This window comes from Oncorhynchus nerka, linkage group LG4 (assembly GCF_034236695.1).
Source record: "Oncorhynchus nerka isolate Pitt River linkage group LG4, Oner_Uvic_2.0, whole genome shotgun sequence".
NCBI lineage: Eukaryota > Metazoa > Chordata > Actinopteri > Salmoniformes > Salmonidae > Oncorhynchus > Oncorhynchus nerka.
This window is the reverse complement of record NC_088399.1, coordinates 66,003,129-66,075,217: the sequence shown is the minus strand read 5'-3', so window position 1 is coordinate 66,075,217 and position 72,089 is coordinate 66,003,129. Positions and strand designations below refer to the sequence as shown.

At 43.5% G+C, this 72,089-nt stretch overlaps 1 protein-coding gene across 1 annotated transcript; it reads right to left on the bottom strand.

Moving 5' to 3' along the window:
- Window positions 1-35,007: 35,007 nt before the first annotated feature.
- LOC115128469 (brevican core protein-like) lies at window positions 35,008-71,183 on the bottom strand. The gene is made up of 14 exons (XM_029658328.2): window positions 70,880-71,183; window positions 53,721-53,800; window positions 52,625-53,011; window positions 52,307-52,481; window positions 51,671-51,798; window positions 49,853-50,146; window positions 47,875-49,665; window positions 46,719-47,720; window positions 40,918-41,025; window positions 39,834-39,992; window positions 39,052-39,134; window positions 38,801-38,945; window positions 38,342-38,524; window positions 35,008-37,648 (listed from the first exon to the last, which is right to left on the bottom strand). The coding sequence occupies exons 1-14, from the start codon at window positions 70,897-70,899 to the stop codon at window positions 37,521-37,523; spliced, it is 4,683 nt and encodes a 1,560-aa protein (XP_029514188.2). The 5' UTR covers window positions 70,900-71,183; the 3' UTR covers window positions 35,008-37,520.
- Between the last annotated feature and the right edge of the window lie 906 nt (window positions 71,184-72,089).

Below are 72,089 nucleotides of genomic sequence, written 5' to 3'. Positions count from 1 at the left end.
GAGGCCAAGTATTGCGGAGAAGGGGGGGGCTTGAGGGTAGACTGAGGAAAACGTGGGATCTCTAGGGGACCGAGATACGGTTCAAGTTCAAGGGTATATCCCAGTCTACATATTATTGACCTGTCCCAAGTTCCCAAGTTCCCAAATTCCTGCTGTGGGACAGGTATACATAGTTGGCCCAAACTTGTCTGAGACTAAACCCTGTCAATGGGTGCACAGTACCAAGGTTATTATAGTAAACATAAACTAAAATTAAAATTGAAACTAAAATTGGAAAAACAATTAAGTTTACAAAATAATGAAGAAAAACACCTGAAAAACTAAAACTATACTGAAACTATTGTATTTGACAGCAGAACAAACTCAAATCAAATAAAAACCATCATAAATAATGTTGTTTAAAAAAATGTTTTTAATTACTTTTGGCAAAAATCAAATGAGGTTTTCAAGCTTTGAATCTGGTGGGTAAAAGCTGCCAGTAGATGGCAGTGTTTCAAATAGGCCTAGCTTGTGCATCACTATCACTTAGCTATCAGTAGCTAACAGGAGAGAAAAAATCAGAGCATGAGTGTTAACCATAGGTGTGAACAGGAGCGTAAACAACGGCAGCAGCAAACCTAACAACAGCAGTGGTGGGTCGCAAAAGGCAAAGCCCTGTATGGGATTACATTGCTGGAAATGATCAAAGCAAAATGTATGTAGTGGCAGACGATAGCATCGTGTGTGGAACAGATTTTATTTTTTTTTTAAAGGAGAACTCCAACCAACACCAGAGTTCATCTGAACAGCAGTTCTATCCTGAACCCTAACACTGAAACTCAATAATATAAAAAAGATAAATGTTTTTCTCAAACTGAAGCTGAATAAAAACGAGTAAATCAAGTCTTAAAACGAACTGAAACTAAACTTCAAATAAAAAACGAATGGAAAATTCACAAAACTATAACGACCTTGATCCATAGACATTGGATATAAATAGACACGTTTCTTTGTAAATCTGAAGGACTATCACAGTACCAATTTGCAGTTACTTGTGAAACAGTATTGTTATTGTTTGTTCGATCTGGCTCTGGGCTTAACTCAATCATTGATCTAAATCGCATGTGGTATGCTGATCTAACCATCCTTTACTTATTTGGTTCTAGTAAAAAATATCCTGGAGCTAAAGCACAACACGCAAGTCACCGCAGACATTGAGAAATTAGACCGGGTGCAGACTCAGAGACCTTGCAGGGACAATGGTGGACTTGGATGTGTGTGTTTGTGTGTGCGTGTGTGTGAGTGAGTGTGTGTGCGTGGATGCATTCAATCCACATATATCCTTAGACAGTCTGCGAAATCCACAAGTTGTGTGACCCTTAATCAACTTGTGATGACTAAAAGGTGATGTTCTGTGATGTTCTGATAGGCCTCTGGGGGTGTCCCCACAAACCCACCTGTGGTGCTCTCCCTCCCTATTCAGTTCTTAGGGCAGCAGATACATCCTTCTCGTCTAAAAGGTAAATGCCATGGGCAAATGGGCGGGGAAAGAGGCTGGCAAGGGGTGTATTGATTCAAGGAGCACAAAAAAAGTAATGGCTTTAAAATTGTGCATTCACTAGTTGCAGCACTCTAAACTCACCTGGGATAATGTGCATATCCATGTTTTTGCAATGCTCACTGTGTCACGCCCTGGCCAGAGAGGTTTTTATTCTCTATTTTGGTTAGGCCAGGGTGTGACTAGGGTGGGCATTCTATGTTCATTTTCTATGTTTTGGATTTCTGGGTTGTTTGGCCGGGTGTGGTTCTCAATCAGAGGCAGCTGTCTATCGTTGTCTCTGATTGAGAACCATACTTAGGTAGCCTTTTCCCACCCGTGTGTTGTGGGTAGTTCATTTCTGTTTAGTGTGTTTTGCACCTGACGGAGCTGTTTCGGTTGTTCTTTTGTTGCTTGTTGTTTAGTGTTCAGCTTCACCATTAAAATGACGAACACGTACCACGCTGCGCTTTGGTCCTCACCTTCTTCTACCAGCGGCCGTCAACACTGATATTCCACTTTAGGAAAATGTCCTGTGTACGGTCATAATAGGATAGATTTCCAGGTAAACTATACAGGCGGACAGAAGAAGACCTGAGTCCTGTCTACTTATCCTGTCGATTTAAGTGTTATAGTTATGTAACTCACTGCTTGTGCTTTTATGAAGAAAATGTCACCCTTACTGGTGGGGCTGGGAACTGCAATTGATTTCACCATACAATATTATCACGATTCTTAGGTACCGATACAATATGTATTGCGATTCTCACGATTCTACTGTACATGTATTGGGAAAGGGGGAAGGGGAAGGGGGGATACCTAGCTAGTTGCACAACTTAATGCATTCAACCGATAAATGTCTTCCGCATTTAACCGGACCTGTCTGAATCACGGAGGGGAATTGCGATTCAACACTGTGATTTGATGTTCCATGCTCACCATATGTCTGCTGCAGAGAGGCACGCGAGAGCCCGGAGAAAACCAGTTTTGATCAGTCACGGAAATAAAAGTGCTGAAAACAAATTGGCTCCCTATTTAAAAAGAGGGGGGAACAAAGCTATGAAGAGAAAATACTGGAGTGTTGGCGCGGGTACAGCGAACTAGCGCAAAAATATATTGCGATATTGTCGAAACGATACGATTTGATACATCGTCAAAAAGGATATCCAGATATGTAACCGTACCGATGTTTTCCCCCCATCACCACTGACTGGACCAGAAGAAGAGCTGTGCCTTTGCACTAATGTATAGGAAATGTCTCTTCTCCAGTTTATTGCAATGTGACAGAGAGGGTCGAAGCCAAATTAATTGGTTCTTGACCTCTGGTCTAAGTGATCCTGAAGGCTGGTGATGAGGTTGAGCTCTTGACCTCCCTTGTTGCCGGAGCACACTCAGAGGTCAGGCAGGGGTTAGGGGTCACAGTGGAGTACCCTCAGGGACAGTCAGAGAAAAGGAAGTGGGGGGACATCCTAGCTAGCATTAGTACTCAACACACACACACACACACGCACACATTTACTGATACTTCACACATACTACACACAGAGATAGCAAGTCATTCATGGTGGTGTATTTACGAAATTGCCTAGGCAATGTTTGCGTGTGTCTATGTGTGTGTGTGTGTGTGTGTGTGTGTTCACTCACTGTTGTAGTCAGACCTTGACGAAGCCTAAGGACCCTAAAAATGACTCCCCTTAAAAAAACTGCATGCATTATAAAGATCATGCGCTGGAATGCACATTTAAGCATCCATCCACATCCAGCAACTGGCTGAGAAAAGATCATTGTCGGGAAATCTTCTTCTGTCTACAAATCAGACACATTCACTTTCTTCCTTGTTTCCCACACAGTCAGTCTAGGGCTGTTGAAATTGTCTTAACTGAAGTATCACTTGACTAGACAAATAATAGGGGGTCTAAGAAGATGAGAAAACAACTTCACATAGATTGGGGGGCTTCAGACACAGACACACATGCATAAGACATGGTAAGAAATCAGCCATGAGTATGTCATGGCCCTTTGGAGGGTTTTTAAGCACTTAATTACACATATGAAAAGAATGGGTCAGACGGAGCAGACAGCTGAAAGAAAGGCAGACGAGACGAGGCCCTTCAGTCTGTCTGTGTCAGACTGTGGGAGTGTGTCTGTGTGTGTGTGTGTGTGTGTGTGTGTGTGTGTGTGTGTGTGTGTGTGTGTGTGTGTGTGTGTGTGTGTGTGTGTGTGTGTGTGTGTGTGTGTGAGAGAGAGAGAGAGTTTGTGTGTGGGAGTGCATGCATGAAGTGGGAGTGTCTGTGTGTTGGTGTAGACATGCCTGTATTAGAGGTGTGTGTGCATGCAAGTCTCTAGTCTGACAGTGTGGGAATGTGTTTGTACCAGTGTCTGACACATTGTGTTTGAGTGTGTGTGTGTGTTTTAAGTGCTATTGAGAAACGACTTGCAGTCTCGCCAGTCAATGCATCCATATGACCTATAAAATATTTGGGTCCTTTGTACCCACAATGGTTCCAATTATCTAATTAAAATGTGTTGGAGTCTCTGAGTGGGCAGGGAACATAGATGCATTTCACAAACTAATAGAGGGGCTTGGGAACAGACCTGGGCAGACATGTCTGGAACAACCTGTCTTGGAGTCTTTTTTCCAGGGTCCTGGGTGTGTCGTCTGCAGCCGGACAGAGGGGCGGGGTGAGAACCACAGGGCAGGGTGAGAATAGAAGGGGGGGGACCTTCCATCATCAGCACAGCTATTTGTTGTCTGCCAGGCATAAAGGGGAGGGATCAGAGGACACATAAGTTCACAGGAACTGAGGTCTTTCACATGGTAATGAGCTCAGGGAATCCCAACCCGCCTGGAGAGTTGAGTGGAAGTAGGGGGGTGACGGGGGGAACGGGGGCGTAGCAAGCAATCTGCTTCAGTTTTCAAGACAATCTATGTCGAGGTAGAAGCTGGTTTTTACATATTGTGTATATTTAGATATTCTGAGCACATTTCCGTATATATACTTACTTACTAGCTGGACAGGCAAACACCGCCGAGTATACTAAACTGTAAACCAATCAAAACATCTGTACTATCAAGGAACCATCTCCGCTGATCACATCTGCCAATCAAGTCCTCCGTATCTAAGGTACTAATCACAACCGATGACAGCTCGAGATATCTCTGTCCAACAAACTGCTATCAGGTAAAGTATTTTGTATTTATTTGTAATCAAACTTTGTAGTTATAGAAACGTGATACCATCAATCCAAGCTGTAAAATTACTCCCAACTTAGAACGCAGCCACCTTAGTAATGCAGCTAGCTTGCTCGTTAGCTAGTTACAACAAGTAGATCTGTTGCTAGCGAGCAGGAGCAGATAGCTTGAATCAACATCCCGCATGCTATTCCGGGATAAAGATCATTTTAGCGATCAGTTTATTCCAAGTAATTACTTAAGACTCCAAAAATCTATAGGACAAGTAGTGTAAAGCTAATACAGTCATCAAGGCAAGACCCACTCATTTCCTTCACACTGAATAAGAAATGGCACATTATCCATGTCAATAGTTGGAGTAGGATGATTGCAGAGCACCCTGCCAGGGACTGTCAGGATGTTCATTTTCTAGCTCACAAGCTACATTCCTTTGCTGTGAGGATTTATTTGATTAATTCTTGTCTCTCACTTTTGTCTCTTGATTTATTCAGCTCTCCTAATATAACAGCCTCCACTCTTCTGGGAAGGGTTTCCACTAGACTGGAACATTGATGCGGGGACTTGCTTCCATTCAGCCACAAGAGCATTATTAAGGTCGGACACTGATGTTGGGCGATTACACCTGGCTCGCAGTCGGTGTTCCAATTCATCCCAAAGGTATTCGATGGGGTTGAGGTCAAGGCTCTGTGCAGGCCAGTCAAGTTCTTAAACATCAATCTCAACAAACCATTTCTGGATGGACCTCGCTTTGTGCACAGGGGCATTGTCATGCTGAAACAGGAAAGGGCCTTCCCCAAACTGTTGCCACAAAGTTGGAAGAACAGAATCGTCTAGAATGTAAATGTATGCTGTAGCGTTAAGATTTTGCTTCAATGGAACTAAGGGGCCTTGACCAAACCATGAAAAACAGCTCCAGACCATTATTCCTCCTCCACCAAACTTTATAGTTGGCACTAGGCATTCGGGCAGGTAGCGTTCTCCTGGCATCCACCAAACCCAGATTTGTCCGTTGGACTGCCAGATTGTTTCGCGTGATTCATTACTCCAGAGAACGCTTTTCCACTGCTTCAGTGTCCAATGGCGCTTTACACCACTTCAGCCAATGCTTGGCATTGCGCATTGGGGATGTTAGGCTTGTGCGAGGCTGCTCAGCCATGGAAACCTATTTCATGAAGCTCCCGATGAACAGTTGTTGTGCTGGCGTTGCTTCCAGAGGCGGTTTGGAACACGGTAGTGAGTGTTACAACTGAGGAGACTATTTTTACACACTATGCTCTTCACCACTCAGCGGTCCAATTCTGTGAGCTTGTGTGGTCTACTACTTAGCGGCTGAGCCGTAGTTGCTCCTATATGTTTCCAGTTCACAATAACAGCACTTACAGTTGACCGGGGCATTTCTAGCAGGGCATAAATTTGACAATCTGACTTGTTGGAAAAGTGGCATCCTTTGACGGTGCCACGTTGAAAGTCACTGAGCCTTGTTAGGGATTTGGTTCCGCTGTCGGGATCAAATCAGTGGAAATTTCAAGAGCGCCACCTATAGTTTTTGATAAAACTCAAACTTTCATTAAAACACACATGCAAGGTACTGAATTAAAGCTACACTCGTTGTGAATCTAGCCACCAAGTCAGATTTGTAAAATGCTTTTCGGCGAAAGCATGAGAAGCTATTATCTGATAGCATGCACCCCCGAAGTACTGGAACGTCACCTAAAACAACAGATTTTGCGGTAGCCGGCGCTACCCAAAACGCAGAAATAAAATATAAAACATTCATTACCTTTGACAAGCTTCTTTGTTGGCACTCCTATATATCCCATAAACATCACAATTGGGTCTTTTTCCCGATTAAATCCGTCATTGTATAGCCAAAATGTCGTTTTCCTTAGACCGGTCTGATCTAGGAATATTCCATTTTACAAGACGCAACGTCACTTTTTAAAATTACAAAAGTTGCCTATAAACTTTTACAAATCACTTCAAACTACTTTTCTAAACCAACTTTAGGTATTAATAAACGTTAATAATCTATACAATTCATCACGAGGCGATCTGTATTCGATAGCAGCTAGTCTTGAAATCAGCGTCCATCTTTTCCATTTTCACAACATCCTGTGGAGAGACTAAAACAGGAAAGGCCAAAACGTCATACAACCAAGGATTAAGTAGGCTGGAAATGCCAGCACTGGCGACATCGTGTGGAAGCTGTAGGCGTTTACAGGGCATCTTCATTTATTTGCAGTCGCGTTAAACAATACATTGACTGGCGGATTAACATATTTTTTGTGTTTTTGGAGAACAGTTTTTCGAGGGATTTTTACTCCTAAACACGTTATGTTATAGCCACAGACACGATTTAACCAGTTTTAGAGACTTCAGAGTGTTTTCTATACACACATACTTATCATTTGCATATACTATATTCCTGGCATGAGTAGCAGGACTTTGAAATGTTGCGCGATTTTTAACAAAAAGCGGCAAAATTTGCATGATCCATAACAGGTTGAGGCCATTCTAATCGCACATAGTGTTAGCAAATCCAAGTTTATAAATTTAAAATGCTAATTGATCATTAGAAAACTTTTTTGCAATTATGTTAGCACAGCTGAAAACTGTAGTCCTGATTAAAGAAGCAATAAAACGGGCCTTCTTTAGACTAGTTGAATATCTGGAGCATCAGCATTTGTGGGTTTGATTACAGGCTCAAAATGGCCAGAAACAAAGACCTTTCTTCTGAAACTCATCAGTCTATTCTTGTTCTGAGAAATGAAGGCTATTCCATGTAAGAAATTGCCAAGAAACTGAGGATCTCATACAACGCTGTGTACTACTGCCTTCACAGAACAGTGCAAACTAGCCCTAACCAGAATATAAAGAGGAGTAGAAGACCCCGGGGCACAACTGAGCAAGAGGACATGTACATTAGAGTGTCTAGTTTGAGAAACAGACCTCAACTGGCAGCTTCATTAAATAGTACCCGCAAAACACCAGTCTCAACGTCAGCAGTGAAGAGGCGACTCTGGGTGTCACGTTCTGACCTTAGTTCCTTTTTTATGTAGTTGTGTTAGGTTGGTCAGGGCGTGAGTTGGGGTGGGTAGTCTATGTTCTTTTTTCTCGGTTGTTATATTTCTATGTGTTTGGCCTAGTATGGTTCTCAATCAGAGGCAGGTGTCGTTCGTTGTCTCTGATTGAGAATCATACTTAGGTAGCCTGTTTTCCCCATTTTGGTTGTGGGTGTTTAATTTTTGTTTACTGTCTGTTCACCTGGCAGAACTGTTTCGTTTTCTCTTCGTTATTATTTTGGGTAGTGTTCAGTTTGTTCAATTAAAACATGACGAACACTTACCACGCTGCATTTTGGTCCTCCTCTCCTTCCACCAACGAGAAGCGTCACACTGGGATGCTGGCCTTCTAGGCAGAGTTCCTCTGTCCAGTGTCTGTGTTATTTTGTCCATCTTAATCTTGTCTTTTTATTGGCCAGTATGAGATATGGCTTTTTCTTTGCAACTCTGCCTAGAAGGTCAGTATCCTGGAGTCACCTCTTCACTGTTGACGTTGAGACCTGACTCAAATAATCAACTACTGTAATCATGATCTTCAGTTCAGAATGCATTTTGATTAATCAGCTGTGTTTGCTAGGGAAGGAGAAAAAGTGTGACAGCAATCAGGCACCCGAGGACTGGAGTTGCCCGCCCCTGTAAGAGCCCCTTGTTCACCATTAGAACTGCAGCCTCATTCATTCCAACAGTCATCAAACTCATGAACATTCAACAAAGATAACGCAGCAGCTTTGTGTGCAACCTGACAAAATTCACATTGAAATGCGAGTTACAGATCTGTAATCGCTCATTGAAAGCAAGTCTGATAAGCAGTCAATTCGTTCTAAATGTGCTATTTCTTTGCTTTTCTGTCCTTAAGTTTTATTTTTGAACGCACCGCTTGAATAATTTGTCTCCATCAGGGTATAATGACAAACACTGCAGGTCACTGGTTCATATAGTTTGAAATGACACACACAGGTGTCTGTAATCATGGCCGGCTGTATCTTGATTTCGTTGTTCGATTTACAGATATATATAGAACACATAAAAAAGTATGAATGGATGACATACGATCATAGATACAATTTGGCTACATAGGCCTACAAACAGTATTTACAATAGATAGCAAAAACACAATTATCACAATTGAATCGGAGCTGTGCGGCTCTACTTTTTTTTTTCAAGTGTTCTACCAGCTCCTCGTCTAAACAGGTGTGCGTTTCTTCCTCCTTCCAGATTGTACACACAGTTTGACAGACGAAAATATGGTATTTTAGGTTATTGAAAATATATTTCACAGCATGATTCTCTACAGCGGTTTAGATGGAACAATGATTCTCTACAGCGGTTTAGATGGAACAATGATTCTCTGCAGTGGTTTAGATGGAACAATGATTCTCTACAGTGGTTTAGATGGAACAATGATTCTCTACAGTGGTTTAGATGGAACAATGATTCTCTACAGTGGTTTAGATGGAACAATGATTCTCTGCACAGATGGAACAATGATTCTGGAACAATGATTCTCTATGATTCTCTACAATGATTCTCTGCAGTGGTTTAGATGGAACAATGATTCTCTACAGTGGTTTAGATGGAACAATGATTCTCTACAGTGGTTTAGATGGAACAATGATTCTCTACAGTGGTTTAGATGGAACAATGATTCTCTGCAGCGGTTTAGATGGAACAATGATTCTCTACAGTGGTTTAGATGGAACAATGATTCTCTACAGTGGTTTAGATGGAACAATGATTCTCTACAGTGGTTTAGATGGAACAATGATTCTCTACAGCGGTTTAGATGGAACAATGATTCTCTACAGCGGTTTAGATGGAACAATGATTCTCTACAGCGGTTTAGATGGAACAATGATTAGACAATGATTCTCTATAGATGAGTTATGGTTTAGATCTGTTATTGATCATTGAGATGGAACAATGATTAGACGTATATGAGTTATAGATCTGTTATTGTCATTGAAAGCAAGTTTAAGAAGCGGTAAATCGGTTCTATGTGCGCTATTTCTATACTTCCCATTCTCAAGTTTAATTTTTGCATCTTTTACTTTTGGTTTTGTACACCAACTTCAAACAGCTGAAAATACTATATTTTTTTGGTTATGGAAAATATATTTCACAGCAGTTTTGATGGCACAATGATTCGTTACACTTTACTTGCTTATTTTGCCACATAAACTGAATTAGGCAAACTATTAGACATTTTGCAACCAGGCAATAGCGTGGCGATTTCTACATATTGTGCCTTTAAGCAGTGTGTTTTGTGTGTTACCCGGAGGGTGTCTGTTGTTGTGCGTGATGCTTTGAGAGTGTGTAGTGGGTATGATCATCTCTGACTAGACCTAGTCTTTGTGAGGTTATGGCACTGATAGCGGGAGAGTGTGTATGAGACCAGCTCCAGACAGCGAGGGGGGGGGGGGGGGTGACATCATGTTAATATGACTCAGTCTAGTCAGTCTTTCTCAACTAGTCAGTGGTCTTTTGTGGCCACGAGTCGTGAGAGCCAGACAACCACACGACCACTTGTTGGGGGACACACACACACGCACAGACACGCATTATGTAACAACATGCTTGCTGAATTTCTTCAGCTTGGGGTGAACCTTCCTCTAATTCAAGAATTCATATCTTTAGCTGGCACAAAAGGGACATCCAATGAACATTCACTTAATGTTTGCACAGACAAAAATACACAAACACACACACATTAGCTATGTAAATGATCCCATTCAGCGTTCTCATTCAAAGGGAGAGACAATCTTACTTATCCATTTTCATGATGTTTGATTTGTAATATTCGGCTTGCAGGATAATGGCGTTTAATTGAATGCAGCTTGCCTGGTAAAATTTCAAGCATCACCCGCATGCGACCTCATCCTGACGTCAGGGGAATGACTGATGCCTTACACATGTGCCATGCACAATATTCTTTAATCTACGCTTGTACTTTTGACTCCAATGCTAAATTGGAATCATTCCATGCCCCTTTTGATTGTGATTTGGTCAAGTGTGAAACTCTCTATCTAGAAACAATTGATCCTTGATTGCAATATGGTTTTGGAAGCTTTGAACACTTAATTATCATCTAAAAATAACTAAAGTACAAAAGATACACTTACTGTTAGCTTTTTTACAACACATTACCACAGAGGTTTTTTGTGTAAAACGGCTTCGAGCCAACGTTTTTTTGGTGTTCGAGGGTCCCCAGTCTGGAGCCCGCAGCAACGGTCCTCAGTCCGGGGCCCGCAACGAGGGTGCCCAGTCCGGGGCCCGCAACGAGGGTGCCCAGTCCGGGGCCCGCAGCGAGAGTGCCCAGTCCGGGGCCCGCAGCGAGGGTGCCCAGTCCGGGGCCCGCAGCGAGGGTGCCCAGTCTGGGGCCCGCAGCGAGGGTGCCCAGTCCGGGGCCCGCAACGAGGGTCCCCAGTCCGGAGCCCGCAGCTACGTTCACCAGTCCGGGGCCCGCAACGAGGGTGCCCAGTCCGGGGCCCGCAACGAGGGTCCCCGCACCAGAAGTGCCACCAAAGTGGGGTGAGCAAGTGGTGGAGCAGGGTCTGCGTCCCGCACCTGAGCCGCCACCGCGGATAGATGCCCACCCAGACCCTCCCTTATAGGTTCAGGTTTCGCGGCCAGATGTCCGCACCTTTGGGGGGACTGTCACGCCCTGACCTTAGAGAGCCTTTTTATGTCTCTATATGGTTTGGTCAGGGTGTGATTTGGGGTGGGCATTCTATGTTTTTGTTTTTTATGATTTTGTATTTCTATGTTTTGGCCGGGTATGGTGCTCAATCAGGGACAGCTGTCTATCGTTGTCTGTGATTGGGAACCATACTTAGGTAGCCCTTTTCCCTCCTTTCAATGCGGGTATTTAACTTTGTTTGTGGCACTAAAGCCCTGTAAGCTTCACGGTTGTTCATTTTGTTTCTTGTTTTGTTGGCGTCATTCCAAAATAAAAAAGGAAAATGTACGCTCACAGCTGAGCTTTGGTCTACTTCATTCGACGGCCGTGACAGTATTTGCATAAAGTTCAGCTTTCCCCAACTTTGGTCCCACCCTGTTCACCTCGACCATGCTCCCGCCCACTTCGCTATCAAGTTCAATGGGGATCAGTGGATCCCCTCTGTGAGGTGGGAACGTAGGCTTAAACAACTCAAATTAGTGCGAAAACTAAGACAGAAAACCATGCATTTCCATGAAAGCTAACTTTCTATAAATGGTAGCCTTCTGATTTCAATAGCCTAAGTTTTATAATGGTGGGTTAAACATAGTAATAATAATAAAATATATATATATATCCCAACAGGTCAATTTTACATTTGGGATAAAAAGCTAAACAAAATGCTCCTAAATTGTGTCAATGGAGTGGCCCAGCCAAACTCAACTGGTGGACCTACCTGGTTAAATAAAGGTGAAATAAAAAATAAATAAAATTAAACCTCTCTTTCTTATCCACGAGGCCATCAAAGGGATGCTGACAAAAAGGGTGATGGAGACCACTGACTTCAAATCTATCACCACAGATGGAGCTCCAGCCACGACAGGAAGAGGGAGGGGACTGGTAGCACGTTTGAAAGAGGACCACCCTGACCTGACATCATATCACTGCATCATCCATCAGTCTGTCCTGTGTGCCAGTCTGGGAAAAGAGTGTTCTGAGGTCATGACAACGATGATGAAACTGATCAGCTGAGGCAACATTATCCCTTCAACACCAGCTGCTATAAGGCATTCTGACAGAGGCCAATGGCCGTTTTTATGACTCACTATTGCACAACAATGTCAGATGGCTCAGCATAGACATGGTTTTGGAATGCTTTTGGGCCATTCTGGAGGAAATCAAATCTTTCTTATCGGATCAAAAGAGTGACAAGGCAACTCAGTTTTCTGAGTTTTTGGAAGATGAGGAGAAGATGGAAACAGTTGCATTTTTGACATACATTACAACACACCTTAATCAACTGAATGTTAAGCTGCAGGGACGGGACAACACAGTGTGTGATATGATGACATCAGTCTGGGCTTTCCTGAAGAAATCTGAGATTTTCAAGAATGATCTCCAGGGATTAACTTGTCCACTTCCCCAATCTTCTGTTGCAAACGCAAGGAGACAAAGATGTTGCCAACCATGTTGATTTCAACCAGAAGTGGATGGATAACTTCAAGGCTCGCTTTGATGACTTCACTGTTGGAAGATAACAGCTGCTGCTCATCCAGAACCCCTTCTTGGTCACAAATGTGACAAAGTTGTCAGACGTAGCAAAACAGATCTTCGGATGAGTAGCTGTTGCATCACTGCAAATGGAGTTGATTGAGCTGCAAAAAAAATGTGGCTTTGAAGGAGCAGGCTGATTGTGACCCAGTCACTTTCTGGGGAAAGATGGTGCCTGCAGCTGATGTCCCTGTTCTCAAGAAACTCTACATCCTGGCCATGTTTGGCTCCACATACAGCTGTGAATCAGCCTTCTCCACAATTCATTTTATTAGAAACAAATACCACACCAGGCTCACCAATGAACACCTGCACTAGTGTCTCAGAGTTGCTCTCACACCATTTGTGCCAAAGTTCAAAGCATTGGCAGGAGACAAAAAAATGTAATTTCTCTCATTAATGCAGGGCAAGGCCCAGAGTGACTTATACATGAATATTGCATGGCCCACAGTGACATTTTGTGCATTCAGATTATTATTTTTGTTCAACTCTCTTTTGTTCTCCAGAAAACATGCACTTTATTTCATACAAAAAATATATATATATAAAAATTCAAGCTCCATGTACAATGGTTCACAGTGTACTTTGTGCATAGACAATTATGCAACCACTTTCGTTCTTCAACCATGTTGATGCAATGTTACACATGTTAACATTCGAAAGAAGTTGTAATAAATTCAAATGTGTTGTCTCATTTAATGTGCATTTTATATAACTACGTTTTTCCTAAGTCGTAGACGACTATGTTTGTTACTACGCTGTACCACAGCTCCGATAAAGGACGATATCCATCCGGACCTTTGCCACCGAGGAAATTTGTGTCACGGGACCTTCAAATGAGTAACCCTAGCCTAAAGACTATAATTGGTATAGTGTAAAAAAAAATCATGCACATTGTCTAGTGCAGAAGTGATTTTCTAGTAGGCAATGAACAGCCTTTAGACTTTCTGCGCTACTTATATTCTTGAGTCCCTCTAATGCTTCCCCTCCCCGTTCTCGCTCACATCTTGCTCCAATAATGGAAGTACATTGGCAAGGATCCGACAGACATCAACAAACGTCTGCACTGGGTGGCAGACTAAACTGCATGGCACAAGCGCCCTGTCTAATAGATGGAATTTAACATACTTTAAAATTAGGTTACAATTATGTTATACGCCAATCTGTGTCATTTATAGCCTATACGCCCATAATGTGCCCAATATTTCGTGCATAAATCATCTCTTGATATATAGGCCTATCAGCTTAATTAGATACATTTTCTTTCACAAATATCAGTCTATAATTGTAAAAAATTTAAAATAAAGGAAAGTGCTGCTTTCAAAAGCAAGACAAAAATCACGAAAATATGATATAGGCGATGTACATTGGACACTTTATATATTTTTTCTTAGAATTAGCACATTTTCATCGTGAACATTTTGCTGGATTAAGAGTGAAGAAATAAAACTCTGAAAACTTTGATTTTCAGAGTTTCAAACCTGCTCTTCGATAACGCAATAGCCTATATCCAAATAAAATAAAAAGTTCCAAGTTCCAATCAGCAAAACTATAATTTAAGAATGTAGCCATGAAATGGGTTTCCATAGCTGAGCAGCCTCACACAAGCCTAAGATCACCATGCGCAAGGTCAAAAATCGGCTGGTGTAGTGTAAAGCTCACTGTTTTTGGACTCAGTGGAAATGCGTTGTCTAGAGTGATGAATCACACTTCACCATCTGGCAGTCAAACGGACTAATCTTGGTCCGATAGACAAAATCTCTCACTCTCTCTCTCTCTGCCTCTCTCTCTCTCTCTCTATCTTATGCTCACCCCTTCGAGCTGTCAATCATTAATTGAGTGGCATATTGGCCTTTAAAGCCAATAAGGAGTCTCTTACAGTGCATTTGGAGGCCTCAGCTACAGGGCCAATACAGATTAATCCTATGTTATTACATTTAGGTACTTACACTACATCACCAGAAGTATGTGGACACCTGCTCGTCGAACATCTCTTTCCAAAATCATGGCCATTAATATGGAGTTTGTTCCCCCTTTGCTGCTATAACAGCCTCCACTCTTCTGGGAAGGCTTTTCACTAGATGTTGGAACATTGCTGTGTTTTGTCCTATATTTATATTGTATTTATGAATTTATTTTTAATCCCAGGCCCCCGTCCCCGCAGGAGGCCTTTTGCCTTTTGGTAGGCCGTCATTGTAAATAAGAATTTGTTCCTAACTGACTTGCCTAGTTAAATAAAGGTCAAATAAAAAATAAATAAAATAATAATTAAAAAATTGATGCAGGGACTTGCTTCCATTCTGCCACAAGAGCATAAGTGAGGCCGAGCAGTGATGTTGGATGATTAGGCCTGGCTCGCAGTCAGTGATCCAATTCATCCCAAAGGTGTTTGATGGGGTTGAGGTCAGGGCTCTGTGCAGGCCAGTCAAGTTCTTCCACACTGATCTCGACAAACCATTTCTGTATGGACATCACTTTGTGCATGGGGACATTGTCATGCTGAAACAGGAAAGGGCCTTCCCCCAAACTATTGCCACAATGTTGGAAGCACAGAATCGTCTAGAATGTAATTGTATGCTGTAGCATTAAGATTTCCCTTCAGTGGAACTAAGGGGCCTAGCCCAAACTATGAAAAACAGCCCCATACCATTATTCCTCCTCCACCAAACCTTACAGTTGGCACTAAGCATTCGGGCAGGTAGCATTCTCCTGGCATCCACCAAACCCAGGTTCATACGTCGGACTGTTAGATGGTGAAGAGTGATTCATTACTCCAGAGAACACATTTCCACTGCTTCAGAGTCCAATGGCGACGAGCTTTACACCACTCCAGCCGACCCTTGGCATTGCGTATTGTGATCTTAAGCTTGTGTGGGGCTGCTCGGCCATGGAAACCCATTTCTTGAAGCTCCCAACGAACAGTTCTTGTGCTGACGTTGCTTCCAGAGGCAGTTTGGAGTGTAGCAACTGAGGACAGACTATTTTTGCGTGCCATGCACTTCCCGAACTCAGCGGTACCATTCTGTAAGCTTGTGTGGCCTACCACTTCCCGGCTGAGCCGTTGTTGCTCCTAGAAGTTTCCACTTCACAATAACAGCACTTACTGTTGACAGGGGCAGCTCTAGTAAGGAACACATTTGATGAACTGACTTGTTGGAAAGGCTGCATCCTATGATGGTGCCACAATGAAAGTCACTTAGGTCTTCAGTATGGGCCATCTATTGCCAAGGTTTGTCTATGGAGATTGCATGGACGTGTGCTTGATTTTATACATCTGTTAGCAACGGTGTGGCTGAAATAGATTAATCCACTCATTTGAAGTGGGGTCCACATACTTTTGGCCATGTAGTGTATGTAGTATGTAGCGACGGATCAATAAGTAGACCTCTTCTCTTACGAAAAATTGATCAACCTCTACAAAAATGTCCAATAATTATAATCCACATAATAATTCACATTTCCTGTTGCTGCAGGATTAATTTCCTGCTGTAGCAAACTGGCTCAAATTAAGATCCTACATCTAAGTCAAAGTGAATTGTTTTAAAATCACCATCGCAGGAAGAACTTTGTGTGTGCGTGTGTGTGCATGGTGGTGTGTCCATGTGTGTGTAAGTAGTTCCTCCAGAGCTAGGGAATGATAGGGTTTGAGTTGGTGCTGTCCATGTTAAAAATGCTGTTGATATTGTGTTTGTGCTAATTGGAATGCAAGGGATGTTGTTGTACACAAAGGTTGTTGGTAATTTGGGACAGGATGAGAGTTGGGGTGAAGGGTTATGGGTAAAGAATATCTGTGTGATTCCCAGCCAACTTGGCATGCCTGTTTAACACGATTTTTTAAAATGTTGTACATGCCAGCCCTCCAATGAGATCCAATTCTGTTATTTGCTGTGCTGCAATTGGTTGCTCATTAACTAAAACCTCCCCTTCTTTTTTTCTATTGGCTAGTGACATTTTTAAAAGTACACATATAAAATATACTGTGTAGCAGGTCATTTGGGGAACCAACCCCTCCTCTAACAATTTCTCTCCTTCTACCCATGTGAGTTGGGGTGGCTGGTCATTACCGAGTGACAAGCACCTTGCGCTTGGGGTGGGGGCAGAGGGCAAATCTTTGTCCAGTTTTAAATTAGTGCCACACGTCCTTTGAAAAAAAGGAGGAACTCCATAAAGTGTTCATGAGCACTGACCTCTCTTCACCCCTTCTTGACCCCATGACCTTGGGGTCAAGGCCCATAATGCAATCCCATTTGGAGCCGTGTAGTTGTCCTATTTGGTGGAGGTAAGTGGTCCAACCTTCCCTATTGATGTCCAGCCTGTTGGGGCCCATTGACAGCCTGCGATCCATGGCCGGGCCCCTCTTTAAAAAACCCCCTCTCCCAATATCAGCCATCCTTCTAGAATGCAGGTTCCTCCTCTAGTCAGGTTTGCAGACGTAGAAGGTTCCTTTTGACTCAATTATTATTGAGACCACAGTCCTGCACAAAACCTCACGCCATTGGTCCAAGCATAACTCGGTTGAGTTGTGGACAATAGGATATTTGTTTGAGACCCTGAGACTTTAGCCAAACAACCATAAGAGAAACTGCATTCAGGGTTCACCTGATTGCTGTCATTGCACAAGAGCATACGCACACACACACTGTTCAAAATCTGATAAAGCTGTTTTCCATGTTGCTGATGGTGAAAAGATTAGCAGGGGCCAACCTTGGTTAGGTTCGGAGAAATTTGCTTAAGATTCTGCTCGGGTTCGACGTTATTATCATAATCCCAATTAGTGGCATTTTCTTGCATTTAGAATTAGAGCTTTACGCCAGAATTAAATGTTTTCTTAATTACCGTCCATTCATTAATGCAAACAAGCACCTGGCTTGGCTCATGGGAAAGCCCTGCCGTGCCAGTTTACGTGGAGATGGGGCCTATAGCGGGATTCTCCTGATGATGCCCACACAGCCACTCTGTTCCACCATCACACACAAACATGGCACTAGCTACCCCCCAGGCCCAGCTTAACGCAGTGCGTCAAAAAATAAGCACGGCAAACTGTGACTTCAGTCGTTTGATCCTTTTCAAAGCAGAAACGGTATTAATTAAGCCAAACGAGAAATACTATCTGGATGCCAACAGTATCCCTTGCTGCACTAATATCACAGTTTATATAAACAATTAATGAGGATTATCTTTCACACGTACGGCCAACACACACACACTTTCACAATCATAGGCATGAAATCATTTTCAAATGTACAATAGCTCGAATACAGATCATTAGGCTGGTAAGGAGTTCTGTTTCCTCTCTTGAATGACTATAAAAAATATGATCACACAGCTAATAAAGGGCTGTTGTTAAAATGTTTTAGCCCCCCAAGCTGCTATCAAAAAAATAAATGCACTAGAACAGTGCATTGAAACTAATAACAACATTTGTCCTGTCTTCCCTTGGCTCTCTCAACACACCCAACAATGAGTGTATAAACATGCCTCAATAATGCCATCTAGTGGTAGAAAATAAGGTGAGCGCAAAGGCCTATTCAATTTGACAGTTTACCCATCCACATCGCTCCGGCCAAATGTAGTTTCTTCTCCAAAATGAGTCTGACTTTGCCTCCCTCCCCTACGATTCCTACAACGCAAACCATTTCTGACCGTTCTGACTGGTCTCAGAAATCAGCGGGTTGTGCCAGAGCCAGCCTACTTGATGAGTTATCAATTTTGATACTGATTTGTTAGAAATTATCCAATCACGGAAGTCACACAAACGACTATTGGATGGCAGATTTAGACCAAATGTATGTATGTGCGATCAATAGAGCAGCGGAATTAAATTAAGGGTGAGTCGTCAGCAACTATTCAACCCCTCAAATACTGCGCCAATATGGCTGTGTTGGTTTACACAGCCAGCGCGATTCTGGTACTTTTGACCAATCAGATCAGATCTTTTGTCAATAAGGCTGCGTTTACACATGCAGCCCAATTGTGCTCTTTTGCCCAATTATTGGCAAAAATAGATAATCTGATTGGAGGGAAAAAATATAATAATTGTGCTGCCTGTGTAAACTGAGCCTAAGACCCTGGAATGACCATATTTTAGCCGTTGCATGGAAGTTTTGCTAACGCTGTCAACCTCGTGAAGGAGAACCAATTGCAAAGTTGCAGTTGGAGAATGTAAATCATTTCTAACTCATTTAATTCCAATACATTTTAACCACTGTAGTTGACTATATCCTAATTAACACCTATAGGTTCTTGGTATTATTTGTGGGGTTACTAATTATATGCATTGAGGTAGTAGCCTACCTGGTAATAACTCACATATTTTGCGTCTTTGAATATATCATAACAATGGCTCACTAAACTTGCACAAAAAAAGGCCAACCCTCTCAAACCTAACACCCTGAATTTCTCTCTCACTTCAATCGCCTATCAATCACCCATCACACCTTTTCCAATTTCCAACCAATCGGTGCACATGGATGCACTTCAGGACGCTGTCTCTCCCCCTCCATTTTAGAGCATGCTTTCTACCGGCCTGAGAGGTAGAGGACCGGTTGGATATGGAGGAATCATGGCGGAAGCGGAAATGCTATTTGATGGGGAGTTTCAAGAGGAGTAATGGCGGCTGGTAGAGCTTTTTGAGTCGATGTGACATTCTTAGCGTTCATAGTCATGGTTATCAACTGCACCACAGAAATGGAACGTAAAATCACCGAAAATTGATGTTGTGGTGGCAGCTGCAGAGAAGTACTTGGATGTACGAGATTTTGCTGCGGCGGAGTTCGTGTGGGCTTTAATGATAGTGTCCTGTCCTCACCAGGCCGCCGGCCTGTTGTACGATCAGTGGAACAGTGGTGAGGTTTTAATGGTGTAGGTTTAGTTGGCAGGACAATTTTTCTTCCCTTTTCCCCCCATCCTGTTTCCCTTCCCTTTTGTGTCACAAAGTGTAATGAATTCCCAGTACAGAACAGTATGTCAAAACCACAGGAGGTTGGTGGCACCTTAATTGGGGAGGACGGGCTCGTGGTAATGGCTGGAGCGGAATAGGTGGAATGGTATCAAACACATGGTTTGATGCCATTCCATTTGTGCCGTTCCAGCCATTATTAAGCCTCCACTGGTGGAAACATAAGGCTAGATAAGAGAAATACATGAATAGGGAGGAAGTGAATGGCCTCACACTTCAGTACAGTAGGTGGCGGTGTATGCACCTTTCAGCTGGTTGCGATACCGCCCCGTAGCACTCACTTCCGTCATCATGAAGTGCTTTGAGAGACTAGTCAAGGACCATATCACCTACACCCTACCTGACACCCTAGACCCACTCCAATTTGCTTACTGCCCAAATAGGTCCACAGACGATGCAATCTCAACCACACTGCACACTGCCCTAACCCATCTGGACAAGAGGAATAACTATGTGAGAATGCTGTTCATCGACTACAGCTCGGCATTTAACACCATAGTGCCCTCCAAGCTCGTCATCAAGCTCGAGACCCTGGGTCTCGACCCCGCCCTGTGCAACTGGGTACTGGACTTCCTGACGGGCCACCCCAGGTGGTGAGGGTAGGAAACAACATCTCCACCCCGCTGATCCTCAACAGTGGGGCCCCACAAGGGTGCGTTCTGAGCCCTCTCCTGTACTCCCTGTTCACCCACGACTGCGTGGCCACGCACGCCTCCAACTCAATCATCAAGTTTGCGGACGACACAACAGTGGTAGGCTTGATTACCAACAACGACGAGACGGCCTACAGGGAGGAGGTGAGGGCCCTCGGAGTGTGGTGTCAGGAAAATAACCTCACACTCAACGTCAACAAAACTAAGGAGATGATTGTGGACTTCAGGAAACAGCAGAGGGAACACCCCCCTATCCACATCGATGGAACAGTAGTGGAGAGGGTAGTAAGTTTTAAGTTCCTCGGCGTACACATCACAGACAAACTGAATTGGTCCACCCACACAGACAGCATCGTGAAGAAGGCGCAGCAGCGCCTCTTCAACCTCAGGAGGCTGAAGAAATTTGGCTTGTCACCAAAAGCACTCACAAACTTCTACAGATGCACAATAGAGAGCATCCTGTCGGGCTGTATCACCGCCTGGTACGGCAACTGCTCCGCCCACAACCGTAAGGCTCTCCAGAGGGTAGTGAGGTCTGCACAACGCATCACCGGGGGCAAACTACCTGCCCTCCAGGACACCTACACCACCCGATGTCACAGGAAGGCCAAAAAGATCATCAAGGACAACAACCACCCGAGCCACTGCCTGTTCACCCCGCTATCATCCAGAAGGCGAGGTCAGTACAGGTGCATCAAAGCTGGGACCGAGAGACTGAAAAACAGCTTCTATCTCAAGGCCATCAGACTGTTAAACAGCCACCACTAACATTGAGTGGCTGCTGCCAACACACTGACTCAACTCCAGCCACTTTAATAATGGGAATTGATGGGAAATGATGTAAAATATATCACTAGCCACTTTAAACAATGCTACCTAATATAATGTTTACATACCCTACATTATTCATCTCATATGTATACGTATATACTGTACTCTATATCATCTACTGCATCCTTATGTAATACATGTATCACTAGCCACTTTAACTATTCCACTTTGTTTACATACTCATCTCATATGTATATACTGCACTCAATACCATCTACTGTATCTTGCCTATGCCGTTCTGTACCATCACTCATTCATATATCTTTATGTACATATTCTTTATCCCCTTACACTTGTGTCTGTCTATAAGGTAGTAGTTTTGGAATTGTTAGCTAGATTACTTGTTGGTTATTACTGCATTGTTGGAACTAGAAGCACAAGCATTTCGCTACACTCGCATTAACATCTGCTAACCATGTGTATGTGACAAATCAAATTGGATTTGATTTGATTTGATCCTCCAATACCAAAATGTTAAAAAGAAGAAGAAGTAGGTGAAGAAGAAGAAGATTGAGTGAATTCGGTGAGAGTGAGTGGAAGACAGCAACAACAAAATTGTAAATTGACATCGGTTTCTTGTATGATTCGGTAATAGTGATGTATTCTAGGGAGATCCATTTAAGGTCACAAAGATGGTAAAAGATTCATTAGGAAAGGTAGAACAAGAGTGAACAGGAGTGTTTTTTAGATGTTTTATTTCCTGTGTCTCGGGAAGAGAATTGTGGAGTGAAGAGCTTTGGTTTTCGGAAGCAGAGGACCAATAAAAGGTGTTGTATCGGGAGTATTGTTGGACATTGAGGCTTCAGAAGCTGAAGATTCCAGCGTCGGTTGGAGCACGTCACCTGAACCCTGTACTAAATGGAAAGAAGCAACATTTTATTTACATGAGGGTCTTTTGAGGGAAGGATTGTTATTATTATTTGACACTTGTATATTAAAGCATAATTGAGAAATAATTCATTTAAGTTGGAATACAGGACGTCGCCTGATGATCCCAAATAAACGCCCCCCCCCAAAAAAAAAAAAAAGATGTATTGTTACATTGTTACACCTTGTTACTATTGCCGAGTCAATCAAGGCCCTGATTGGTGAACCACTGTGCTGGACATTTTTTATGTTTGAGCTTTTCTAATAACTAATTTCTGTGTTCTACTCATGTGCTTTTCTGTGTTCATGCAAGTGACTGACTGAACGAATCCTCACGATCAGCAGCTGCAATTTGGCGGCATGCCCAGACCTTTGTTTTGAGAACCAAAGATATCTCTGTTTCAAGGCCTCAGCTTAGGGAGAAGAAGCCGCATGAGCTATTGGTCTGTCACATGTTATGAACCAGTATTTGTCGGTCACATGAAAGAACCAAAATGGTAATGATGAATTAATTATGCTAAATCATGTAAATAGAACTTGTCTGTGTATAGCCGTGTACAAGACAACTGCTGGGACTGCCCCAGCAGAGCTCCTGATTGACATGTGTGCTATGGTGCATTGAGTTGGTTGGAACCTCTCCAGCGCTCTGATAAGAAAGGATGATTTATTTAAGATTGACTTCACGTGTCCCTTGTGGTAATTTCCACAGCGTTGGCGGTGAATTTCCACTGATCCATTCACCACTCTTTCACTGTTGCCAAGGTTAGAGATACTCACACACGGTGCTTTTAACATAGATTGGTGCATGTTAATTTACACAATAATTCATATTCAACAGTCCTCAACTAGGATTTGACCTCCCAACCTCTTTGTTTTACGGTACACCAATTTTCCTGCTATGCTACCATGTCCGTGTCATGTGTCAGTTAATCTGACCCTACTCATCATTGATTTGATTGACTTATTTCAGCAATTTAAGGGCTTTCAGTGTAGTTGTCTAATGTTGATGGGGCATGTTAACATGCTTTAATGATACTCCTGAACACGGGTTGGAACAGAAAAGCGGAAAATAACAACATTATTTAAGGAACAGAACCAGAACCTAAAGCCGAACGTGATCGATACTGTTCCGGAAAAGAACCGTTATTTTAAAAGCATTGGAACCGGTTAATAACCTTCTTCAACATTCTAGGCATTTTTTTCCCCAGACTTTTTTTCCAGTCCCACAAAAATTGCAACAGTGCAACAGCGCAAAGCCGTCACTCTGTCACTCAGAAACTTATTCCAGCGCCTGCCTGCCAGCTGGAAGTCTTTGCCAGTGGGTGTACGTGTGTGTAAGCTATGACCTGCCCGTCGCCTCTGAAGCATAGGCTACTGTAGCCTACTGACTAAGTAACAAACATTCATTCAGAAATTAGGGAGATGTTTAATTAGAGAATAATGGATTGACTTTTTCAATGCTAGATAAGGATACTATAGTTAGTTATCACGTGTCACGTTGGATTTATTAACTACAAAAAGGTAAGAAGTGTTTTCCATTCTAGTGCTGCTCTGCATACACAAGCTTGTTAGCTGGTAGGCCAGAACTGGTAGGCCAAAGAATTGCCTAATTGCCAGGTGAAAAGCAGCCTTTTATTCAATTTTTTTACACAAACACCAGAATGAGAAAAGGCTGACCTGAGAACTGGTAAACTAACACTAACTAAGGGTGAATAACTGCTTATTGTAAAGTCTACACAATGTCTCCCCCTTGTGGGAGCAAGAATACATTGTTTGTTTTTTGTTGGAGAGGTTAATAATGGGATGGAAATCCTTTTGAGTTACATATCCTTAGGAAAAGCATATATTAGCAAAACAAGGTTGTTGGTTGAAGTTTATGTCTTTATCTCTTTGTTCAATTAATGTCAGGGGTATTCATAATTTACTCAAACGTAAGGCTATTCTCCTGTAATTGCAAACGATTTAATGCAGACTTTTACTTTCAACAAGAGACTCATGCTTGTTGTTCCGATCTAGCGTTTTGGAAAAAATCAGTGGGGTAACGATATCAGGTTATCATATGGCAACAACCACTCTGCAGCTGTAGCAGTTTTAACAGGTGCATTTAAAGGGAAGGTCATCAGTACTAAGACTCACCACTCTGCAGGTGTAGCAGTTTTAAGAGGTGCATTTAAAGGGGAGGTCATCAGTACTAAGACTCACCACTCTGCAGGTGTAGCAGTTTTAAGAGGTGCATTTAAAGGGAAGGTCATCAGTACTAAGACTCACCACTCTGCAGGTGTAGCAGTTTTAAGAGGTGCATTTAAAGGGAAGGTCATCAGTACTAAGACTCACCACTCTGCAGGTGTAGCAGTTTTAAGAGGTGCATTTAAAGGGAAGGTCATCAGTACTAACACTCACCACTCTGCAGGTGTAGCAGTTTTAAGAGGTGCATTTAAAGGGAAGGTCATCAGTACTAAGACTCACCACTCTGCAGGTGTAGCAGTTTTAAGAGGTGCATTTAAAGCGAAGGTCATCAGTACTAAGACTCACCACTCTGCAGGTGTAGCAGTTTTAAGAGGTGCATTTAAATGGAAGGTCATCAGTACTAAGACTCACCACTCTGCAGGTGTAGCAGTTTTAAGAGGTGCATTTAAAGGGAAGGTCATCAGTACTAAGACTCACCACTCTGCAGGTGTTTTAAGAGCAGTTTTAAGACTCAGAGGTGCATGCATTTAAAGGAAGGTCATCAGTACTAACACTCACCACTCTGCAGGTGTAGCAGTTTTAAGAGGTGCATTTAAAGGGAAGGTCATCAGTACTAAGACTCACCACTCTGCAGGTGTAGCAGTTTTAAGAGGTGCATTTAAAGGGAAGGTCATCAGTACTAAGACTCACCACTCTGCAGGTGTAGCAGTTTTAAGAGGTGCTTTTAAAAGGAAGGTCATCAGTACTAAGACTCACCACTCTGCAGGTGTAGCAGTTTTAAGAGGTGCTTTAAAAGGGAAGGTCATCAGTACTAAGACTCACCACTCTGCAGGTGTAGCAGTTTTAAGAGGTGCTTTTAAAGGGAAGGTCATCAGTACTAAGACTCACCACTCTGCAGGTGTAGCAGTTTTAAGAGGTGCTTTTAAAGGGAAGGTCATCAGTACTAAGACTCACCACTCTGCAGGTGTAGCAGTTTTAAGAGGTGCATTTAAAGGGAAGGTCATCAGTACTAAGACTCACCACTCTGCAGGTGTAGCAGTTTTAAGAGGTGCTTTTAAAGGGAAGGTCATCAGTAGTAAGACTCACCACTCTGGACGTTGGTTCATTTTAACAGTGAAATGTTTTTATTTGGGAATATTTATGCATCCAACAACAAAAAACAACAACTGGATATTACTTTAAAAAATTGAAGAAGAGATTAATAGAGTTATAGGTGTATTTCAGGGTATCAAAATGATCTCATGTGGAGATTTTAATTATATTTCTAATGTGATGATTGAGAGATATCCCCCTCCTAACAGATCCAGCATTGTTAATCTTGAGTTTAATAACCTATGTCTTGGTCGTGGATTATTCGATATTTGGAGATCTAAATATCCTGATAAAAAGGACTTCACTTGGAGTAACAAGGACATGTCCAGACAGTCAAGAATTTACTTCTGGTTGATTTCTAATTCATTATATAGTACTGTATGTAGTCAAGGTATCCATTGAACCATTGATTCTTACTGATCATAAAGTTATATTCTTATCTTTAAATATGAATGGATCTGAAGTTAATAAAAATAATCGGAGTTATTGGAAACTCAATAGTAGACTGTTGGAAGATGATCAAGATGGACTTTCAAGATGGATGCCAAAGATATTATCCAAGACAATTGGAGGAAAGCCCAACTATTTAAGTCTTATGGGAAATATTGGGAATTAATGAAGTAAGACAAACAGCCTTGAAGTGAGGTAAAGAAATTGCTGACCTTAAAAGATTGAGGGAAGATAAAGTATTTCCTTTTCCCTCCTTTCCTTAACTTGATCTAATCTCTATGGAGGACCTTGATGAAGAAGGAAAGGGTCAGTTTTTCTCCTTACAACTACAAATGGACTGAATGTATGAAGAGAGAGCAAAATGAGCATTTGTAAGATCAAGAAGGAGATGGTTGGAGGAAGGTGTCTCACAATTTAGAGAGAAAAAAAATTGGAATTTACATCTATTAAGCTTATGCTTAATATAGATGGCAAAGAAAATGAAAACCCCAAAGATATTTCAAAATATGTTTCAGAATTCTATGGTAACCTTCATACCAGTAATGCCTGTCCTACTAGTGACATATCTGCCTTTCTAGACTGTCAAAGACTGTGCAAAATTCATAGATGAAGACTTCCAAAAGTCGTGTGATGAATTTATTTCTATTAAAGAAATAAAAAAAATGTATCAGCCAGTTAAAAGAGAACAAATCTCCAGGGAATGATGGTATTATCAGGTGAATTCAATAAATATTGAGGAGGATATTATGAAATTTATATTTAATGTTTTTAAGGAGGCAATTGATTTAGGGGTCCTGTGTGTTTCTATGACACAAGGACTAATTTCTGTAATACCCAAACTGTAACGGCTTTCTAGGTGTGGTGAATGAGAGTCGGACCAAACTGCAGCGTGTAGATTGCTATCCATGTTTAATGAAAACAAACGTAAATACGAAAAGACAAAACTCTACAAAACAATAAACGTAATGAAAACCGAAACAGCCTATACTTGTCAACTAAATACAGCGACAGGAACAAAGACACTAAGGACAATCACCCACGACAAACTCAAAGAATATAGCTGCCTAAATATGGTTCCCAATCAGAGACAACGATAAACACCTGCCTCTGATTGAGAACCACTCCAGACAGCCATAGACTTTGCTAGATAACCCCACTAGCTACAATCCCAATACAATACACGCCAAAACCCCAAGACAAAACACACCACAATACAAAACCTCCATGCCACACCCTGGCCTGACCAATTACATGAAGAAAAACACAAAATACTTCGACCAGGGCGTGACACAAACCAAACAAGGATTCTAATGATGTTAGAAAATTGGAGACCAATCACATTAATGAACAATGATGAAAAGCTACTTGCATCCATCTTTGCAGAAAGACTTAAAAAAGGTCTTGACCAAATCATTGACGATACCCAGTCTGGTTTTATGAAGGGCAGACATATATGTAATAATATTTGACTAGTATTGGACTTGATAGACTACAATGAGCACATTATGGAAGATAGCTTTATTTTATTTGTCGACTTTTACAAGGCATTTGATTCAGTTGAACATTATTTTCTTTTTGAGACTCTTCAATTTTTTGGTTTTGGTCAATGTTTTCAAAGTGTAATTAAGAAACTTTACACTAATAGTATGAGCTCTGTTATATTATCCCATGGAAATTCACAGAGATTCGACATTAGGCATGGAATAGACAAGGATGCTCAATTTCTCCTTTCTTATTTTTATTGGTCACACAAGTTATGGCACTTCATATAAATAAGGATAGTTTTAGGGGTATTCAGATACAAGACAAAGCGAGAAAATCTTCACTTTTTTTTTTGAAAGATCATAATGAAGTCAGGAAAGCAATTGAGTGTATTAATGCCTTCATACATGTATCAGGTTTATCTCTGAATATTAGGAAATGTGAATTATTTGTGTTGAAAAGATGTGATTTAAACACCCTAGGACAAGTGTACTGGAATGCAGCCCTAGGACAAGTGTACTGGAATGCAGCCCTAGGACAAGTGTACTGGAATGCAGCCCTAGGACAAGTGTACTGGAATGCAGCCCTAGGACAAGTACACTGTAACAAAGTCTTGTTGTTGTCTGGTAACTATTGTATATCTAATAAGGTGAAAGAAGTATCATACAGACTCATTCATAGAATCTACCCTGTAAAGACCTTTATTATACACAGATTTAAAATAGCTATCGTTAACAAATGTGTATTTTGTGGTTGTGACCCAGAGACTCTTGACCATTTATTTTGGGACCGTTCTTATGTCAGAAGATTTTGGAGTGAGTTAGAAGATTTTATTTGAAAAGAAACGACTATTAATGTTATTTAAGAGACTCTGATAATATGTTTTATGTTGATCCAAATGACATGGACCCTGATTTAACTTCCATTGTTAATTTGTTTATCTTTCATGGAAGATTCTTTATCCACGAAATGAAGTGGGCAGAGAACAAACCCCTCTTCACGTGATTTAAGGTAGATTTGAAATATTATTTTTGAAATGATCAGTAAATGTAAAAACAAAAAAGCAATACGCACCATAATAGTTTTTTGACAAATTGAAAATGTATGTCGACATGTAACAACCACCAGTCATTTTTATATGGCTGTTTAATGTTATGATTTAATGCTGACCAAGTTTAACTACCCTTATTGCAAGATGAAGTCTCTGGTAAATGTGGATTATTACTGTAACATTAGCAAATACATCAAATATTTCTCCTTTGAGTGGTATTAACCAAGTTCTTACAATGAAGAACAAGTGTAAGTGAACACTGACATGTTTGTAGTGTGTTTGATTTTAAAATATGCTAAGAAATTAACAACATTTTACACTGAATTTGATGGCATTCACCACATCTGGTTAAACAAATGTAACAAGGCACAGTCTCTCTCTCTCACACTTGTCATTTTAGTGTTAGCACACAGTTCGGCAATACACTACCCTCATACATTTCCACATTCCATTTCCAGGGGGCAGCAGCAACCGGTTTAGGGGATGTGCTCCACCAGGAAGCCTTGATGATTACGCAGGTGTGGACAATCAGTATGATGGTCATTCCCGGAGAGAGAGAGGAGGCCAGAAGCCTTTGTTTGTTTCTTTGTGTTAACCTTGGCGTGATCCTGGACAACACCCTGTCGTTCTCAACTAACATCAAGGCGGTGGCCCGTTCCTGTAGGTTCATGCTCTACAACATCCGCAGAGTACGACCCTGCCTCACACAGGAAGCAGCGCAGGAAGCGGCGCATTTCCACATTCCATTTCCAGGGGGCAGCAGCAACCGGTTTAGGGGATGTGCTCCACCAGGAAGCCTTGATGATTACGCAGGTGTGGACAATCAGTATGATGGTCATTCCCGGAGAGAGAGAGGAGGCCAGAAGCCTTTGTTTGTTTCTTTGTGTTAACCTTGGCGTGATCCTGGACAACACCCTGTTGTTCTCAACTAACATCAAGGCGGTGGCCCGTTCCTGTAGGTTCATGCTCTACAACATCCGCAGAGTACGACCCTGCCTCACACAGGAAGCGGCGCAGGTCCTAATCCAGGCACTTGTCATCTCCCGTCTGGATTACTGCAACTCGCTGTTGGCTGGGCTCCCTGCCTGTGCCATTAAACCCCTACAACTCATCCAGAACGCCGCAGCCCGTCTGGTGTTCAACCTTCCCAAGTTCTCTCACGTCACCCCGCTCCTCCGCTCTCTCCACTGGCTTCCAGTTGAAGCTCGCATCCGCTACAAGACCATGGTGCTTGCCTACGGAGCTGTGAGGGAACGGCACCTCAGTACCTCCAGGCTCTGATCAGGCCCTACACCCAAACAAGGGCACTGCGTTCATCCACCTCTGGCCTGCTCGCCTCCCTACCACTGAGGAAGTACAGTTCCCGCTCAGCCCAGTCAAAACTCTTCGCTGCTCTGGCCCCCCAATGGTGGAACAAACTCCCTCACGACGCCAGGACAGCGGAGTCAATCACCACCTTCCGGAGACACCTGAAACCCCACCTCTTTAAGGAATACCTAGGATAGGATAAAGTAATCCCTCTCACCCCCCCCTTAAAATATTTAGATGCACTACTGTTCCACTGGATGTCATAAGGTGAATGCACCAATTTGTAAGTCGCTCTGGATAAGAGCGTCTGCTAAATGACTTAAATGTAATGTAAATGTAAAGGGGAAGCCTGAAAGAGATTTGGAGGAGAAATTGGGAGAACCTGGAACTTTACCAGAACAAACTGGTGAATAAATTCTCTTTCCTCTGACCGTCTGTGGCGAGGGCTTCCCCTGGCACTTTGCATCCTATTAATGTGTTTGTTGGAGGAGCCTGGAAGGTTGCCATAACAAAATGGTGACTAACCTCTCCCCCTGGCCGCATGTGAGCCAGCAGGTGGCAAGGGCTACCCCTGGTTGTTTGTAGACCATTCATGGCCTATGGCGACATGTGCTCTCTAGGAAATAGGGGGAAAGGTTATGCACTAGGTATGTGTTTGTTGAAGGAAATGCAATCACCAATTCACATCCATTGTTCAAAGTTTACCCAGTGCACATCATCACGACAAAAACAACATCACGACATGTTTTTCATGTGAAACCAATAACTAGCCCGCTAATATTGATATGCTTTAAGGCCTAGTTAACTGCTCTTTAACATAACCTGATTTAAGATGTGCATCTATGTGAGAAATCAGTATATGAGGACCGTGTTGTGTGTACATGTGCCCAGGAGACAGCTAACTTACAGAGTTCAGGACCAGCTCTGTCTTACTCTTGGTCGACCAGTCCAAGCAGATTATTCACATGTTGTTAGAGGAATTGAATTCCTATTTGTTCATTAACCAGTTCAATTATAACAAAGCAAAACACTTTGTCCGTTTCTAAGAATTTGTAAGGTTCTTATTTGCATAAAATAGACAAAGATCAGTCTCAATATTAATCAATAGCGTTTATTCCCAAGAGCTCTGGTCATAATACTATGTACATCCTCTCAGATACAATGGCAATATAGTTCACAAGCCTTCTCACATTGTCTGCCACCTGTTAAACAATCTACTACAAGCCCAAGGTCTCTCCCCTCCCTGGGTGGGGACAGAATGTCCTGTAAGGAACACAGTATTCCAGCCGGTCTGACGATAGCTCCATTAGTTTCTAACAAGGAACAGAAAGTCCTTGTTCTAATTCTTGACTAAAACTACACACCTTATATTCAGTATTATGATTATAATAAGATTCATACGTTCATACAGTAACAGAGTAGTATTCTGTTTAGTTATAATTCTAAGCTAAATGTATACATAATTGAATCATTATTCATAAAAATCCCATAACACATGTTCATGGTGAAATAATGTTTTTGTTAATTTGCCTGATTTGCATGTTATTTTGGCATTAATTCGTCACATATCAGTTTGCAAACATTATAAAAACACACTAATTGAGTGAATAAAGCTGCATAATTGGGAGATAGACGCTTTCTTGAGTAAGGCACCTCTTAAACGCAGGGTTTTCAGCCTAGCTCAGTACTTTCTGTGATGCTGGGGCAGCCAGCGAAAAAAAACAGAGCGTAGGCGTTGGCAATCTTCTCTAGTTGCGTCGTGATTGGCTAAATTTTCTGTCACTCATGTGGACACTAAGTCACCGCAGAATCTACAGGGAGAGCTAGGCAGTTCAAGCCCCCTTAGGTGCAGTCATAGATTTACATTAGAAGTGCCCATCCAAGAAGGCTCAAGTTCATTGGCCACAGATAAAAATCACGTTTTATCCACCGTAGCTTTGATTGGACTGATCATGTCCGGGAGATGACACTTAATGGGATGACCTGAAGTATTCTGTTTTTAGAAAATGTTTAGCTGTTTTCAAATGAAACACAATAGCTTGCTCTTGTTAAAGCTTTTATGATTGGATGACACTTAATATGTTGTGAAATCTGTTGTGAATGTATTGTAATGTTTAATTTTTTAAATAATTGCCTTAATGTTGCTGAACCCCAGGAAGAGTAGCCTTGGTAGCAGCTAATGGGGATCCATAATAAACACAAATACAAATGTCGACATCATACTTTCAAAATCTTAGCTAGCAAGCTAGACAAGCAGTCATCATCATGAATCACATCGACAACCTTGGCAAATCCCTTTCAATGCTTGTCATATGAAGAGAAATTATATACAAAACGTATCGGTGCTCATCGGCCATTGGACATAAACATTACACAACATGTCAGAAATCGCAAATTCAACAGTAAGTGGTTTGGAAGGAATCCGGGGCTAACTGCCAGCGTTGCAAAGGATTCACTATTTCGCTTCCTCTGTCTGCTATTCGGATGAAAAGGGTGTGTGATCCAAGTCTGGGTTTAATGATTTAAAACATATGTCAGAAAGAGTCTCTTTTCCAAGCTTAAAAGGATAAACATTGACACATAACACTATGGGCCAGAAAATGTTTAATACAATGGTCATGCTGTCAAACCAGCATGACTTCTGCCGCTTTCAAAACAACTGGAATCTCTGACTGGGAAAATACACTTTGAACGGTCATCCAACTCTGAATTCCAAGTTGAGAACTCGGGCCTCTTTCTAGAGCTCCGACCTGAAGAGCTCTGACGTCATGATTCAACTTAGTTTTTTCTGAGTTCCCAGTTGTCTTGAAAGCACCATAAATCCAGAGAATGCCAGACTTTGATGACAAACTTGGATGACAAAATTTGCCCACAAGAAGGACCGCCACGCCACCTTCCTGTTCAAGTGGTCACAGCACAACAACGGTGAGTCCAATGTCTTGTATGCTTCTGCATAAATGCTGTAATATGCCAGGGAGATATGTATGCTGTAGCTAATAAAGTAATACTAAGTGTATGTGGTGTGGTAAACTGTTAGTAGCCCATGTGCATCACCCTAATAATGTCACGCCCTTGATCTGTTTCACCTGTTCCTGTTATTGTCTCCACCCCCTCCAGGTGTTGCTTATTTTCCCCAGTGTATTCATCCCTGTGTTTCCTGTCTCTCTGTGCCAGTTTGTCTTGTATGTTTAGTCAAGTCAACCAGCGTGTTTTTCCCCGTACTTTTCTATTCTCTTTTCTTAGTCCTCCCAGTTCTGACCCCAGTTTGACTCTGGACTACTTTCCTGCCTGCCCTTCGGGTCTGGGTCTCGCCTTAATAAATAATTTGGTCCCTTTCCCCCTCAGAACTTAGCCTACTGTTCTGACATGGCGGTGCACATGTAGCCTATAGCCTGTTTTAGAGAAATGTCATCATTGAATATTGTAAGAGCTTTCTTTGTCTGCTTATATGTCCCCTTTATTTATCCTACGGTTCTGACTTGGAGTACAGGCAGAATACTGTAAGAACGGCACATGTTCTGAATTCTGTCGCTGTACTTTTACAAAAGTGTTGAACATGTAGTTATATGGACTACGTCCATCTTAGCCACTCATTAATGTCTTAATCGAAATTACGGATTGCCTCTTATCCGCTCATTGTTCCCTTATGCCCTAGTTTGTAATCTCAATTGTTACAGGCCAATTTCTTATAGAGGTCTATCTCATTTTAGGCAATGTTGGAATGATTTCATTGTTTTGCTTACTTTGTGTATTATAATTAGCTCATGTGCTTTTCTTGACAAGGAGGATATACTATATAATGGTGTTGGGTCTGTAACCATGTTTACCAGTGTCAGTCTCTTCTCATTGAAATATTTGTTTTCAACAAAATGTTCAGTAAAGTTCTTATTGACTTACACAAACCCACAAGAAGTCAGTAGTAGTCCACATTTGTTTAAGCAAGTCAGCCATATCAGCTATGGTTTCTGAAAAGGCAGTACATGAGGATGAATGAACTGTTTCCCTGCCAGACAAGGCTCCGCTGATAGCCAGGTGTAGCGGTGGTAAAGGGTTCACTCCGTGGTGCTGAGAGGAAAGCTCTATGTAGGACCTAACAGTTTGTGTGCACCATTTGTCACTGCCGTAGTACAATTCATGTATTGTTTAGTGTTGTGATGTGTAGTGGCTTTGCTGGCACTTTAAATCTTGTTGCCCCACCAAGATTTAAGGTGCATTTGGAAAGTATTCAGACCCCATAACTTTTTCCACATATTGTTATATTGAATATTGAATATTGCCTTATTCTAAAATTGATGAATTAAAACATGTTCCTCATCAATCTACACACAATAAATCAAATCAAACTGAGATGTTATTGCGGGGTGTAGCAAAATGCCTGTGTTTCTAGCTCCAACAGTGCTGTAATATCTAACATTTAATATCTAACAAAATCACAACAATACACACAAATCTAAAGGAATGGAATGAATGATATATAAATATTGGGTGCGAGGCCACGCAGTCATGGGTGAACAGGGAGTACACAATACCCCATAATGACAAAACAAAAACAGGTTTTAGACATTTTTTGCGTATGTGTTAAAAAATAAAAAACAGAAATACCTGATTTACACAAGCATCCACATTTTGTCATTATGGGGTATTGTGTGTCGATTGATGGGGAGTAAAACAAATGTGATCCATTTTAGAATAAGGCTGTAATGTAACAGAATTTGGAAAAAGTCAAGGGGTCTGAATACTTTCTCGAATGCACTGTACATTTACATTTACATTTAAGTCATTTAGCAGACGCTCTTATCCAGAGCGACTTACAAATTGGTGCATTCACCTTATGACATCCAGTGGACATGCTAAAATCGCCACTGGGTAGAGCAGATCTTTTTGGGATGCCGATTGCTCCTTATTCTGGGAGCGCTGCTTGTCTAGGTAACATGCTGTTACTTTAGCTCTGCCAGGGCCATTGACAGTATGTAGATGCATGAGTTTAAGGGTATTTTGACCCACTTTTGTTTGTTTGTTGTAAATACAATCTCTAGATACGGTCTTCATCATCACCTGGACTGTTAAATCAAAAATGTGCACCTTGACCTCTGACTCCATCTCAACTGTTGATCCTCCACACCAACTAAATAGGCACACAAAAAGTCACAGAAACATTCAAATTTTATTTTAGTTGGTTTATAAAGGAACAGTATTACTGTAAAAGATGCTTATAAAAACCAAAGCAAATAAAGAACAAACAAATACAATTTCCGATAATGGCTGTGTGGTTAATACTCATTAAATCCTTGCTTTATTCTATAAAAAAACTTTATTACAACACAAAGCTTTTCATAGAACTGTGTCAGTAAAATGTCGGGCATCTATAAGAGGGAAGAGGGGACAGTAATTAAAACATACTTTGAGACAAAATTAATATCATTGATGAGTACAGTAGTGGCGTCGTATCCATGGTCAAATCTTTTGCATGCTACTCACTCACTCTCGCCTCTTTCACCCCAAAAGAGTTATGACCACTGTGAGAAATGTAAATTCTACTTCGATAATGGTATTGACTTTTATAAACAAGCTTGTTTGGAGTTGTTTTATCTTTCTAACATCCTGCTGCACAAACCTTGTCCTTTTGATTCTTAAGGATGAACATTTCTTAACGTACTTCATGCAGGTATCATATGCAAGGATGTTAGCACCATGTTTCATATAAAGTCTGTTGATGACAAAAGTCTAAGAAGGCGTATGCTTGTGAGATGGTTGAGATGGACATAAATGCTGAGTTCAAGAGTTGATATGGGTTCCTAAGAGCACAGGGATTTTTTTTGTTGCCCCAATTCCAAACCAACCATTCCTTCCATTCCGAAGATTTTGTTAAGTCACCTCGTGCATCTGAAATATTTGTATTGGTATCAGCAATGTGGTAATAGCCACACCTAGCCCCCTGGTAGGTTTGGTGGAGTTTCCATCATATTGCGTACACCTATGCCGTCCTTTTTGTTTTATGAAGGGGACTCATAAAGGACATAGGGGTAGTGGTGTGGGACAGGTTACGTTGGACCACAGAGTCGACACTCAACCAGACATGCCTACAAGGACTCACCTGTCCTGCAGTGTACTCAATAAGATGAAAAGTTCAAATCATTGCAGGCAGAAATATTACTAACAGAACTACAGTCGTTCCCGAGTCCCGAGTCTACAGGCAATCCAATGTGGTGTCAGGGCAATTGGTGTGAATCTGTACGGAATTCTGTGACACTCAATTCAGGATGATACATTACGCTACGTTGAATAAAATAGTGGTCATACAATATCATGCGAGTTGGAGGACGTACAGTATCATACGTCTTGGAGGACATATAGCATTGCAAAGTCTTTGTCTGAGACCACGTTGCTTGTTGCACTGTAACAACAAAGGACAATTACGGGGACAATTTAAGTTGGCGGTTACGGGAACTAACTACAAAGGTTAGGAGGACTAAAATGACAAAGGTTAGGTGAATTTACATAGCAGGTGAATTGGGTTAACGTTAGAATAAGGGTTAGGGGAAAGATTAGCTAAAATGCTACAGATATCCCCGAGGCGACTCGAACATGCAACCTTTGGATTGCTAGACTGTAGGGATCATACCTCTTGGAGGTGCTCAGAACTACACAATTATATTTTGTGCGGCTCTGAGGCCAGGCTGGGCAATCATGTCTATTCTACACAATACATTTCTATCTGAACGTCCTGTAACGTTTGCACCCTCCTGAACAGACCCCAGGTAGTCCTCAGCTGATGGATGAATGAATGAATGGAATTGCAAACAGACCAGCTGTTGTTGAAAATATTATGGGTGGATTTATAAAGTTGATTTGCCAATAATAGTCAATAAACAATGATTGAGAACTGACATGATAAATTGCGGAGATGAGAGCGCTGAACACCATTAGCCTGCTGAGGCCTGTTTAAAACCAACAAGAGACCTGGGCTTACAGATGACCCCGCACATTGAATGCAATGGCATCCTAGATAGCTACGGAGTCCGGAACATATCTGGCGAAAAGTCCATAGGTTTCCAGTAATCCTTTTACTGAATTCACATCTACTATCCATACCTCCTTGTCCATCCTTCTGGATTGTCCAATGTGTGGATATCTTTAAAGAAACCGTCTGAACCAAACCGGCACCAGACTTCACCTGTGATAGACAGTGCTCAAGACGAGCTACTGCATATCCTACCACTGCCTGTCTACCACGCCTGGGGTTATGTGCCGGTTTGGAGAAAAGGTTTGGAGAAACGTTTCTTTACAGATCCACACATTATACAATCTGGATGAACGGACAAGGAGTTACTGATTATAGATATGCCTCAGTGATAGGCTTTTCACAGAACATGTTCTGGGTTCTGTATTATAGCGTTCTAGGACACTATTGCAATTCATTGCATCCTATGTAGGGAGACAAGAGACCTTCAAGCCCAGGCTATCCCAACAACAGATACAGATCGATGTGCTTTTTTGGGGAGGACAGTAGGAATGTAAGAGGTTATGCTTGACTGACCCGGTGTCCCAGTACTCTTTCCCTGTCTCCTATCCTTCAAGATCACCCTATTGCCTTTACCTGTTCGGCCATTTCAGATCTCTGGTCAATGAGGAAAGGTGAAGTGTACCGGGACATGGGATGACATTTAAAAGTTCCACTTGATGTCCCAGTATTGAAGCGTTTCCTTTGTTGTTTGTGATTCCTCTTCAGCCAGCTCCTGGCTTCCTGTGGTTAGTGATGTTACTCCTACTGTCTGTGCTGTGCTTCCTGCCCCTGAAAGGAAACCCCCAGCACAAAGTTGAAAATAAAGACTTCTGACAAATCTGTTGGATAAAAATGTAGTGTCATTTGTTCACCACTTTCATACATCTATCTTGTTCTTCCCACATCATCTCCGGAGTGAGAACACCGTCTGATTTAGACACTAGTTTTCTGGGTTGGCTTTGCCTGCTGCTATGGCATTGCCTTGACTTAGGACGGGACTCAGTGAAAGGCACATTTCGACAAGGGCACAACACTGTCAACATTGCGCTTTCTACAGGCAATTCCCTGACTGTCGTGTAGACTGCACTCACAGTAAACGCTGCGAATGTTGGCTCAAGCGTAAACTACCTTTCAAGTGCAGTGTGCTTGTCGACAATGCGACTTTTGATTGAATCCCAATGACAGATCTTATTTTCCAGAGCTAAAGCAGATTTGGCAACTCCCCACTACAGAACAACAACTAACGTTCCGGTTAAAATCCCCGTCTCCACTCTTAAGCATCTCCTTAATTCATCGAAAGAATCAGTGACATTCGTGTACTAAATCATGATTCTTTCAGTACTTCATTCTTGCTGACAGCCTGTACGAGAGATGAACTGCATCTCAATAACTGTTCTTGAGTCATATTTAGCCATATCAGAACTGCAATGGAACATGGTCGCGAATTAGAGATAAGTGGGTGGGTCATAGTACTGTTCATACCAGGGATGCAGAGGATCTGGGGCTCCTCCCACTTGCCACCCGGCAGGCACACGACCAGAGGGTTTCGTCTCTGCTGGAAGCCCTGGGCACAGTAGTAGCGCACAACGGCGCCCGTCTCGTACCTCTGGCGAATTTTGCCAAACGCGAGTGCGTTTCGGACTTTGGGAGGAGGGCCACATGAAGCTGTGGGAGGAGTTACGAAGACTGTAGTTGATAATGTATTTTAAATCGAAAACAAAAAACAAAGACTATTTGTCTGTTGTACACATTCAATACAGTTTCGGGCAGGACAATAGTTTGGGACTGTATTGAATGTGTGCATTAAACATCTACGACTACTTCTATAGACCTCTAAGTTACGTTAATGTAATCTATTGCATAGAGGTAGTTACAGGTACAGTAGGTAAAGGAACTGGTCGATTGGTGCTTGTTTGTAGTAACATCATGTCCATTACTCACAGGTGCCTTTCTTGCAGGTGTAGGCCAGGTGGTAGTTGCAGGGCACGTCACTCCAGTGCCCAGAATCATGCCATACCATCACCACACAGTCCTCTCCAGACAGGAAGTAACTGTCAGGCTGGCCCCTGTACCAGTTCTCATAGAGCTGTGAAGACAAGTCTTTTCCTTTAGTCTTTGTAGCTGCATGTCATCCTGTGGACAGGTTTTGACCCAATACTTTTTCTCCGTCAAACTAATCTGTCTGGACTCACCAGTGGGTTGCCATCAGACCAGTGGAAATCCCCCTCGATGGTCTTGTCGTTTAGTCCAGTCCACTGATACTCCTTAAAGTTATCTGAGGATAGAATAACACATTTTATTTGCTTTTCAAGCAGTAGTCCTATCGCTTCTCTAACAAGTTATACAGTAGGTCTTTGTCTTTGTGCTTCCACTGCTAATATCAACAACTCTGCCAGGGTTTGCATTGCCAAATGACTGGGGCGGCAGTGTAGCCTAGTGGTTAGAGCGTTGGACTAGTAACCGGAAGGTTGCAGTTAACCCACTGTTCCTAGGCCGTCATTGACAATAAGAATTTGTTCTTAACTGACTTGCCTAGTTAAATAAAGGTAAAATAAAAAATAAAATAAAATTGGAGGTAATATGGCCTGTAGTTTAGAACACGCTGAAGCTGCCCACAGCACTTCCATAGTTTTTTTTGTTAATATCAGAAGTTGGTGACAGTGGCTGAGTACAGTTTGTCACTGTGGTTAAAAGTAAGTGTGCATCTAACTTATTTTGTCATTTTGGTGAACTACCTCACCAAGATTACCATTAGCATGTAGCACTTCTGCCCAGCAGGGTCAATGGCATGACATTTGTCCTTCCTATGCTAATAAATAGCACACATAAAAACTTGATAGCTAGCTATTGTCTTTCCGATGTATTAATGTGCAGTAAACTGGTACACTATGCAAACAAATGAAGTAGCCTATCAATGGAAGGGGAAAGGTGGTGTATGAAGTTTGGTGGCTTGCTGTCACTACTCCCAGCGTACTGTTAATGAAGTCCTTCTCTTCGGGTGTCATGATTGATGCCAGGTGGCCCCCCACCATGCGACAGTGCTGCTCTGCCACCTCCCAGCTCAGCCGCTGGTTGAAGTGCTTGTAGCAGTTCCCGTGGAACTTCTGCCAGCCCACCTCACACTGCTCCAGATCTAAGAGACAGAACAGGAGGGAGGGAGGGGGAGGGGGGGAGGGAGGGGAGGGAGGTAGGGAGGGAGGGGGGAGGGAGGTAGGGAGGGAGGGGGGAGGGAGGGGAGGGAGGGAGGGATTTTATTAATTCATTTGAATGATTGAGAGGGAAAGGTAAGATTTGTTGAGATTTTCTGACCATTGAGCAAGAAAGAACGAGAACGGTTGGTTTTGAGAAACAATGAGGCGATCCGAACGAAACTACCTTAAAGACCTTGGCTGGGATTCAATCTAAGACGCATTGTCGACAAGTGCAACGCACTTGACTTTTGAAGGAGATTGTTTACGCTTGAGCCGACATTCAAGGTGTCGACATGAATGTGATCGCCGCGAAAGTCAGGAAAATGGCCTTTTGATTGAATCCTTGCCGTACATTTTCCCTGATTCACGGAGCAGATGGATCCATGAGGTTCATCCATCTAAAGAACACTTCTCATCTCACCTTCTTTCCATTTCTATTTTCTCATCCCTAAATCTGTGGGACAGGAACACAGCGGCATAGCAAGCAGGTCTCAGAGAAAAGCCTACGTCAGACAGAACTGAAGGGGGACAATTGTTCCAAAAGCAAGGTTTTGTCCTCTTTGAACAAGGCCACAGTGTGTAAGATTTCCCTTTTGATTGATTTTGAGTTAGTTATCAATAGACTAGTTCTACAAAACTAGACTAGCACAACTGTCTTACCTTATCATAACAAAACAATGAAGGACCTCTCACTTCCTTTGACTTCTTTTATTTGTGAAGATGACTGGAACGTGGCTGACTTATTCTACTTCAGTACATACAAACCCCAAAGTATTTTTTACTGAATGTGGTAATGCATTACTGGGGGATTACAACAAGCACTCTTACAATTACGGAGATACTGTAACAGCTGAATGAGGAGCTCACCTGTCTGACAGAGGTCACCTCCATAGCTGGGCAAACAGAGGCATTTGGTGCTCCCGCCCATCTCAACGCAGGTGCCGCCGTTGGCACAGAGGTCCTCCAGACAGGCATCTGAAACACAGCAAGAGTTGTACAAATAATAGGATGATAACATCATACAATTATAGCCCAGTGTGTAGAAGGCAGTGACGGCAGCAGCGGCCAAGAGGAGAAAGAAAACAAAGGTGGTTAAAATATGAATATGATGATAAAAGAGTTGAAGACAGAGGAGTTTAGAGATTATGTGAAGAAAAAGCAAGGTTGGTCAAGGTCTGTAAGGCTGCCCGAATAAGGTGCTTTATCTCCTGCCTGAATGATGTTCCATTAACTCAGTTTGACCACAGTCCTTGTCATGTTCGCTGAAGATATCCCCTGTAACCTTGAATGATTCCCACACTATTCTCCAGGTCAAGTACTTGTTAACCCTCAGGGTAATTTCGCCCTCTTCTGGCGAGGATGAGTCATTTCTATCACATCTACAATTATGCTGATTTCAGTGTTGTACTCATTAGAAATGTAGTGATGGTGATGATGATGTGATATAGAGGGCAAGGGAATTTGTAGTACTGTCTTTATCTGCAATTGATTGCCTAAAATGAACCTGTCGTGATGTATTCCATTGGTTATACTTTTGCATGTATCTCTGTGTAGATGTAGTTATATTTTGGTCTGGAACATATTACCAAAGTACGGTGTTACGTTTGCTGACAATTGTAAAAATGAACTAAGACACATTATGGATGCCTCATTGCTTATAGTGGTATTTCTGCAATCTAATGTAAATGTAACCTGGGCTGGAACCAGAAGTGAGAGAGTGAGACTTAGACCATCAGACCATTTGGTATGAAATTACAAGAACACCAAATATAATCTAATTGAAAGTATCACTTCGCCTCTTGTGTCAGACTGGATGGAGCGCACACATGTATCAGACAAGAATACCTCCTTGTTCTCCTTTCCTTTAGTACCCTCCAAGCTAATCATTAAATTCGGGGCCCTGGGTCTGAACCCGGCCCTGTGTAACTGGGTTCTGGACTTCCTGGCGGACTGCCCCCAGGTGGTGAAAGGGGAAACAACACCTCCACTTCGCTGATCCTCAACACAGGGGCCCCACAAGGGTGCATGCTCAGCCCTCCTGTACTCCGTTAACCCATGACTGCGTGGCCACGCACGCCTCCAACTCAATCATCAAGTTTGCAGACGATACAACAGTAGTAGACCTGACGAGGCAGCCTACAGGGAGGAGGTGAGGGTCTTGGGAGAGTGGTGCCAGGAAAATAACCTCTCACTCAACGTCAACAAAACAAAGGAGTTGATCGTGTACTGCAGGAAACAACAGAAGGAAAAGGTGGAGAGCTGCAAGTTCCTCGGCGTACAAATCAATGACGATCTGAAATGGTCCACCCACACAGTGTGGTGAAGAAGGCGCAACAGCACCTCTTCAACCTCAGGAGGTTCTTGGCCCCTAAAACCCTCCCAAACTTTTACAGATGCACAATTTACAGCACTCTGTCGGGCTGTATCACCGCCTGGTACGGCAACTGCACCGCCCGCAACGGCAGGGCTCTCCAGAGGGTGGTGCAGTCTGCACAACGCATCACTGGGAGCAAACTACCTGCCCTCCAGGACACTTACAGCATGCCACAGGAAGGCCAAAAAGATCATCAAGGACATCCACCACCCGAGCCACGGCCTGTTCACTCCGTTATCATCCAGAAGGCGAGGTCAGTACAGGTCCATCAAAGCTGGGACCGAGAGACTGAAAAACAACTTATATCAGACTGTTAAATAGCCATCACTAGCCGGCTTCCACCTGGTTACTCAACCCTGCACCTTAGAGGCTGCTGCCCTATATACATAGACTTGGAATCACTGACCATTGTAATGATGGAACACTATTCACTTTAAAAAATCATGTTTACATACTGCTTTACTCATCTCATATGTATATACTGTCTTCTGTTATACTGTATTTTAGTCAGCGCCACTTTGACATTGTTAGATCTAATATTTATATATTTCTTAATTCCATTCTTTAACTTACATTTCTGTGTATTGTTGTGAATTGTTTTTAGATACTACCACACTTTTAGATACGCTACACCCGTAATAACATCTGTTAAATATGTGTATGTGACCAAGGAAATTTGATTTTATTTAGCTTAACATGCAACCAGCCAGTAGGTGGCACCAAAGTTCACATATTGAGTTGATACAACACTCACAAGGCCTGTACAGTGCCTTCAGGCCCCTTGGCTTTTTCCACATTTTGTTACGTTACAGCCTTATTCTAAAATGGATTTAAAAATATATCCTCAGCAATCTACACACAATACCCCATAATGACAAAGTGAAAACCGTTTTCAGACCCTTTGCTATGAGACTCGATATTGCATCCTGTTTCCATTCATCATCCTTGAGATGTTTCTACAACTTGATTGGAGTCCACCTGTGGTAAATTAATTTGATTGGACATGATTTGGAAAGGCACATGCCTGTCTATGTAAGGTCCCACAGTTGACAGTACATGTCAGAGCAAAAAAAAACAAGCCAGGAGGTCAGAGGAAATGTCTGTGGAGCTTCGAGACAGGATTGTGTTGAAACACAGATCTGGGGAAGGGTAACAAAAAAATGTCTGCAGCATTGAAGGTCCCCAAGCACATGGAAGAAGTTTGGAACCACCAAGACTCTTCCTAGAGCTGGATGCCCGGCCAAAATGAGCAATTGGGGGAGAAAGGCCTTGGTCAGGGAGGTGAGCAAGAACCCGATGGTCACTCTGACAGAGGTCCAGAGTTCCTCTGTGGAGATAGGAAAATCTTCCAGAAGGACAACCATCTCTGCAGCACACCACTAATCTGACCTTCATGGTATAGTGGCCAGATGAAAGCCACTCCTCAGTGAAAGGCAATTGACAGCCCGCTTGGAGTTTGCCAAAAGGCACCTAAAGACTCTCAGACCATGATAAACAAGATTCTCTGGTCTAATGAAACCAAGATTGAACTATTTGGCCTGAATTTCAAGCATCACTTCTGGAGTAAACCTGGCACCATCCCTATGGTGAAGCATGGTGGTGGCAACGTCATGCTGTGGGGATGTTTTTCAGCAGCAGGGACTGGGAGACTAGTCAGGATCGAGGCAAAGATGTACGGGGCAAAGTATAGATAGATTCTTGATGAAAACCTGCTCCAGAGCGCTCAGAACTTCAGACTGGAGCAAAGATTCACCTTCCAACATGACAACGACCCTAAGCACACAGCCAAGACAACGCAGGAGTGTCTTCGGGACAAGTCTCTGAATGTCCTTGAGAGGTCCAGCCAGAGACCGTTTTTTATTTATTTTATTTTACCCCCTTTTTCGTGGTATCCAATTGTTAGTAGTTACTGTCTTGTCTCATCGCTACAACTCCCATACGGGCTCGGGAGATACGAAGGTCGAGAGCCATGCGTCCTCTGAAACACAACCCAACCAAGCCGCACTGCTTCTTAACTTGGGCGCGCATTCAACCTGGAAGCCAGCCGCACCAATGTGTCGGAGGAAACACTGTACACCTAGCGACCTGGTCAGCATGCACTGCGCCCGGCCCGCCACAGGAGTCGCTAGTGCGCGATGAGACAAGGATATCCCTACCGGCCAAACCCTCCCTAACCCGGACGATGCTAGGCCACATGCGTCGCCACATGGACCTCACGGTCGTGGACGGCTGCGACAGAGCCTGGGCTCGAACCCAGAGTCTCTGGTGGCACAGCTAGCACTGCGCCACCCAGGAGGCCCAGAGCCCGGTTTTGAACCCAATCGAACATCTCTGGAGAGACCTGAAAATAACTAACTGTACAGCAACGCTTCCCATCCAAGCTGACAGAGCTTGAGAGGATCTGCAGAGAAGAATGGGAGAAACTCCCCAAATACAGGTGAGCCAAGCTTGTAGCATCATACCCAAGAAGTCCTGAGACTGTAATCACTGCCAAAGGTGCTTCAACAAAGTACTGAGTCAAGGGTCTGAATAATAATACATGTAATATTTCAGTTTTGAATTATTTATAAATTTGCAACATCTCTAAAATCGTGTTTTTGCTTTGTCATTATGGGGTATTGGGTGTAGATTGATTAGGGGGAGAAAAAAAACAATTTAACACATTTTAGAAGAAGGCATTAACCTACCCAAATGTGGAAAATGTCAACCGGTCTGAATTCTTTCCGAAGGCTCTGTATCTGGCTTCACCTGTGTCCAGAAAGCTCGAGGTAGAAATGGTCCTTAACTACAATTGTAGGAACAGATTACCCAACCCCCGATTTTAACCATTGGGCGGATGAAAAAATATAAGATGCTGTGTCAGTGGTTAGGGCAACTTCTACCTAATCTGTCAGGAAAGTAAAGCACCAGCGATTAAACCAAAACTTAAAGGTCATGTCCTCTAATTTAGATGTTCACTTTAATGGTTACGCCTCTGTGTAAAAAGCACATGACCTAAAATGAGACAGCAAATGTAGCATTTTATACAATTCAGTTCAAGTTATCCAACAGGCTGGTTTATGGTCTGTTGGTTTAGTGGTTTTATGAATGGTCCCGTCCTGTATGAGTTAATTCCTTAGAGGAGAAAGCACACATGTTTAAAGAACAACCAATGCTGTTAGCTGTGCTTATGAGATGCTGCTTCTGACTCTCCATCTACACAATCACAATCTGCAAAGATCCATTTTAGATGAGATGACACGGAACTAATCATGTCACACTGATGTCACTTTAGCGTCAAACGATAAACCAGCCTCAATAGTTTCCCCTTTTCCATTAAGCAACTCTTACTCATTACAAATGTTTAGTAACATTTTTTGGGGAAAAAACTATGATCAGACTGCCATCTAGGAGGTCATTGTCATTCTTCAAATGATACGTCCTGTTACACTGGGAGATTGGTGGCATTACAGACATTTGTACCTCAATTAACATTACAAATATTCCGATAGATGTCATTTAGATATCGACAAGAAACATTCCATTATTGTGGTTATAAAAGTTACATTCTGTGCTATACAATCTACTATAGACTAACTCAATAGCTGCTGAGTTAGTTTAAAAAGGTGCTGATGTTTTGTAACCGGGATGCTCTCCCTCTATGAAATCAATATTATCTGTAATCTTTACCAATAAAATATCAGCGGTGTTGCATTTGGGAGTCAGTGCTGTTACATTCAGAGTTAGTGGCGCTACAATGCAAGGACAAATGTTTGTCTGGTTGAATAACGCTGGGTTTTTATTTTCTCCGTTTGGAATTGTGCTCAAATTAATACGGGCCCCTGGTAAGAGGAGATTGACTGTCTGAATGCTGAAACATTCAAGACGGTGAAGTTGCAAGTTGGACATCAGTCTTGCAGGAAGAATAGGAGGAGACAAACAAGCATTGCAATTCTCTTTCACAGAAATGGTGTGTCCGGGCAATACAGTACTTCATAGAAGTCAATCTTTGAGTGAAAAAAAAAACATGATGCACAGCAAGACTGGTTTGTTGGACAAATGGTAAAAGGGAGTTGTCCCATATATCTGTCAATGACGAGAAGCAGGGTGCTCTTTATTTGGGAGGGAAGGGAAGGAGGGTGAGTGGCTGCTGAGACAAACAGTGAGACAGACGAAGAGGAGCCGTTGGGAGGCTGGTGGTTTGCAGAAAGTAGAGCAAGGCAGCTTGGGGTGGGAGTGGCCAGGGTTTAGTGCATCATGGTGCCGAGCAGCAAGAGGAGGGCGGTTAGGCTGGTTAGGGTGGCTCTAGGGTTACCTGAAATCTTCCTGGCACTGCCCACGGCAGCCCTCTCATTGGGCAACATGAGCAGGGTGGGTGGCTGGGTGAGGCCGAATTCCAGATCCAACCGGCCCTGATCCACGGGGGGCATAAGAGCCGTCACCCTCTCCGGCTTAGATGTTTCTGGGGGACCTTGTGTCGTGGAGGTGGTGGGGCTCCAGGTCGGTGTGGCCCACTCTGTGGAGGTGTACATGGTGGATGTGGACATGGTGGCTGCGGTGGGATCCGTACTTGAGATGGACAAGGAGTCTGACCCAAACAGATCAGGTTCTTCTGAGGAGTCTGGAAGATCTGTCTGGGAAGAGGTGGAAAGGGGTTCCCCGCTGTATTCAGGCTCTTCCTGAGACTCTTGGGGTGCAGAGGTGGTGCGGTGCAGATCCCAGCTGGATGTTTGCGACTCAAGGGGGAAGAAGGTCACTTTTTCTCCCAGGGATGGTTCATCAGTGCTTGGCTCATGTCCACTTCCGTCTTCTTCAGGGTCCGTGGTTGTGGGATCCATCTCTATTCTGGACATGGTCGTTGTTTGATAGCCCAGAGTGGTAAACTCGACGGGCAGCTGGGAGGTGGTGGAGAGGTCTGGAGACTCGGTAGTGGCTATGCCCTCTCCAGACCCCAGGTGCTCCTCATCAGACTCCCCTGGTGCCAGCTCTACTTCTCTAGAAGGTACCAATCTCTCTGGAATGACGATACCCTCAAAATCTAGACTGGTGCTGCCCTCCAGCCTAGCGGAGGAAGTTCCCTGCGAGGTTACTTTTGGATGGCCTACTGTGGAGTACACATCCAGTCCTAGCTCCTCTGAATGATCCAGTCCAGATAAGATGCTGCTTGAATGCGTAACTCCTGTCTGCTCCTCACTGGGAATGCTGGTGGCTCCAGGGGAGGCAGACATGTGAGTGGTGAAGGAGGAGGAGGAGGAGGAGGAGGAGGTGGAGGGGAATCTGTCTGTGTTGATTCCCTGGTGGACAACTAGTTCTATCTCTGTAAAGAAAGTACAATAAACATTTTTTGTTGCATGATAATCAAGTTCTACATGGCTCTACAATGACAAATTAAATAGAGTTAGGAGTAACTTCATGTATCATAAAGCTATAGGCCTAAGTATATTAGGAATTGGCTGCCACATTGGCCATACCTTGGGACACATCTCCAGATCCATCCAGGGGCGACCACACTGAGGTTGCCTTTGCGTGGGGGGAGAGGGTAGACCATGCTGGGCGGGGATCAAGCTCTCCCGGGGACTTGGTAGAGATGGATGTCTCTTCAGGCTCTCCCACGATCACCTCTTTGTGTCTTCTCTCTGCGGCATGGTCACGTGCCTCGGTAACATTCTCTATGGGTTCAAAGGCCATTGTGGTAGTCTCTTTTGTATTCTCCCGATGACTCTGGTTACCTCCTGTTGTGCTGTAGTTGGCTTCCACTTGATCCAACTCGAGATTGGTCTCTGGCATTGGCTGGAAGTGCTTGGAAGATCCTGACTGTTGGTAGTCTGTTTCTTCCGGGTTCATCTCTGGCATCGGCTGATAATGTCTGTGTGGCTCGTAGGATGGCTCAGGGAATTCTGGGGTTGTTTTCAGCGCTAGCTGGTAGAGACTGGAATTGCCTTCGTGGAGAGAGTCTAGAACACTAGAGGTTCTGGGTAGTGAAGTAGAATTTTGTGAGTGATCGTCTCCTTCGTGGAGGGAGTCTGGCTCACTGGAGGTGTTGGGTAGTGAAGTAGACTTGTGTGAGTGATAGTCTCCTTCGTGGAGGGAGTCTGGCTCACTGGAGGTGCTGGGTAGTGAAGTAGAATTCTGGGAATGATAGTCTCCTTCGTGGAGGGAGTCTGGCTCACTGGAGGTGCTGGGTAGTGAAGTAGAATTCTGGGAGTGATAGTCTCCTTCGTGGAGGGAGTCTGGCTCACTGGAGGTGTTAGGTAGTGAAGTAGTATTCTGGGAGTGATTGTCTCCTTCGTGGAAGGAGACTGGCTCACTGGAGGTGCTGGGTAGTGAAGTAGAATTCTGGGAGTGATAGTCTCCTTCGTGGAGGGAGTCTGGCTTACTGGAGGTGCTGGGTAGTGAAGTAGAATTCTGGGAGTGATAGTCTCCTTCGTGGAGGGAGTCTGGCTCACTGGAGGTGCTGGGTAGTGAAGTAGAATTCTGGGAGTGATAGTCTCCTTCTTGGAGGGAGTCTGGCTCACTGGAGGTGTTAGGTAGTGAAGTAGAATTCTGGGAGTGATTGTCTCCTTCATGGAGGGAGACTCTCACTGGAGGTTCTGGGTAGGAGGAATTCTGGGAGTGTAGTCTCCTTCGCTTACTGGAGGTGCTGGGTAGTGAACTAGAATTCTGGGAGTGATAGTCTCTTTCGTGGAGGGAGTCTGGCTCACTGGAGGTGCTGGGTATGGAAATATAATTCTGGGAGTGATAGTCTCCTTCATGGAGGGAGTCTGGCACACTGGAGGTGCTGGGTATGGAAATATAATTCTGGGAGTGATAGTCTCTTTCGTGAAGAGATTCTGGCTCACTGGAGGTGCTGGGTAGTGAAGTAGAATGCTGGGAGTGATAGTCTCCTTCGTGGAGGGAGTCTGGCTCACTGGAGGTGTTGGGTAGTGAAGTAGCATGCTGGGAGTGGTAGTTTTCCTCTACAGGAAGTGAAGTCTCATCAAAGGGCTGGAGAAGGTCCTGGGAAGAGGCTGTATGGGTGAGGGGGACCTCTGTGCTTGACAGGGCAGTAGGGGGAGTCCCCTGCAGATCCTCCTGAGCAGGAGCCGACTGGAAGACGGGGAGGGATCCCAGGACACTCTGGGCCTCTCGCTCCACTTGCTTGCTATCCTGGCTCAGATAGAGCTCCTCAGCAGGCTCCATAAGAATGACAATATCTTGTCCGATGTCCTCTGGCTCAGTGGCCATGTAGTCCATGGGGGCATCAGTGTGAGGATTCCCAACACCTGAGAAGAACAGGGGTTAGACAGGAGAGTCAGGGAGATAGTTTTATCTCCGTTAATATGACAAACACCTTCTCTGCATAACGTCACAACAGAATCGCCGGAAGCATGCAATCCGAAACAATCTCTGGCAATACTAAAACCTATATGATCTGTTTTAGAATGAATTAGTCCAGTACAATACCCAGACCTCTGAAACAGTAAACATCATGGCGGCTGGATGATTCAGGGAAGCCTGTCTGGTTGCTGTAGCGATAGAGGGTCTTGACCCCTGCCTGAGGCCCTCCACAGCGCTCCCTAGGGATGATGATGGGGTACCGCACACTGCCATCAGACAACCAGCCAGGGTTGCAGCTGTCCAAACCCTTGCTCCACGCCACGTACAGCTGCCCTGTGGTAGCCAGCTCTGCCCCTTCCTTCTCGCAGTAAGCCCGAGCCTCGTCCAATGACAGCTGCTGAGGGGCAGAGCCATAGAACACCTCCCCTACACAAAAAGGGTCACGTGTTAGACTCCTAATGGGAATTAGATTCCAGACGCATGTCCTAGATCCTTCATTTCCCTGCAGTATCTGGAAAAACACAAAAGGCTGAACACATGGGAGAATGAGACCTTGGTTGGGAAATTGACTTTGAATATGTTACACGTAAAAAAAGGTATTGTAACTGTCCTTGGAGGGAAAGTACTGTCAATGTCTAAAGTGTATGCTGTTTAAATACTAATGATCTGACTCATCTAAAGTGAGTACTCTGTCCACTAGCTAAAAACCCTCCATGCCTGTAACTTAAAGGGATAGTTATATATTATAAATGATATATAGGTTTCCTTGCACTGTAAGTAGTCTATTTTCAAGGTATGACAGCAATCCATGCTTTAGTTTAGTTTCCCTGGGACTGTTACCACATGCTAACATTTTAGCATTTGTGGCACAAATCCCATTCAAGAAATGGGACTGATATTAGCATTTTTTTGCACATCATGTCCAAATAATACGAAAGTATCTAAAATTGTGAAGCTCACAAAGTAATTTATAGATGATTTGAACATGATGCGTGAAAAATGCTAATATCGGTCCCATGACTTGAATGGTGCCACAAATGCTGAATGCTAAAATGTTAGCATGTGGAAACAGTACCAGGGAAACTAATAAAAGCATGGATTGCTGTCTTACCTTGTTCATAGACTGTTTGCAGGGTAAGGAACCAATATGTCATTTTGTAATTTGGGTGAACTATCCCTTTAAGGACACCTAACACAGTAATTTGATAGAGTGCCTTCAGAACACATGATAATATATAACGACAAAGCATCTGAATTGACAAATTTACATAGAAGACGACACTGAGTGTACAAAACATTAAGAGCACCTTCCTAATATTGAGTTGCACCATCCTTTTGCCCTCAGAACAGACTCAATTCGTCAGGGCATGGACTCTACAAGGAGTTGAACACGTTCCACAGGGATGCTGGCTCATGTTGACTCCAATGATTCCCACAGTTGTGTCAAGTCAGCTGGATGTCCTTTGGGTGGTGGACCATATCTTGATGCACAGGGGAAACTGTTCAGCATGAAAAACCCAGCAGCATTGCAGTTCTTGACACACTCAAACTGGTGTGCCTGGCACCTACTACGATTTTCCATTCAGGTGCACTTAAATCTTTAGTCTTGTCCATTCACCCTCAGAATGGCACACGTACACAATCCATGCCTCAATGGCCTTAAAATCCTTATTTAACCTGTCTCCTCCCCTTCATCTACACTGATTTAAGTGGATTTATCAAATGATATCAATAAGGGGATCATAGCTTTCACCTTGATTCACCTGGTCAGTCTATGTCATGGAAAGAGCAGGTGTCCTTAATAGTTTGTACTTTATGATTTTTGACGCAACGTCACAGACTTACAAACATACGTTATTGCTCTGTAGAATCACATTTACATCCTTTTTTACAGGGAGCTATTCACACAGACTTTTTACGATAAGCTATTCACAAGTTGTTGTTTTTTACCCTCAATATGCTCCACATAACAATACACATCAAACAGCTCCTCTGATTCCAGCGTCCCATAGTTCCTCAATCCCGGGCGGCCATCCATGTCACCATAGCAACCTTCCCGGGGAACTTGGATTGGATATCTGCAGAATAGGTGCAAGAACTGAAAATATGAGTATTTCCTGTGAATAGAAAGCATTGTAAAGACTAACTCTGACGGGCGAGGGGCCTCAGTCGTTGTTGATTAATCTGTTAGCAGGATTTCTTTGTGTGTTGGAAACATGGACCAAATGCAGTCCCTATTTTACACATGTAAGCCATGACAATACACATGAGGAAATCTAGCATATTTAACACCAGGACTAGAGTGAGCAGGAGGAGGATTCAGCTGCCGTCAGGTCAACACACATTCTGCCAGAAAAGGGCAACAGCTTCTGCGTGAAATAGTATCACATACCACACAGTGGGCCAAATTCAAATCCCCGGTAGCCTATTAGACCTGTGAATAAGCTCACTGCTGTGGGTCGTCATTCTATAATCTTGGCACCTGAGCACTTTCTCGTTAATAACTCAGGTAGTCAAAACAAAGTCTAGCAACTTTAAGAAATGTGTCTTTGTATTATAGGTCATGTTGTGGATACTGGGGTTTACCTGACAGATTGGTCAGCGAGCCAGCCGGCGTCACACTGCTCATAGCCATCGTAATAGGCTGCCAGAAGCTGGTCAGGAGTGGCGATGTGTGCCCCAATGCCCTCGCACGACCTCTGGGCCTCACTGAACGAAAACGCATATCGGCCAGAGGCGTGTCTGTAGTGGAAGACCACACCTATATGCACACGCGTGTGCACAAACACAAACATAGGCACAGAGAAATACGGACAGGCTTAAATACACAATATGTGGTAAAAACTGCAAGACAAATTTAAAAAACTCAAAAAAATTCACAACGACTCCTGCAACCTCTGTTACCTTTGACTTTTATCTGTGTGAAATCACTGGCATCGTCCAGGCCTTGCTGCACCTCGCAGCGGTAGTGCCCCGTGTCGCTTGAGCGCAGCTCCCCCAACCAGAGGGAGAGGTCCTCAGGCGAGTCTGCAAAGTTGACCAGGGAGGCTCGTTCTCTGTAGGCCTCATTGACCTTCACCCTTTGACCCCGCGCCACCAGGATCTCTGTCTCCTCCTGCTCCCCCTCATGCAACACGCTCCACTTGACCCGGGGTGGGATCGGGGGCGAGGAGGATGAGGGGGGCCCAGGTGACAGGGACACCAGGCAGGTGATTGTGATGGAGCCCCCCAGGTGTGCAGTGGAGATGGGGGTTGTCTTGGAGATGGTGACCTGGAGTTGACGCTTGTCGTCTAGGTCAGGAAGGAGAGGCACAGTCAGTAAACGATGCTACTGAGTAAGTGGCCGGCTATTGACCTCTAGTGGTGGTGGTGAATAATGCATTTTGGGGACAATCTTCAAGATTTTGCAGCAATTTTTATATTCCACGGATGAGTTCCGTGATTCCATGATCTCGGAATGGCGGAAAACCAAATACTTTAATCAGGTACATGTTGAATATATAGAAATATAAATTATACACAATTTATGTTTATCTTAACTATCTCCAAACTCAAGCATAACAGCAACAATTATGCAGCAATTACTACACAGCAACTGAGGCTTTAAATTCTACTTCATGAGGACCACAGAGCTGCTAAGGTTATTTTTATGTCTCTGCGTCCAGTATGAAGGAAGTTAGAGGTAGTTTCGCATGCCAATGCTAACTAGCATTAGCACAATGACTGGAAGTCTACAGGTATGCTTTGACTGTAAGTCTACAGGAACAGTTAGCATACTGCTAGTTAGCAATCAGGCTAACGCTAGTTAGCAACTTCTTTCAAACTGCACGCAGAGACATAAAAATGGTCCCCACAAGTTCATTTGACTCTGGGGAAGTACATAAAGGAGGAAAACTCGCTTTAAAATAATAAACTGATCTCAAAATAAATGCTTTAATATAATGCATTGCCATCCCATATAATGATAGTCTGTCAAAAGAGACATTTAGAAGATTTGTACCTTCTGAGTATCCTGTTTGGGCGGGGAAAGCCATGGTCAGGTGGCAAACTGTGCACAGAAGGGGGAGGAACCTTACTGGTCTGTGGAGGAGAGGTAGTGAGAGTGAGATAGAGGGAAAAATGGGACATGTTCCATATACACCCTATGACAAATGCACCTGGTATGTACTGCATCGAAGAAACAATCTATACTCCGCCAATTGGCTACAATATTTTTTTTAAAGCTTATTTTACTCCTACATTATTTACCCTCTATGATTTGAGTGTACATAAGGACAGAGGGGTCAAAATGTAATGAATGATGAGTATTAAAATGTTAGATCAATGCCAGAGGGTAAACAAGTAGATTGAAGGAGATAAACAGGGTCAAACAGATCGATGGAGAGCAGAGAGCGAGAAGGAGCAGAGAGAGGGATATGTGGTGAAACAGAGGATGATGAGATTGAAAGTGGAGTTGATGAAGAGATTAGGGGAAAGCGCACATGATGAGAAAAATGTGTGGGGGAGGACAGAACATTTACCATTTATGGGAATAAAGTAAAGACTAAACGGTCACAATTAAATCAAATAAAAAAGATCAGGGGCTTTGAAAGCCTAATACAGGACACAGAGGCAGCTCCGCCCCCAAAAAGGGGTAAATCCACATCTGACCGGAAGCGGTTCATCACCTCCACCAGTAAATTACATGTCTGCATAGCCCAGGGCTGCCTGCCAGTGCTCCTTCGCCAGTCTGGCCCTGTTATTAGCTCAGCAGGCATGGCAGGCCGCTCTCACTGACCTCACACGAACTCACAGAGTCAGCCACGATGGAAAAGGGAGGGACCATAAACGTCTACATCACACAAATAAGGGTAGAAGCATTTTTGAGTGAGTACGTTTCAGGAAAGTTAACTGAACAAAGCTTGTACTTTTACCTCACACAAAAGACATCAGAAGAAGCCTACTTTTTGCCTTCATTTAATGTTTTTCAAAGTACTTTTCTGGTCCTTTTCAAAAAGGATAGGGCAACAAACTTTACTTCATACTTTTGCGTACTTTCCAGATCCTTCTCCAAAAGGGTAGGATTTTACCTTTTGCCTCACATAAATTAAAACATTTCAATTTTGTGTGCCTTGACCACCAGTTTAATCACCTATAAAATGATGATTTCACTCATTATAATATCATTATGCCATCCCCGTTTTTCCTAGATGCACTTTCACAAAATTCTGTAGACCTAAATTACCATTTACAGCAAATAAATATATATAAAAAAATGTATTACCTATCAACCCGATATGTTGCCTAGTTTGCTGCCGTTTAGCTTAGCTGGTTGTAAAAACCTATCTTCCTCCATCAATAATGAAAATAGAATCTCAATTGGTTTTGCTCAACTCCTTGCGACCTCTCCTCCGTCCTCCCCTCTTTTTAAAAAAGATCAAAAGTAATCAAGGAGAGAATGGGAGGAAATGTGGAAAACAAATCACTTCTTTGAAATGAGACCTTCTTCACTAGCGCTTGACGTTTAAAGGTGTGGTAACCCAAAATAAATGTACGAAGTAGTACAAATACATTTAGCTAGTTGTGCTAGAGATTTTATAGAGAAAATTATATATTTTTAAAAAGCGGAACATTTTTAAATATGTGCATGGTGGAACAGCTTATTCAAAGAGGGTGTGGCAGATGTTTGTTTTTTTTTAAGTTCAGCGGAGAATACGTAGAGGACGGGAGGCTACTGAGGTGAGGAGGACACCTGTGTTCGCCTACTAACGAACTGACTCCTCGACCACTCAACAACCACTTATCGGGTTTCCTGGTCACAGAGGAGAGGAGGACGGAGGAATCTCCCTGAATGTTTTGTCTGGTAGCCTTAGTGGAGTTGCCAACAAATGGACGGTATCAAGGTAACACTCCTCCTCCACATTTACTGGATTGGTTGAACAGCGCAGAAGATAACCTCGCCCGACAGTTTTTTAAAATTACTATCGTCAAGACCAGAATGTGGGGGGATCTTGTTTCAGGCGTTTGTTTCTTTTATGCCTGGCTACTTTAGGTTAGCTCAGAGTTTCCCAAACTCCATCCTGCCCCCCAGACACAGTAGACTATTAACAAACACAGTAGACAATTAAGTCACTTTGACTGCAGACACTGTTTTAGAGACAAGCAGAGTCTGTGAGCTGCCCCAAAAACACAGCCCTGCTCACATTAAATGAAGGTCTTCTCATCAAAATACACACAAATACTCTCTGTGTGTGTCTGTGTGTGTGTGTGTGTGTGTGTGTGTGTGTGTGTGTGTGTGTGTGTGTGTGTGTGTGTGTGTGTGTGTGTGTGTGTGTGTGTGTGTGTGTGTATACGTGTACGTGTTCATGTTGGGGGAGTTCACTCCTATCCAGCTGGCTTGACTCAGGCTTTTTTTTGTCATATTCTATGTGACTGAAATTCTAATAGTCAAGCACCAATCCACCTCCAACTCAGTTTCACAGAGCTTACTACTAGCCTACTAAATGAACCCCAGACACCCTCAAAACAGAGCCACGTTCATTCACTTGACCAACGGCGACCTAGTACATACAGTGAATTCGGAAAGTATTCAGACCCCTTGACATCTTTCACATTTTATTAAGTTACAGCCTTATTCTAAAATTGATTAAATTGTTTTTTTTCTCTCATCAATTTACACACCATAATGACAAAGCAAAACAGAAAAATGATGTTTACATAAGTATCCAGACCCTTTACTCAGTACTTTGCTGAAGCACCTTTGGCAGTGATTACAGCCTCGAGTCTTTTTGGGTATGATGCTACAAGCTTGGCACACCTGTATTTGGGGAGTTTCTTCCATTCTTCTCTGCAGATCCTCTCCAGCTCTGTCAGGTTGGATGGGGTGCATTGCTGCACAGTTATTTTCAGGTCTTTACAGAGATGTTTGATCGTGTTCAAGTCCGGGCTCTGACTGGGCCACTCAAGGACATTCAGATAACTTGTTCCGAAGCCACTCCTGCATTGTCTTGGATCGGTGCTTAGAGTCGTTGTCCTGTTGGAAGGGGAACTTTCGCCCCAGTCTGAGGTTCTGAGCACTCTGGAGGAGGTTTTCATCAAAGATCTCTCTGTACTTTGCTCCGTTCATCTTTCCCTTGATCCTGACTAGTCTCCCAGTCCCTGCCAATGAAAAACATCCCAACAGCATGATACTTCCAGTTCTGGCCTTTCTGCCTGTCCTGAGCCTGATCCTGCCTGCCATCCTGTACCTGCCTTGACCTACTTATTGCCTGCCGTCCTGTGCCTGCTTGACTTACCTTTTGCCTGCCCTTGTACTTTAATAAACTCTGAGACTCATACTATCCGCCTCCTGTGTCTGCATCTGGGTCTTAGCCTGAACCATTATAGTAGAAACATCTCAAGGATGATCAATGGAAACAGGATGCACCTGAGCTCTAGTCTCATAGCAAAGGGTCTGAATACTTATGTAAATAAGGTATTTCTGTTTTTATTTTTAATACATTTGCTAAATTTTCCAAATACCTGTTTTCATTTCGTCATTATGGGGTATTGTGTGTAGATTGATGAGGGAAAACATATATTTAATACATTTTAGAATAAGGCTGTAACATAACAAAATGTGGAAAAAGTCAAGGGGTCTGAATACTTTCCAAATGCACTGTATGTTATACATGTACACTTCTCTGGATACCTAAGGTCACCAAACATCAGGGATCATCAACTAGATTCAGCCGCGGGCCGATTTTATTTCTGGAGTGGATGGTCGGGGGGCCAGAACATAATTACAAATAATTTATAGACTACAAATTGAACACAAAAGAAGCCCACACAGATATGTTTGACTAAAACAATCATTTCAAACCTTGCTTACATTTGTTTACAATCATGCGTCTCTCTGTTATGCATTGGAATGCTTGGCAACAGATTTCTTCAATTAAAATCACTTGGAGCTGATTTCCAGGTGTTTTTACAGTCTTTTATGTCCAACAATGAAAATTCCACCCAAATTTGTCTTAATAATGTGTTGTTGTTTTTTGTTCAGAAAACTTGGGGGTACAAATAAAACCTGGCCCGCGGGCCACCAGTTGGGGAACCCTGCCTTACATCATGATACAAGTAATGGTACTGAAGAGATAAGTGCAGGAGATACCACATTGCCTACTCTGAGCTGTTTGTGTTAAAGGGCTTGTACAGTAGCTACTCTGGTGCGGGTTGTAGCTACATACAGTGGGGAGAACAAGTATTTGATACACTGCCGGTTTTGCAGGTTTTCCTACTTACAAAGCATGTAGAGGTCTGTAATTTTTTTTATCATAGGTATACTTCAACTGTGAGAGACGGAATCTAAAACAAAAATCCAGAAAATCACATTGTATGATTTTTAAGTAATTCATTTGCATTTTATTGTATGACATAAGTATTTGATACATCAGAAAAGCATAACTTAATATTTGGTACAGAAACCTTTGTTTGCAATTACAGAGATCATACGTTTCCTGTAGTTCTTGACCAGGTTTGCACACACTGCAACAGGGATTTTGGCCCACTCCTCCATACAGACCTTCTCCAGATCCTTCAGGTTTTGGGGATGTCGCTGGGCAATACGGACTTTCAGCTCCCTCCAAAGATTTTCTATTGGGTTCAGGTCTGGAGACTGGCTAGGCCACTCCAGGACCTTGAGATGCTTCTTACGGAGCCACTCCTTAGTTGCCCTGGCTGTGTGTTTTGGGTCATTGTCATGCTGGAAGACCCAGCCACGACCCATCTTCAATGCTCTTACTGAGGGAAGGATGTTGTTGGCCAAGATCTCGCGATACATGGCCCCATCCATCCTCCCCTCAATACGGTGAAGTCATCCTATCCCCTTTGCAGAAAGCATCCCCAAGCAATGATGTTTCCACCTCCATGCTTCACGGTTGCGATGGTGTTATTGGGGTTGTACTCATCCTTCTTCCTCCAAACACGGCGAGTGGAGTTTAGACCAAAAAGCTCTATTTTTGTCTCATCAGACCACATGACCTTCTCCCATTCCTCCTCTGGATCATCCAGATGGTCATTGGCAAACTTCAGACGGGCCTGGACATGTGCTGGCTTGAGCAGGGGGATCTTGCGTGCGCTGCAGGATTTTAATCCATGACGGCGTAGTGTGTTACTAATGGTTTTCTTTGAGACTGTGGTCCCAGCTCTCTTCAGGACATTGACCAGGTCCTGCCGTGTAGTTCTGGGCTGATCCCTCACCTTCCTCATGATCATTGCTGCCCCACGAGGTGAGATCTTGCATGGAGCCCCAGACCGAGGGTGATTGACCGTCATCTTGAACTTCTTCCATTTTCTAATAATTGCGCCAACAGTTGTTGCCTTCTCACCAAGCTGCTTGCCTATTGTCCTGTAGCCCATCCCAGCCTTGTGCAGGTCTACAATTATACCCCTGATGTCCCTCCACAGTTCTCTGGTCTTGGCCATTGTGGAGCGGTTGGAGTCTGTTTGATTGAGTGTGTGGACAGGTGTCTTTTATACAGGTAACGAGTTCAAACAGGTGCAGTTAATACAGGTAATGAGTGGAGAACAGGAGGGCTTCTTAAAGAAAAACTAACAGGTCTGTGAGAGCCCGGAATTCTTACTGGTTGGTAGGTGATCAAATACTTATGTCATGCAATAAAATGCTAATTAATTACTTAAAAATCATACAATGTGATTTTCTGGATTTTTGTTTTAGATTCTGTCTCTCACAGTTGAAGTGTACCTATGATAATAATTATAGACCTCTATATGCTTTGTAAGTAGGAAAACCTGCAAAATCGGCAGTGTATCAAATACTTGTTCTCCCCACTGTATGTATATGCGGTTGTTGCTCGATCTGTTTGAGGCTTTAAGTACTAAGAATATTGTAGTCCAGACCTATACTCACGTCATTCATATTCTTAATTGATGCTTGTTTTGCTTTTCATGTGCTTTGAGATTTGTGAACTTGTATGTGTTGTGTGCAATTCAGCTTTTAGCTGCCAAGTACGACCTACATGTAAAATGTAATAAACTACTACTGCCCACTCTGATGAGTTAAGTGAAACTGAAAGTCATGTTCCAATATGTCCCTTTGACTATGAGCATTTCGGGACCACTTCAAAGCATGTGTTTAAAACTGTGTCTTTACAAAGTAATTACATGGACAGAGACAGTTGAACTATCAATAAATATGATTCTATATGACTTCAAGGTAGTCTCGGCATTACGACGTTGGCATGAGCAGCACCGCAGAAATTGAGATGAGAACGATGCAAGACTTTGCTCTCACACGGTCACACATACAGTTGAAGTCGGAAGTTTACATACACCTTAGCCAAATACATTTAAACTCATTTTTTCACAATTCCTGACATTTAATCCTAATAACAATTCCCTGTCTTAGGTCAGTTAGGATCACTTTACTTTAAGAAAGTGAAATGTCAGAATAATAGTAGAGAGTGATTAATTTCAGCTTTTATTTCTTTCAGCACATTCCCAGTTGGTCAGAAGTTTACATACACTCAATTAGTATTTGGTAGCATTGCCTTTAAATTGTTTAACTTCGGTCAAATGTTTCGGGTAGCCCTCTACAAGCTTCCCACAATAAGTTGGGTGAATTTTGGCCCATTCCAACTGACTAAGTTGGTGTAATTGAGTCAGGTTTGTAGGCCTTCTTGCTCGCACACGCTTTTTCAGTTCTGCCCCCCAAAAATATATGGGATTGAGGTCAGGGCTTTGTGATGGCCACTCCAATACCTTGACTTTGTTGTCCTTAAGACATTTTGCCACAACTTTGGAAGTATGCTTGGGGTCATTGTCCCATTTGGAAGACCCATTTGCGACCAAGCTTTAACTTCCTGACTGATGTCTTGAGGAGATGTTGCTTCAATATATACACATCATTTCCCATCCTCATGTTGCCAACTATTTTGTGAAGTGCACCAGTCCCTCCTGCAGCAAAGTACCATCACAACATGATGCTGCCACCATCGTGCTTCACGGTTGGGATGGTGTTCTTCGGCTTGCAAGCCTCCCCCTTTTTCCTCCAAACATAACGATGGTCATTATGGCCAAACGGTTCTATTTTTGTTTCATCAGATCAGAGGACATTTCTCCAAAAAGTATGATCTTTCTCCCCATGTGCAGTTGCAAAACGTAGTCAGGCCTTTTGTGGCGATTTTGGAGCAGTGGCTTCTTACTTGCTGAGCGGCCTTTCAGGTTATGTCGATATAGGACTTGTTTTACTGTGTACATTCGTCCCTGCTTCCTCCAGCAACTTCACAAGGTCCTTTGCTGTTGTTCTGGGATTGATTTGCACTTTTCGCACCAAAGTACGTTCATTTCTAGGAGAAAGAACGCGTCTCCTTCCTGAGCAGTATGACGGCTGCGTGGTCCCATGGTGTTTATACTCGTGTACTATTGTTTGTACAGATGAACCTGGTACCTTCAGGCATTTGGAAATTGCTCCCAAGGATGAACCAGACTCGTGGAGGTTTACAATTCTTTTTCTGAGGTCTTGGCTGATTTCTTTTGATTTTCCAATGATGTCAAGCAAGGAGGCACTGAGTTTGAAGGTAGGCCTTGAAATACATCCACAGGTACACCTCCAATTGACTCAAATGATGTCAATTTGTCACGACTTCCGCCGAAGTTGGTCCCTCTCCTTGTTCGGGCGGCGTTCAGCGGTCAAAGTCACCGACTTTCTAGCCATCGCTGATCCACTTTTTATTTTCCTTTTGGTTTTGTCTTGTCTTGTATCACACCTGGTTTCAATCCCATCGATTACATTTTGTGTATTTAACCCTCTGTTCCCCCTCATGTGTTTGTCGGTGAATGTTATTTGTAAGTGTTTGTGCACATTTGTCCTGGCGTGCATAGGGTGTTGTACCCATTTGTTATATTTGTTATGTTTCCAATCTTCGACCATCCGCCCAAGGGTAGAGCGGTGGGTGAACGCCTCTTCCATCTGAGACAGGAGACAAGGAGTGCCCAGGATTTCGCCCTGGCGTTTAGGACCCTGGCTGCCGGCGCGGGATGGAGCGACAGGGCCCTGATCGACCAATACTGCTGCAATCTGCGTGAGGACGTCCGTCAGGAGTTTGCCTGCAGAGACACCACCCTCACATTCGACCAGCTGGTGGACTTGTCAATCCGGCTGGACAACCTGCTGGCTACCCGCGGACACTCTGATCAGGGTCCGGTGGTTCCATCCTCCCACACACCCTCTCCGGTACCCATGGAGCTGGGAGGGATGGTGCGCAGGGAGACCGGAGGGGGTTCCCGCTCGTGCTGGTTGGTTCTTCTGGGGATCGAGGCAGCAGACAGGGCGCTCTGGCATCACCCCAGGTGAGCTGGCACCATTCTCACCCATAGCCCTCTGTTGCACATATGTTTGTGTCTGTCACTTTCCCTGAGTTTCCCCCGCATTCCTAGCATAAGGCGCTCATCGATTCAGGCGCGGCTGGGAATTTTATTGATAAGGTTTTAGCCCATAGTTTAGGGATCCCCATCGTTCCTGTGGATGTGCCCGTCCCCGTTCATGCCTTAGATAGTCGACCATTAGGGTCAGGGTTGATTAGGGAGGTCATCGCTGCTTTGGGCATGGTGACACAGGGGGGTCATACAGAGAGTATTAGTCTCTTCCTTATTGACTCTCCTGCATTTCCCGTGGTGCTGGGCCTACCCTGGTTAGCTTGTCATATCCCCACTGTTTCTTGGCCACAGAGGGCTCTCACGGGGTGGTCGCGAGAGTACTCATGTAGGTGTTTTGGGGTTTCCGTTGGCGCTACTACGGTGGAGAGTCCAGACCAGGTCTCCACCGTGCGCATTCCCCCTGAATATGCCGATTTGGCTCTCGCCTTCTCCAAAAAGAAGGCGACTCAATTACCACCTCATCGAGGGGCGATTGTGCGATACATCTCCTGGTAGACTCTGCACTTCCCAGGAGTCACGTGTATCCCCTCTCCCAGGCGGAGACGGAGGAAACATATGTCTCCGAATCCCTGCATCAGGGGTACATTCGGTCCTCCACTTCACCAGTCTCCTCGAGTTTATTTTTTGTGAAGGAGGGAGGTCTGCGCCTGTGTATTGACTATCGGGGTCTGAATCAGATCACTGTGAGGTATAGTTACCCGCTACCGCTCATAGCCACAGCAATAGAGTCAATGCACTGGCCCGCTTCTTCACCAAACTAGATCTCAGGAGCACTTACAACCTGGTGCGTATCCGAGAGGGAGACGAGTGGAAGACTGTTTTCAGTACCACCTCAGGGCACTATGAGTACCTCGTCATGCCGTACGGGTTAATGAATGCGGCATCAGTCTTCCAAGCCTTTGTAGATGAGATTTTCAGGGACCGGCACAGGCAGGGTGTAGTGGTGTATATTGATGACATTTTGACATACTCCGCTACACACGCTGAGCATGTGTCCTGGTGCGCAGAGTGCTTGGTCGCCTGTTGGTGCATGACCTGTATGTCAAGGCTGAGAAATGCCTGTTCATCCAATGGTCTGTCTCCTTTCTAGGATATCGCATTTCCACCTCAGGTGTGGAGATGGAGAGTGACCGCATTGCAGCTGTGCGTAATTGGCCGACTCCCACCACGGTAAAGGAGGTGCAGCGTTTCTTAGGGTTTGCCAACTACTACCGGAGGTTTATCCGGGGTTTGATCAGGTAGCGGCTCCCATTACCTCACTGCTGAAGGGGGGCCCGGTGCGCTTGCAGTGGACAGCTGAGGTGGACAGGGCTTTTCATCACCTGAGGGCTCTGTTTACCTCGGCTCTTGTGCTGGCCCATCCGGATCACTCTTTGGCGTTCATAGTGGAGGTGGACGCGTCCGAGGCTGGGATAGCAGCTGTGCTCTCTCAGCGCTCGGGTACGCCACCAAAGCTTCGCCCTCTGTGCCTTCTTCTCGAAGAAGCTCAGCCCGGCAGAGCGAAACTATGACATGGGGGACCGGGAGTTGTTGGCTATCATCAGGGCTTTGAAGGTGTGGAGAAATTGGCTTGAGGGGGCTAGACACCCTTTTCTCATCTGGACTGACCACAGCAATCTGGAGTACATCCGGGCGTCGAGGAGACTGAACCCTCGCCAGGCAAGGTGGGACATGTTTTTCCCCCATTTTGTGTTTACCCTTTCTTACAGACCAGGCTCCCAGAACGCGAAGGCAGACGCATTGTCCCGGCTCTGACACAGAGGAGCGTCCCATGGATCCCACTCCCATACTCCCCGCCTCCTGCATGGTGGCGCTGGTAGTGTGGGAGCTGGACACAGACATTGAGCAGGCGTTACGTGCAGAGCCTGCTCCCGTCCAGCTGTGCGTCTGTATGTCCCGTCTACTGTTCGTGACCGGTTGATCTATTGGGCCCACACGTCACCCTCCTCTGGTCATCCTGGGATCGGTCAGACAGTGCGCTGTTTGAGCGGGAGGTACTGGTGGCCTACCTTGGCTAAGGACTTGAGGGTTTATATTTCCTCCTGCTCGGTGTGCGCCCAGTGTAAGGCTCCTAGGCACCTACCCAGAGGTAAGCTACACTCCTTACCTGTTCCACAGCGGCCTTGGTCGCACCTGTCGGTGGATTTTCTTACTGATCTTCCACTCTCACAGGGAAACACCGCAATCCTGGTCGTTGTGGATCGTTTCTCTAAGTCCTGTAGTCTCCTCCCTCTGCCCGGTATGCCTACGGCCCTACAGACTGCGGAGGCCTTGTTTATACACGTCTTTTGGCACTACGGGGTGCCTGAGGATATAGTGTCTGAACGGGGTCCCCAGTTCACATCTAGGGTCCGGAAGGCATTCATGGAACGTCTGGGGGTCTCGATCAGCCTTACTTCAGGTTTTCACCCTGAGAGTAATGGGCAGGTGGAGAGAGTTAACCAGGATGTGGGCAGGTTTCTGCTGTCTAATTGCCAGGACCGGCCGGGGGAGTGGGCAGAGTTCGTGCCCTGGGCCGAGATGGCACAGAACTCGCTTCGCCACTCCTCCACTAACATCTCTCCCTTCCAGTGCGTACTGGGGTACCAGCCGGTTCTGGCGCCTTGGCATCAGGGTCAGACCGAGGTTCCTGTCCGTGTCCACCTTCAGCAGGACGTGACGCGCCAGAAGAATAATGCAGATCGCCACCGCAGTGAGACACCGGGGAACCGGGTCTGGCTCTCGCCCCGAAACCTGCCTCTGCGCCTGCCCTGCCGGAAGCTGGGTCCGCGGTTTTTAGGGCCATTTAAAGACCTGAGGAGAGTGAACGCGGTATGTTATAGGTTACAGCTTCCCCCCGATTACCGCATTAACCCCTCGTTCCATGTGTCTCTCCTCAGGCCGGTGGTGGCTGGCCCGCTCCAGGAGTCTGAGGTGCGGGAGGTTCCTCCGCACCCTCTGGACATCGGGGGGGCCCGGCGTATTCTGTTCGCTCCATACTGGATTCGAGGCGCCTGGCGAGGGGCCGTCAGTATCTCATGGAGTGGGAGGGGTACAGCCCGGAGGAGAGGATCTGAGTTCCGGTCGAGGACGGGTTTGACCCATCTATGCTGCAGGAGTTCCACCGTCTTCGTCCGGATCGCCCTGCGCCTCACCCATTCGACACCGTCCCCGAGGTCGGTATCGACGCTCTGCTGGGGCCGCACGTCAGTGGGGGTACTGTCACGACCTCCGCCGAAGTTGGTCCTTCTCCTTTTTCGGGCGGCGTTCGAAGTCACCGACTTTCTAGCCATTGCTGATCCTATTTTCATTTTCCTTTGGTTTTGTCTTGTCTTGTATCACACCTGGTTTCAATCCCATCAATTACATGTTGTGTATTTAACCCTCTGTTCCCCCTCATGTATTTGTCGTAAATGTTATTTGTAAGTTTTTGTGCGTCTGACTTCTCTGCCGCCAGTATGCGCCCCCTTACACAATTAGCCAATCAGAAGCTTCTAAAGCCATGACATAATTTTCTGGAATTTCCCAAGCTGTTTGAAGGCACAGTCAACTTAGTGTATGTAAACTTTTGACCCACTGAAATTGTGATACAGTGAATTATAAGTGAAATAATCTGTCTGTAAACAATTGTTAGAAAATTGTTGTAACCGACTTGCCAAAACTATAGTTTGTTAACAAGAAATTTGTGGAGTGTATGTAAACATCTGACTTCAACTGTAGTGTCTGCGCAGGTACAGGTGTGCTTCACGCAGCTACAAAGTGGTAGCTACAGGACCAAAACAGCAGATAAATTTAGCCTCACGCTTCAACTCTGAACTCGCTCGCAATTGAGTCAATTGCAGCACACATCATTAATCTATGCTTTTTTTAAATCCCACCCTTATTCTCATCATTGCTGTTACTGTATATCAAATCCAGTCAAAGGACTCCAAACACAGAGCAGACAAACAGACACAAGTGTCGTATAAACCGACACTGCCTTGTGGTTGAATAAATGTTGTTTGTATTCGTGCCAGCTGGGTTAGCTCCACAGACAGGCAGCCATTAATATTCTTGACTGGAAAACGTCGGACAAAAGGCCAGCGGCGCGCGAGTGGACAGCTGCACACTGTGTTTCACTTTATACCCATTCTCTTACAAACGTCCACATTGGAAAATTACAGGACAAGAGATACTAGCCCGTTTTCTTTATTTCATGGAAAAAAAGCCAAAAGCTACTAGAAATCACTTAAAACAGGACTTGAAGAAAAGCAATGACCACATGAAAAGAACACTAACCAAGGGCCTCTCAAACTGAACCATTGTTACCAAGTATCCGTAAACACAGGTTTGTGTTCATCCTGATGGCGACAGACTGATGACGGTGAATAAAATGGCAGTCAGGCCTGATTTGTTGGGTGCCTCTTGGCCACATCTTTCAGAAAGAACGTCCTTGGCCAGTTATTGTGCAGTCAGCTTTTCTGTTCTTTTTAATTAAGAAAACAGGGAATAGAACTCAAGCGTGGCCCAGAGACGCCACCAACAGCACTGCCATGTCCAGAAAAAGCTGCCTGTGCAATATCCTCAAGTACATGGTACACACAGTACAAAATAGGCCTCTTTCCACCAGCTCTTTTATCCACATACGCTGAGACGTGATAGTACTGCGTCCCATTGTGACATAGCTACGCTATCGTCCGCGGGAGGATGCACAGTCTGAATGCGCACCTTCCTAAAATTCCCACCAACGTGGCTCCATGTACGCGTCCTTTTTTCATTTGAATGTGTTGACAGTTGAAGAGAATTGCTTGAGCCGCGCTGAAAATTTGAAAGCCAAAGGTCCATTATTGTAGAACACATGGTTTGGACCATGATGGACGCTTTATGCAGACACAAAAAGACAGGCACAATGCAAGCAGACCGCTTATGTAGCTGTCGAGGAGGTATTGCGGGGACTTCGAAAATAGGTTATCACAACCCATGCTGTACTTTATTATGATGTCAAACACTTGTACTGTACTGTACTGTACAAGAGCCATATCAAGGTCAAATCACACAAACAGCTACAAGCTCTGGGTAAGACAGCACTGACTCTCCTTACCTCCTGCTCTCCACTTCCATCAGTACTTGTTCAGGCCCATTCACTTATATGGACACCTCTCACTTTTCTGCTTATGCTCACCCCCCCCCCCCCCCTATGTACCGTGTCCATTACTGAGTTGAACTAAAGAAGCCCACAGTCCCCGAGGCTGTGTGGTGAAAGCCAGAGAAACAGAGTGCACTCAGAGCGTCCTGCTCTCGCCTCCTGCAGGGTGGGATGAAAGACAAGAAAGGTGCATGATGTCCTGATTTCCCTGGATGAGGAGACTAAGGAGACTGTGTCACATAGGAAGCAGAGGATTTTAGCAGTCTCTGCACGGTCTAGCAAGGGCACAACATCCACATGTTGTTTTATAGAAATTTGCAAAAAGAAATGTTCTGGCCCAGATACACACAAGAGAATGTTGGCCCCTTGTTTTTAATTCTCTCGGCTCTTAGTCTCTTCATCACTGGTCTAACCCACGTAACCCTAGTTCATTTGTCTAACTTCCCCTTGTTCAATGAACACAGAAGGCTAGTTCAAGTTCCCTTTTTTTAAGTACTACCTCTGAATCTCCCCAACAACCTTGTCTGTTAAATGGATACTTCACCCACATGACATATTTGTTTCCTTACTCTGAAACGAAAATCCACACTTTGGATTGAAAGGAAACAATGTCATTTGGGTGAAATATCCCCTTAACAACCATGTAGACCTTAGATACTTTTTTTTGCTTGTTCCTCAAACCTGCTTCCTCAAATTCATAAATCACTGGTATCTTTTAACATAAAAAAGTCCCTTGGGGAAAATTACTCTCCCAACTCCCCCAACTTACGGCCGCATCGTAACTTGAGAAATGTGTGTGTGCTGTAATTCGAACTTCCATGTAAATCAGGAATTGATTTCAATGGGAGATTGATGTCATTGACTTGGAAATCTCTAGTCAGGATTATTCTATATTCTTTGGGCTGGACTGGAGATTCCATAGAGATTGTAAATGCTAATATATCTATTAAGTTTATCCATCCATCCTTCCATTTCATTTAGCCATCAAAAAGTGTGTGAATCACACAACCACCCCACTATTGAAATTTAGGCTTCTTGAGTGTGAAACGGATGTTGAAAATGTCATTTGATTGCACCCAGAGTCTATCAGAAAGTGTCTTCAAATAAACTAAAAAAGCATTGCAATTGAGTTGACCCCAATTCTGGTTTCAACATAGTTGTACAACCTACCAGTGGTTGATGAACTCTTCAGAAGTTCACATTCACAACCAATAGTGGCAATAACATTTGTTTTTCAAGACCGTATCTCTCAAAAATATCTTGGGGGGTGGGTGTTCTACTGTAATATGGGATATAGACAACAACCTTTGTAGCAACAAAGTACACAAGTATAGCGATAGTAACAAGTAATATATGCCCACCGTGTCACCAGCAATTTGAAACCATACCTGGCATCATAGGTTGGTTAAAATGAGCCCTGAAGTTCAATATTGATAATAGTTTGGTAGTTATTAGCTAGAATCCTATTGGTGCCACTAGATTAAAGTGCCTAAGCAGTGCCGCAGGGGTCAAAACCCATCATGTGAATAAGCAACGACTCTCTTTATAAAATAGTTCATGTTAAAATGTAATATCACCACGGTTTCGTCCCACCACAGTTGCTACTTATTAGGCTTTAATGTCCAAAGCAGCCATTTTTTATTTCTGGGTAAGAATAAAGTACCTTACTGTGATTGTTTTCTATAAAAATTCTCAAAAAGAAACAAAAATAATTTTGCTAAGACTGTCTGGGAGTGACCTGAGTGGGGAGTGGAAAACTGAAAACTAGCTGTTATTGGCAGAGAGGTTTGGAACTCTCCACCTTATTGTTCTATTGATGATGTCACCAGGCAGGCCAAAACTCCATCCTACCAAAAAATGCTACAATTTCAGGCTGTCTTTTCAAACAGCTCTTATACTAAAAGGGCATTATCATCCTTTTCACAATTTCACAGTATTATTCCAACCTCAGAGTGTGGAAATATATATATAAAACACAGCAAAATCACGTTTTTGGCTGCACCAAAGACTGACGCTTATAGCCTGTGATGCCAAAGGCAACATGTCCACTAAGAGACTACATTAGAGAGGGGGACAGAGAGGGGGACAGAGAGGGGGGGAATAGAGAGCTCGCAGGGAGGAGAAAACTCACTGGGCACAGACGTCAATTCAACGTCTATTCCTTCAATTTCATTGAAGTTACGTGGAAACTAAGTTGATTCAACCAGTGTGTGCCCAGTGGGAATAGACAGAGTGGGAGAAAGGACAAGTAAAGACTAAAGACAGTGAGAGAGGTGTTATTTTTGACCCTGTCGAAACTGAGAAGTACTAGGAGTGGTACTGTACTAGAGGACAGCCAAAAAACAAAAGTGGTGAAGGAAAGTTATTTTGTGCTTAAATGGATGGATAGAATAGAGAGAGAGTTTAATGGTGTTTAGGTTTCTACATTACAAAACGAGCTAAGACCTAAAAGTCTAAGCCATTGATTTTTAATTTTAGTACCCCTTTAGGTATATATATATACATATATTTTTTTATATTTTTTTTATTTTTTTTTATGTATGATTTGATAAAATATTTTATTTGGCATTTACTACTATTGCCACTAGAAACATATTGAATAATACATTCATAAATGGCCAAAAAAATACAGTAAAAAAAAAGAAATCATAAGGAATATAAGGTTTATAAGTGTCAGGAAATATTTTGCTTTTTTTGAACAAATATTTAACCCCTTACTTTTGTTTGCACAAAACTGCACTCATACTTACATTCATTTGTATGAACACCATAGTATTCCTGAGATTCTCATCTTTCCATAGAGTGGTCACTTTAGTTTGTAAGCCGAACCCTTTTGGATGCTACACATTTTATTTGTGAGAAGATTGATTTTTGGACATCTCATGGTTTGACAAACACCACTGTAGCTTGGCCACCTTCCACCACAGATGCAGAAGGCTGACATATGTGGATGTGGTCATTGAGACGCAGCCCATGTACACAAAAAAAAACATATCTCTAGTTTAAACTGATGGATTTTTATGGGGATTGTTTAAAATGATGTTACTTAGATTGACGCACGGGTGCGTCAATAGACACTTAATGGTTAAGCCAACCATGGGCGGAAGGTGTCTCTTACTAAATAATACTGGTGATGAAAGTGCGTATTGATGTGGAAATACAGTTTGTGGAACATCTTGCAAAACTCTGTAGTATTAAACTTTAAGCTGCAAAGTTAAAGATGATCCGTCAAAGGACAATGCAGAGACATTGTGAAATGAAAAGTTATGCTACTGGATTTATTCTCAATCTGATGAAAAGATGTTCAAATTACGCATCCGATTTTCACTGTAGAATAAGAAACGTGGAACATTATTATTAAGAAAAAAACATTCTGAGGGCGCAGGTGAGTTTAAAAGAAATACGACCCCTAAACGGTCTAATCCTGCTTGTAGCCCAATTATAGCCCATGTAAATAAGAGTAGGCTAAATTCAGGACCACCGGGGAAGGAAAGCAATGAGAGGAAAAAAATAAAATTGCATGTCACACATAAGTGCAGGTTATATATATATATGACAAAGCCAACTATAACTTTCTGCCCTCATTTAAACGCCATCGGTCCAAACGTGTTAGGCTAAATTATCAATAAAACGACACCTACCGCATTATTTCGACAAACATTTCGATTAATGGTTGTCCAATCCTGGATTTTCTAATATTTTGGGGGTTGAAAGGATGGGAAGTCTTTTCGGCATCGGCTCCCTCACTTGGTGCAGTGCGCGCGGGATATTGCGACGTTCAATACTGTACCCAAGAATACTGGGAACTCTATGCAGGTATGGGACGCGTACGTCCGACCGGCTGCAAAGGAGAGGAAGAAAAGAGAGAGTTTGAGACAGTGAGGGCAAATATGAAATCTTGAACTGCCCACTTTTGTCATTCAACTAAGAGGATGGAGGAGAATGTGTCCGTGTAAAGGGATGGGGTAAAAGTGGGATGACATACATGGCAATGCAGTTGAACTGTTTGAGCGACGTCTCAATGTAGGCTTATTCGTGACGATTGATGACGTTTTAATGGAAAGGATCAGACATGGTTTTATTGCAAGGGGGAATATAAGAGAAATGTGGTGGGTAGAGAGGAGAGACGAAGGGGGAGAGTGCGTCAGTCAGTGCAGCATTCGGGCAAATTGCTGATGCTGCAGGTAAGCAACGAGAGAGAATAGACTAGAGTCGCAGAGAGCATGCAAAGAAGGCGATGGGATGATGCAGCCTATGAAAAAGTATTTATTGAATATAACGTACGCCTGCAGGTAACCATGAATAATGCATTTACAATAAGTTTATAATCCATTTCAATTGGTTTATTCTGGTCAATGAACACTATACCAATCATTTCGAAATTCCAGATGTGAATATTTAATTTATGTGAATGTAGGATTATTTCAATCAGAGTGAGTACACGCAATGTTTCTGTACACAAAAGTTGACGAAAGACTTTTGAACTTCACAAAGTTCCTCTTCTGCTAATGATTTCTGAAAGTGTATCAATGACAACATTGTCTTCTTAACCCCAAAGAGCAGTATGCAAAGCAAGCACACATAGTGAGGCATCCCATCCTTGGGGTTAAACTGTGAGTGAATGGTGCTTTGTAGATGTCCTCTGCCTTGGCAGAAGTGGCGAGACCCAGAGGAATTTGACACTGATGAGACATTGCTGGGACTGTTTAGGCGGGAAATGGCAAAGCAGAAAAGGGCTAGGTCGTGTTCATTATGCTTCAAACAGAAGAAAACGGACTGGAACAGGGAGAGAATACCTGGAATTGTCCACTAAGAAACATTGCAAAACATTTTAGTCTGTTTTGCTGGCTA

Coding starts and splice junctions, on each gene's coding strand:
- LOC115128469 (XM_029658328.2), bottom strand. CDS start 70,899: ATGTTTGTCGAAATAATGCG. Junction 53,801..70,879: donor ATGTTTGTCGAAATAATGCG/GTAGGTGTCGTT, acceptor TCTCCTCCACAG/ACCAGTAAGGTTCCTCCCCC. Junction 50,147..51,670: donor TTATGTGGAGCATATTGAGG/GTAAAAAACAAC, acceptor CTTTTTGTGTAG/GGGAGGTGTTCTATGGCTCT.